At 40.6% G+C, this 72,089-nt stretch overlaps 2 protein-coding genes across 4 annotated transcripts in view; both read left to right on the top strand.

Moving 5' to 3' along the window:
• Positions 1-6,537, top strand: part of LOC145344152 (THAP domain-containing protein 5-like) — a 7,854-nt gene extending 1,317 nt beyond the window's left edge. For both annotated transcript variants that reach the window (XM_080191043.1, XM_080191044.1), the window contains 2 exons: positions 2,373-2,565; positions 2,661-6,537. In XM_080191043.1, the coding sequence (XP_080047169.1) occupies positions 2,373-2,565; positions 2,661-3,215 (748 nt within the window). In that variant the 3' untranslated portion in view covers positions 3,216-6,537. The remainder of the gene's footprint in view (positions 1-2,372; positions 2,566-2,660) is intronic.
• Positions 6,538-20,864: 14,327 nt separating this feature from the next.
• Positions 20,865-71,170, top strand: ergic2 (ERGIC and golgi 2). 2 transcript variants are annotated; one of them, XM_080191040.1, is made up of 14 exons: positions 20,865-20,958; positions 32,865-33,019; positions 33,114-33,222; positions 34,347-34,393; positions 39,804-39,874; positions 40,290-40,330; positions 47,953-48,054; positions 50,246-50,341; positions 50,887-50,942; positions 52,732-52,830; positions 62,104-62,201; positions 63,525-63,687; positions 64,575-64,654; positions 69,738-71,170. In XM_080191040.1, the coding sequence occupies exons 2-14, from the start codon at positions 32,914-32,916 to the stop codon at positions 69,801-69,803; spliced, it is 1,134 nt and encodes a 377-aa protein (XP_080047166.1). In that variant the 5' UTR covers positions 20,865-20,958; positions 32,865-32,913; the 3' UTR covers positions 69,804-71,170. The 2 variants fall into 2 exon arrangements, with proteins under 2 accessions (XP_080047166.1, XP_080047167.1); XM_080191041.1 differs by lacking the exon at positions 69,738-71,170 and adding an exon at positions 65,135-65,540.
• The last annotated feature ends 919 nt before the right edge of the window (positions 71,171-72,089 follow it).

Raw genomic sequence — 72,089 nt, 5'->3', positions numbered from 1 at the left:
ATCATTTTAGCAGAATAATTTTTTTCCCATGTCCAAACCCACCCCACACCATTTCTTCTTCTGGTGCCATGTTTTACAATGTTAGCAATTGTGACTGTCCAATTTTCATAGTGCTTATAGCAGCCAACATCTTGGGGTTGATCTCAAATTTTGTGTCTGTTCTGCTTCAAGAGCTATTGATGTATTTCTTCCTTTGTCTCCCTCTTGTTCCACTACCAACAATTTTACCAGTAACTACAAGATGTTTTAGTTTCTCTCTCCTAAATACATGCCCAAAGAATTGTAGTTGTCCTTTGGTGATCATTCTTGTGTGCCTGCTATCCTCAGATTTCTTCATTAGTGTGTGTTGTCCAACTAATCTTCGTCAAACATTTCAGAAACCACATTTCCGTTACCTTTAACTTATCTTCCATTGTTCTGCTTATATTCTAGCTTTCACAGCCATCTGATATCATTGACCAGACATAGCATTTTAGTAATATCATTCTGCTTTCCATAGAGATTGTATATCTAAAAAAAGTCTTGACATTTTTGTGAAGGTTTGTTTTGCAAGTTTTAAGCACTTCCTGATATTATTAGGCAACCCAGATAAGAAAATTCAACTTGTTTTGTTTCTTTTGATTTCAATATTATTTTGCATCAAGGTGTGATCATTTTCTTCTTTCTTATTACCATGCATACTGTTTGCTAAGTTTCATGATAATCCATTATCGGTTAGTGTTTGTTACAATTGTGTCTGGAAGTCTTTGTAGATTTTTCTTTGTACCTGCCATAATTAATGTGTCATCTGCATATCCAAGATTATTTATATGCTGTGTTCACCCACTGAAATTCTTGGCAACTCTTGATAGATGTCACAGGATCATAAAATTTTTACAGCGTGGGAGGCTATTCAGCACATCATGTCTGTACCAGTTCTCTGAATGGGCAATTTACTTTGTGCTGTTCTCCTGCCTTCTCTCCATAACCCTGCACTTTCTTCCTTTTCAAACAACAGCCTAATTCCCTTTTTAAGGCCTCGATTGAACCTGCCTACACCATGTCTTATAATCATTTCACTGTAAAGGTTGAAAAGATGAGACAGAATGCACCCTCACTGTGCTCCTGCTCCTCCAAATAGGCAAACTCAAATTTAATTAGGACAAAGTAAAAGGGGCAGCTCCCCAAAAGGAAGGGGAACAGCCTGAACAAAAACAAAAGTACAAAGGAAACTTAAGACAAATCAAATCAAAATGTGATTGTTGGGGTCCATAATGCACCCAGCCCCTGCGGTGCCCAGCGGGCACGGAAAGCACCAGATTTTGTAGTCCAACAGATTTATTTGAAATCACAAGCTTTCGGAGTTCTGCTCCCTCATCAGGTGAGCTGACCTGGTGTTGTGTGACCTCTCATCTTATACATCATTTGTCATTTCTTATTCGTCCCCATTTGATAGCTCAAACTGAGATAATTGTTGTTATCATTGTTACCGGTATTTGTTAACGTTGACAACACTCTAGTATGTCATTGGCTTGTCCAATTATTCTTACAGGGAGGCCAGAAAGAGAAACAAATAATCGCACTGTGACAAGTGGTTTTGTTGTGACCCATCATTCACATGTACATCCATCCATAGTCTATCTTAGAATTTTGAAGATTGAAACTGGGCAGTAAATTGTACAGAGAACGTAAAATTAATATTAGATTGCAACAGTCAAGTGGGTGCATCATTAAAGTGGGACAAGCAGAGAGTGGTGTGCTGCTTAGTTCTTTCCATTATCATATTCAAGCACTGGGGCACTCCAAAAGTCACAGTCAGAAAAGACAGGAGTGGCAGAAAGTTTGCAAGACAAGGACCACCCATTTAAAAAGTAAAAAGAATATAATTTACATCATGAACATAAAGGATTTTGTAAACAAATGTATATGATTATGATCACATTTTAAAAAGTATTTCTTTCAGTAGACTCCATTTTTATGACGTTCTAATTGATTTACTAAACACACCCAAAAACATATTTACATTATTCTCTGCCTTATATTTTGATTCATCAGCATGGGGCACAACCAGCAGCAATATTTGCAAATTTATCCAGCCTTGAATTCACATAAATGAAAGTAGAATTCATATTTCTGTAATACTGGTTTAAAAATTCAATGTTTTACAAATACAAATGTGTTCATTAACTATTTACCAACCTTAATGCTGGACCATAACATGTGGAAGACACTTGAATGAACAAGTTTAGAATTATCTATTTAAACATAGTCTTAATATGAATCTATGAGACTGTTATCCATTAGCATTAGTGGCAGTTCAGGAATAAACTTCACAGTCCAACATATATAAGCCAGTAATGTAGCAAACATATTTTATTTTCTCTTTAATAAAGGTTTCCACTGCAAAACAAGGAAAGACTTCACAAATGGATCAAAAATATGAAACGGGACAACTGGTTCCCTACTAAGCATCAATGCATTTGTAGTGACCATTTTACTGCAGATTCATTTGAATGGCGCTGGGGTATCCGTTATTTGAAGCGACATGCTATACCAACCATTTTCTCATTTCCAAATCATCAACAGGTAAGATTAAACCTTATTTCATAATAGGTTTGAGGACATTGTATTGAGTAAATGTCAAATTTATCAAATCAAAACCCCAAAACTTTATCTTTCAGAAGAAGAAACTGTGTTCTCGATATATTCGTAGGAAAGATATTTTGCCTAAAGGGACATCAGAAACAAATCTGGAAATACTTGGTCCTGTCGCAACAGATGAAATAACAACCAGTGAAAGATTAGACTCATCGCTTCCTAATGCAGAGTGTGATGAGCAATCCCAAAGGAATTTAGAAGGTAACATCGCATTATCACAGTCTGTTGGAAATCCAGAACAAGTTTTTCAAGACACATCAGCTGAGCCCTTCACATTAATAAAAGAGCTCGAAATGAACCAATTATTGAATGATCAACAGTCCATAGTCACTGAAGTTCTGCAAGTTGAACATTCATATTGTAGACAGGACACTGGCAAGGCCCAGCTTTGGGAAAAGATTTTCAGGTTGCAGAAGAAGATTAAAAAACTGCAGCAACAAGAACAGGGAACTGCAGCAAAGCTAAAGAGAATGGAAAACCTGATCGAGCAGCTGAAAAAAGAGAATCTTACTTCCGAAGTGAAAATGAAGGTTATGGAAAACTGTTTCACAGCATTCGAGTTAACCCTGTTACAATAAATGTAGTAATTGATTCTATTAAAGTCTTATCATGGCAATTGTGTACTGCTGAACAGCAAAAGCCTTCCTTGAAAATATAGTACCTTTCATGTCTTTAACATCTTCCTGAAACTTGTTATTGTTTAGATTACAGAGCATTGTTCAATAAGGAATTTGATTTGCAGAAATATTCACAGGTATTAAGGATCACCAGTAACTAATACAAGGCTGACAAAACTTTAATCTTCATGCAGTCCTTTTGATTTTGTTATGATCCTGTTCGGGACTGTCAATGTTTAAAGAAGAAATCCAAACACCCTGCAATTAATCAACAGAAGTACAACTGAAGGTCTCATAATACAAAATTTTATACATCTCTCCCTGTCCTGAGCTCCAAAGATGGGTCATATGTACTTGGTATGTTAATTCTGTTTTTCTGTGCACAGACGCTGCCTGGCCTACTGAGCTTTTCCAGTATTTTCTAATTTATAGCACAAGATTTCATGTTTTAAAACACAAAAAACTTAATTGTACATCAAAAATAATCAAAGAAGGAAACACGCTGACTAAATGTTATAGCTTATAAAGACTTAAGCTACACTCAGTTCTACTTTTTTATTCCCCTTCCCCACCAATAGTTCCCATATTTCTCAAAATCTTGAAGGTTCGTGCACTTTTCCTGGGACCAACCCGAAAGGTATGTCACAGCTCTCTGGAATTCACTCTGATTTCTCTTCTGTGTCCCAGCTGTTCTCCAGGGTACAAGATATAATAAGGATCCTTACATTAGCTTATTGCCAAATTCTTGACTCTAATTTCCAGACTTCAAGCACTATCCGCCCTGTCACTCCTGCTCAGTGGCTTAAAACATCAGAAAACCCCCCTTGGTTTCCATTGGTCCACTAGTATGGTTCCTTTATTTATTTTCTTCTATTCACAGCCTATGTAGGTCTGGGAGTTAGCTCTTTGTTAAAACTTTTCTACAGCTAAGTATCAAAAAGGCCAGTGTATTTTTTGGTATTACCTGACTCCACTCCTCTTTCCTGATAAATAGTTAACTGACAAGCAACTCCAGCAAAACAGACATCTGATCACTTATCTGACTGCTCTTTGTGGGATAATTCTGCTGCTGCAGCTCCTGAATGACGATAAATATGTTTCAAAACTATTTCATCAGCTGTAAAGTGCTTTGGAAGGTCCTGAGTTTGTAAAAGGCATTGAATGAATGCAAGTCTTTCTTCTGTAATGTAACCAACTTTGTTCTGTTCCCTCCATCCAACTATCCCTTGTGCAAGTTAGGTTTCTCAGGCTCAATTAGACCATGTAAACCATAGAATCCCTACAATGCAGAAAGAGCCCATTTGTCCCAGGCATTCTTTTTCAATCTAATGCTGAGCTTCAAGCCCAACCTCCTACCTGTTTACTAACTGTTTAATTTCCATCTCAGAATAATGCTTGCAGCTTCTCAGATCATCCCCATTACTCTTGAACCCTCATCACGCTTTTATCACCTTGCCCTTATGTACAATTTCTCCATCATCATCTTTATCAGCCTGTCATTCTAGTAAACTTTAAACCTTGCTGGTGAAAGGTCATCCACCTGAAATGTTAACACTGTTTCTCTCTCCTTAGATGCTGCCAGACCTGCTGCCTTTTTCCAACATTTTCTGTGCTTATTTCAAATCCTGCTAGTGTCAGTGTCCTGCGGAAGTCCCATCATTTGCACTTCAGATCTATTGAATATATGGTTCTTGTCTTCAGTATTCTCCATGACTTTACCCCAGTATATTATTTGCAAGTTCCTTCACCATAGCAAGTTGTCCATTCTCCCACCTACCTATTGTTTCCCTTCCTGTAAAACACCTTGGGATATTTACTGTGTAAACAATCCTGTATAAATGCAGTTTATGGATTTAATGGAGTACTTCCATTGTGTCCCTATAGGATTTTACCTTCCTTTTTTCAGCTAGATAGAGCAAGGGAAATTGAAAGAAAAATCACAGTCCAGAAAGACATAAGATCATGAGACTGGGAGATCAGGAGACTTGTCAAAAGCATAAAAGCTGTTAGGGTTGATCACACTGCAATTAATTATTGATATTAGTGTGCTGAGCAGTTATTGAGCTGCCATGCTGGAGGAGGAAAACTCAACAATAAACTGAACAAAACTTATACAATATCAAAAAAAGTAATGAATTCCCCTTCTAAGTTTGTTTCAGAAGTTACAATGCTGAAATTATGAATTTAATATTGTGTGCATCATTTACATTGTCCAAAAACTGGTAAACTACCAAACCTTTAATGCTTTAAAAATTATCTGAAAGTTCTAAAAATGGTTTAGTTAGATGGTTGAAAGTGTTTTTAATAATGAACAATGATCTACTTTCTGATCCATTGTGTAATGTGTTTTAGATTCTGAATTGCCTTATCATTCAGAATTGTAAATGTTTAAAAGATATTTCTTTCAATCATGTAACAATTGACTTGCTGGTACCACTCTTACCTCTCAGTCAGGTTGCAGGTTGAAGCCCCATTTCAGAGACTTGAGCACTTAATCTAGGCTGGCACTTCAGTGCAGTACTGATGCATTTTTTGGCTGAAATGTTAAGCCGAGATTCTGTCTGCTCTCTCAGGTGGGCGTAAAATATTTTCTGATACTGTATTAGAACCTCTCCAGCTTGGAAATCCATTGCTGTGAAACACCAATTGCCCAGAAATGTTTTGAGCAGATCCAAACAGCTAATGGACTCGCACTCCACTGTTCTGGGCACTGCATTAAATTGAGAAGGCTTACCTGATCTATGGAAACACAGGACGTTTTGAGCTGAGTAGCTTTGTAACCTTGTGCTATGTTTTTACATGCTGCAGTCAACGCATTCCATCATAGCTTGCCATTTTCTATTTCCAGTGCATTTGAAGCAGTGCCTTTTTTGAGCAGACCACAGATATAGCTTTTTTTTAAAAACCTAACCAAAGCATCTAAGATGAGGGCAGCAAAATGTAAGCATGTTACACTTACAATATTGGAAAAGGTGAAAATCATAAGGACGATAAGGAGATTACCGTGCAAATCTGGCCTCCCGCTTCATTCGCATTTTTGAGCAACAAAGTTTTATAAGCTAGCAAGATGTAATGGATGTACACAGCATCCAAGAGAAATTAATAAAGAAACAACCAAAACACATGAAACAAATGCTGTTGCAGCAAATGTTTGATGAAGTTGGAAAATTCTCTGTATGCGCGCCATCAGCATCACCCAGCCCAATACCATCAAATGGACAGGACCCAGAATTAGCTGTTCTGAATTCCAACTACTGGTGAAATAAAGCATTGTTTGGAATGACCTGTTTGCTCGACATCATTGGCATTATTTTGTGACAACACTTTGGGAGTGGAAACATGGAATATACTTTATTTGTTCAAGTAAATCCATTTCTAATTGCAGTTCTACAATGTTTTATCGCTGTTATGTTTCAGGTAAATATTTATATCTACAGTGTTTTCCAGTTCGCACAATTATTGTTAGATATTCTAATGCCATTTTATAATCCAGAATATTCTGAAATTCAGAAGTGACTTAGTCCCAAGCATTCTGGGCTGGAGAGTTATAGAAGTTCTCGCTGTATTCTGGCCAACTTCTGTTTGTGATAAATCGTCAACCAACGCTATCTTAACTTATTATTTGGTCATTTCATAGAATCCGTACAGTGCAGAAGGAGGCCATTCAGCCCATTAAGTCTGCACTGACCACAATCCCACTCAGACCCTATCCCCATTTAATGTCGGTGGTCAGTTATTAGACTTGCTGAATGCAGATTGGCTGCCACATTTCCATACAAGACAATGGCTACACTTCCAAAGTATTTAATTGGCTGTGAAACACTTTGGGATATGTCCAGATTATGGAAGTGCAATCCACACACAAGTTTGTTATGTCATAATAATATTAGATTTTGTTGTTCTGCAGGAACAATCTCAGTTGGACTTTTATTAAGACCAAAGTATGTATGCACCAATGTAGATAAAAGGCTAATTTATGGTTAGGATGATGGAACCACAATGTTATCATATTTGATGCCATTTAATCCCCTGGTTATTGCATTATTTTGTACTTAATCAGAAAATCATTTTCTTGGCTCCATATAATAGGTTCATAGAATATGACCGTGCCAGTATGCAGACATATTTAATGTGGAACTAATCTATATCAGTTCCTGACCATGTGAACAACAATGATGCAACAGTAGAAATGTCTGCTTTTCTGCCTTAATATCTGTAAACTCTTATAGGGAATGTAAAATGAGGTTGAGGGATACCAAGACCTTTTCAAAAATGGAAAGTACTAAGCGCAGAAAAAATTTGATCTGAATATCTGAAAATGATGGACCATATTGGCCAACTAGCTATTATTAATAGAATTATGCTGTAAGTAGAGGAGGAATGAATAGACTGACAAGTAAGGAGCCTGACATAGGCAAAAACTACCATCTATGGATTACAACCAATGAATCTGACCATAGCAATCAACAATATAAATGTGTACTTATATAACCGTAATTCCTTCTATAGTTATTTAATTTCTTCCAACTGCTTATGAAAACAAATTCATCTACGTGATATTTAACACCTTCAGTGAGAATCCATTCTCTATCTTTACAATATTCATAATATTTTAATTTCTAGTACCAAACAAGCTGACAATTTGTTTATTTAATACACATCTTTATGCTTACGATTTTGATTCTCCATGTTCAGCTTGTCCTTAAATTGTCCCAGATCAGAGGGAAAAGAAACTGAAGGAGGGAAGCAGATTTCACAATTCTACATTTGTGCCGTTCATGAGCAGCCTGTGAAAAAAAATCTGTATATCAGTATTGCCAAATATTTCAATGAATGATGAGAAATAAAATAAAAACTGCTTCTCACTTCCTTGTACTCAACTAACTCTGAGAATGGCTTTCTCTTTCCTCAAATCCCCAGGCGTATTTGCCATGATGCACAAAAGAAAACTCCCATCATTAAAAATACACAGAAGCAACCCCAGATTCCTACTTAAGACTCAATATCAAAGGTTAAAACTTAGTTGAGTTTCACATTGTTGAACCAAGCTTTAAATGATCAAATGTATTGACTTCCTTAGACTGCTGGTGTATTATTTTGTCAAAGATTTTTTGTTTCTGAAAAAATGGGTTAAAGTTTGATCTGATAATTATGATAATGTGCAAGGTTACATTCTAGAGATTTACCTTCTTATCGGATCAAAAACCTTAAATAATAGGAATGGCTATATTGGTGGCAGAGATCCAAAACCATAATTGGAAATGATAAGTTCAAAATGTATTTATAATTATTACAATTTGATAAAGAAATGTTCACCTTAAATGTGTTTTAAAAATTAACTTGTCAAAAACATTTGGTGGTCCAAAATAATCCATAAGTATTTTATTGATAATGTACAAAGTATAAATAAATGTGCAGAGAAAGTTTCAGAACTGCATCTAATTGTAATGTTTTTACTGTATTAGATGATCAACTATCTTTATTAAAACAATGTCAACTTGCTTTACAAAAGGATGATTATATTATGACACACTAGATTTCCCAACCAAGGAAACAACCTAGAATCATAGAATCCCTACAGTGCAGAAGGACAGCATTCGGCCCATCGAGTCTGCACCAACCACGATCCCACCCATGCTTTATTCTCATAACACCACATATTTATCCTGTCAATTTAGCATGGCCAATTAAACTAACCCGCACATTTTTGGACTATGAGAGGAAACCAGAGCACCTGGAGGAAACCCATGCAGACATGGGGAGAACGTTCAAACTTGACACAGACAGTGACCCAAAACCTGAATTGAACCTGGGTCCCTGGTGCAGTGAGGCAACAGTGCTAACCACTGTGCCACCATACCGCCCATCTTTCACTATCTTGCCACGCCCTATCAGAATCTTATACATTTCAATGAGATCAGTTCCCATTCCAGAACTCCAGAAAATTTAGGCTCTATTTACTCAGCCACATTCCAGAGGATCTTTTACTACGTGATTATTAATTAATGCTGCCTCATTGCACAATTGTAGATCTAAAAGTAGCTTTACCCATAGTTGGTCCCGCAATTTATTGTTCCAGGAGACTGTCACATTCCACAAATTAATTTTCTAGACTATTTTTACCTAGTTGATTAGCCCAGTCAGATTAAGATTAAAGTCCCCACAATTATTATGCTATCTTTGTTACAAGCTCCAATTATTTCTTGCTTAATTTTCTACCCAACAGTATAACTATTGTTACGGGGCCTTTAAACTATTTCCAGTGGCATTTTCTGACTTTTGTTAATCCTAATCTCCACCAATTCTATTTCCTGATCTTCTGAAGCAAGATCTTTTCCTCATTAGTCTCTTTGTCATTCTTTTCTATAAGGGCTTCTGCAGATCTCCAGATTCCATAGAAGCATAGAACCCTACAGTGCAGAAAGAGGCCCTTCGGCCCATCAAGTCTGCACTGACCACAATCCCACCCAGGCCCTACCTCCATATCCCTACATATTTTACCCACTAATCCCTCTAACCTAACCACCTCAGGACACTAAGGGGTAATTTTAGCATAGCCAATCAACCTAACCCACACATCTTTGGACTGTGGGAGGAAACCCACGCAGACACAAGGAGAATGTGCAAGCTTCACACAGACAGTGACCCGAGCCGGGAATCGAACCCAGGTCCCTGGAGCTGTGAAGCAGCAGTGCTAACCATTGTGCTACTGTGCCGCCCAGAATGAAAGAATGGAATTCTTTTCCATTCTGTCTGTCTTTTCAAAATGAAGGACTATTTATTTTCAAAACATTGGTAACCTTGTAACTATGTCTCTGTAATAGCAATTAGATCTAAACCACTTACCTCTATTTGATTGCATGAACTCTGGTGTATTATTACCATTAAATTAACTGTCCTTTCCCACTCTGCTTGGCTTTATCCAAATCACTACATTACTCTATAACCTCAACTTTTCTATTTAGATTTCCAAATCTCTCTTTATCTGATCTCGCCCCCACCCTTCTCTTCCCATCCCTCTTTTAGTTTAAAAGCCCTATCCGCAGCCCTATTTATATGATTTACCAGAACTTATTCCAGCCTGATTTAAGTGGAGCCATTTCCAAGAATTCTCTTATATCCTCACCTAAAATTTGGAGCGCTATGAACGCAGCTTGTCAGTAGAATAGAACCATGGCTAAACCTGACTTTACGAGTTGATGAGATCGCCAAATTCTTGCGAATGCACAACTGAAGTTGTGCATTTTTTTTAGAAATAGGCTAATTCTCTTAAAGTGCCAAAATTTAATCCTGAGACACACTGAAATTGGGATAATGTTAATGTCCAATTAAAATTGTTGATTGCTGATAAGAACATAAGAAATAGGAGCAGGAGTAGGCCATCTAGCCCTTCGAGCCTGCCCCGCCATTCAATAAGATCATGGCTGATCTGTCGTGGCTCAGTTCCACCTTCCCGCCCTCTCCCCATAACCCTTAATCCCCTCTCTTATCAAAAACCCATCAACCCGCGTCTTAAAAATATTTAGCGAGGCAGCCTCCACCACTTCAACGGGCAGAGAATTCCAGAGATTCACCACCCTTTGAGTGAAGAAGTTCCTCCTCAACTCCGTTCTAAACCGCCCCCCCTTTATCTTGAGGCTGTGCCCCCTAGTCCTACTGTCTTTTTTGAGCGGGAAGAGTCTCTCCACCTCTATCCTATCCATCCCATTCATCATCTTATACGTCTCAATGAGATCTCCCCTCATTCTTCTAAACTCCAACGAGTACAAGCCTAGTTTATTCAGCCTCTCCTCATAGCTCAACCCCCTCAACTCCGGTATCAGCCTAGTAAACCTCCTCTGCACTCCCTCCAAGGCCAAAATATCTTTGCGCAGGTGCGGCGCCCAAAACTGCACACAGTACTCCAGCTGCGGCCTCACCAATGCCCTATACAGCTGCAGCAAGACCTCCCTACTTTTATATTCAATCCCCACAATATTGATCCCACAAAAAAAAAGTTCCCAAGCTTCAACCTACCCTTGGAACATTGGTCCACGTTGTATGATGGGTTACATGGCAGATCTGGTAATTTCTTACAACTCTGAAATATGCTATTTGGTTATGGACACCAATTGCCATCAATGGGCCAAATTGTAAATCAGTGTCTGCTTTGTTTGCTGCTTCTCAATCTTACACCAAGAAATTTTCAAAGCAACTCATCAGCTTATGACTACATATCAAGATAATTAAAAGTTTGCCAGTCACCTCTCACGTTGTCTCAGAATTGACGTATAAGGTCATTTGCTATTCAGTTCTTCTATATAAAGAACACCACAGAAATTTCTGAAATGTCAACAAACCTGATTCGACCATTCACATTCAAGGAGCATATAAGCATCATGCCCTGTACTAAAATAAGATGAGATCAGATTTGTACCTTTAGCTAACAAGTAACAAATTATCCATCATTTGTTATTAGCTGCAGATTCTTGATGAATTTTTAAATACAAGAACAAAATCAAAGGCATCAAACATAACTTAAATACCTTTAGTCATTGTGACATATTTTTGGCTTATGATTACTCAACAGGAATGATAATATTATAAATGCTTCAATCAGTTTATAAGCGAACAACTGAATCTTACTATTTAGATTAGTAAAAAGAAGAAAGACTACAAATGATGTCAATCAAATACAAATTGAAGATGATGAAAATAGTAAACAGGTCAAGTGGCTGTGAACAAAGATCACTGATTGATGACTGGTTACCCACCCCAAACACCTGTAAACTCTTCTGTCTCTAAGGAAGTGTTGGCTGTTCTAACATGTATATGCAGCATTTCTGCTTCAATCAAGGAAAGCTCCAAGTTAAATTCCTGGTCGGCACTAAGGAGTATTCGCAATAAGGTGGATGAACTTGCAGCGTGGACCAGTACCTGGGACTTTGATGTTGTGGCCATTTCAGAGACGTGGATAGAGCAGGGTCAGGAATGGATGTTGCAGGTGCCAGGGTACAAGTGCTTTAGTCGGAGTAGAGAAGGAGGTAGAAGGGGGGGTGGAGTAGCATTATTGGTCAAGGACTATATCACAGTGTCAGAGAGGAAGTTTAATGAGGATTTGTCTGTTGAGGTAGTATGGGCAGAAATTAGAAATAGGAGAGGAGAGGTCACCCTGTTGGGAGTCTTTTATAGACCTCCAAAAAGTTCTAGAGAGGTTGAGGAAAGGATTGCAGAGACGATCCTGGTTAGGAGTGAAAGTAATAGGGTAATTGTTATGGGGGATTTTAACTTTACTAACATTGATTGGAATAGCTATAGCTCTAGCTCGTTAGAGGGGTCAGTTTTTGTTCAAAGTGTGCAGGAAGGTTTTTTAACTCAATATGTAGATAGGCCAACTAGAGGTGAGGCTATATTGGACTTGGTGCTGGGAAATGAGCCAGACCAGGTGCTAGACTTGGAAGTTGGTGTGCCTTTTGGTGATAGTGACCACAATTCGGTTACGTTCACCTTAGTGATGGAAAGGGATAGGCATGAACCTCGGGTCAGTAGTTTTAGCTGGGGGAAGGGTAACTATGAGGCCATTAGGAGAGAATTAGGAAGCATTGGTTGGACTAGGAGATTACAGGGACTAGGAACGTCTGAAATGTGGAGTTTGTTCAAGGAGCAGCTACTGTGGGTCTGTGATAGGTATGTCCCTGTCAGGCAAGGAGGAATTGGTAGGGCTAGGGAACCGTGGTGCACGAAAAAAGTTGATTTGTTGGTTAGGAAGAAGAAGGAGGCTTATGTTCGGATGAGGCTTGAGGGCTCGGGTAGTGCAGTAGAAAGCTTTAGATTGGCTAGGAGGGAGTTGAAGAGGGAGTTAAGAAGGGCTAGAAGAGGGCATGAGATGACTTTGGCTGATAGGATTAAGGAGAATCCTAAGGCGTTCTATAGGTATGTCAAGAACAGAAGGTTGGTCAGGGCAAGATTAGGGCCAGTTACAGACAGTAGGGGGAAGTTGTGTGTGGAACCGGAAGAGATTGGAGAGGCATTGAACCATTATTTCTCTTCGGTGTTCACACAGGACGATATGAATGTAGCTGAGGAGGTCACTGGGGTGAAGGGGTGTAAAATAGAAAGTATTGTAGTTGATACAGAGGATGTGTTGGATATTCTAGAAGGGTTGAAAATAGATAAGTCCCCTGGTCCTGACGGGATTTACCCTAGGATTCTATGGGAGGCAAGAGAGGTGATTGCAGAGCCACTGGCTCTGATCTTCAGGTCGTCGTTGGTCTCTGGTATAGTACCGGATGATTGGAGGACAGCGAATGTTGTCCCATTGTTTAAGAAGGGGAGCAGAGACTTCCCTGGGAATTATAGACCAGTGAGTCTTACTTCTGTAGTGGGCAAGGTTTTAGAAAGAATTATTAGGGATAGGATTTATAGTTATTTGGAGAGTAATGAATTGATTAGAGATAGTCAGCATGGTTTTGTAGCGGGAAGGTCGTGCCTTACTAACCTTATTGAGTTCTTTGAGAAGGTGACCAAAGAGGTGGATAGGGGTAAGGCAGTAGATGTGGTATATATGGATTTTAGTAAGGCGTTTGATAAGGTTCACCATGGTATGCTTCTGCAGAAAATGCAGATGTATGGGATTGGTGGTAATTTAGGTACTTGGATCAGGAATTGGTTAGCAGATAGGAGACAGAGGGTGGTGGTTGATGGTAATTATTCATCATGGAGTTCGGTTACGAGTGGTGTGCCTCAGGGATCTGTTTTGGGGCCACTGCTGTTCGTAATCTTTATTAATGATCTGGATGAGGGTATAGTTGGGTGGATTAGTAAGTTTGCTGATGACACCAAAGTCGGAGGTGTGGTAGATTGTGAGGAAGGGTGTCGAAGTTTGCAGGGTGACTTGGACAGGTTGCAGAGCTGGGCCGCGAGGTGGCGGATGGAGTTTAATGCGGAGAAGTGTGAGGTAATCCATTTCGGTAGGAATAACAGATGTGTTGAGTATAGGGCTAACGGGAGGACTTTGAATAGAGTGGAGGAGCAGAGGGATCTAGGTGTATGTGTACATAGATCCCTGAAAGTTGGGAATCAAGTAGATAAGGTTGTTAAGAAGGCATACGGTGTCTTGGCGTTTATTGGTAGGGGGATTGAATTTAGGAGTCGCAGCGTCATGTTGCAACTGTACACAACTCTGGTGCGGCCGCACTTGGAGTACTGTGTGCAGTTCTGGTCCCCACATTACAGGAAGGATGTGGAGGCTTTGGAGAGGGTGCAGAGGAGGTTTACCAGGATGTTGCCTGGTATGCAGGGGAGGTCCTATGAGGAGAGACTGAGGGATTTGGGGTTGTTTTCACTGGAAAGAAGGCGGCTAAGAGGGGATCTTATAGAAACATATAAGATGATTAGAGGTTTAGATAGGGTGGATGGTGATAGCCTGTTTCCTCGGATGGAGAAATCTAGCACGAGGGGGCATGGCTTTAAATTAAGGGGGGGTAGTTATAGGACGGATGTCAGGGGCAGGTTCTTTACCCAGAGGGTGGTGAGGGACTGGAATGCCCTGCCTGCTGCAGTTGTAAATGCGCCTAGTTTGGGGGCGTTTAAGAGATTGGTGGATAGGTTTATGGACGAAAAGGGAGTGGTTTAGATTAGTGGGTCAATGTTTTTTTTTTAAAAATAAGACTGGTCGGCGCAACATTGTGGGCCGAAGGGCCTGTTCCGCGCTGTAATGTTCTATGTTCTATGTTCTAAGTTCATTCTTTTTAAAACTGGATAGTGGTGGAGTCACTACTAATTTGTATCAGTGCAGCTGGTCCAGCAATGAGAATAAAATCGACCTGCTAGCCAGTAAATTAGTGACATACTAAACGTCAGTCTTGGCAAAGTTGTGAAGAATTGTGAACTTGTAAAAAGCTGAAAGCAGAGATGGAGAAAAGTTTAATGACTGTAAAAATAACCCTGGTGATATATCCCTTTATGTCCAGTGAAAACAAAATACGGTCTTTAAAATGATCCTCTAAAAAATGTCACTTTTTTGAAAGAACAATCCAAAGCAACCTTCCATGGTTTTAAAGGCACATAAATAATCATATCACATCATGTGTGCTCTGCTCAAGGGCAGTTCCTTACCTCCTTTTCTTTTAATTCATTATGGGATATGGGTTTGTTGCTGGATCGGCATTTATTTCCCATTCCCAAGGGTATTTAAGAGTCAACCACATTGCTGAGGCTCTGGAGTCACATGTAGGCCAGACCAGGTAAGGATGGCAGATTTCCTTCCCTAACGGACATTAGTGAACCAGGTGGATTTTTCCAACCATTGACAATGGTTTTATGATCATCATTAGACTTTTAATTCCAGATTTTTACTGGATTCAAATTTCACCATCTGCCATGATGGGATTTGAACCAGGGACCCAGAGCATTGCCCTGGACGCTGGATTACTAGTTCAGTGACAGTACCACTACACCACTGCCTCCCCAACCTGGAGCAGTTTGTTAGTGGTTTGCAATTGCCTTCCATTCAAGGGGCAGGAGGCAAGTTGCAAATCTACCTAAAGAAGAGTGGGAATTGAACCCACACTAGCCATCCAAGCTAAACAGCCTTCACCATTAACGATAGACCTTAGGAAAATATCTCTGCCTTTGGCTTCTAGTACCACATTGTAGCCACAAAAGGGCATAAAAGCAATGTTATTTGTCAGTTAAACAAAAACTTATGTTGGTGTTTATTGTCGATTTTGTATAACATTTATATTTTTAAGCAAAGCAGCAACATCAAAAATACAACAAAGTACTATGATAACAAAACAAATAGTAATCTTGAAAGTCTCTGTAGAAAGGAGGATGCCATCAAGTGAAGTGAACGTACACACACAAAATTATACATATTAGTGTGATCGCAGTTACAGATACAGAATTCCTACAGCGCAGAAAGAGCCATTTGTTCCATTAAGCATGCATCGACAACAATCCCACCCAGGCCCTATCCCTGTAACCCCTCATGTTTACTCTATTAATCACCCTGACACTGCGGGGCAATTTAGCATAGCCAATCCACCTAACACACACATCTTTGGTCTATGGGAGGAAACTGGAGAACCCAGAGGAAATCCACGCTAATGAGGGAAGAACATGCAAACTCCACTCAGACAGTCATCCGAGACTTGAATTGAACCCAGGTTCCTGGCACGGTGAGGCAACAGTGCAAACCACCATGCCATTCTTCCGGCTACCTGAGAACTGGAAAAGCGAACCTTTTTTAAGGTGCCATGCATGATTTTTATTATTATTAAATGAGCAAAACAACAGACCGGCTTGTTGGGTTAGGTGCTGAAATAGCGTGCCGACTATCTTTTCCCATGCTCCAAGTGACCCTTGGACTGACCCACCCCAACCAAACCACCCATCCTAAAAAGAGGCAGGGTCCAAAATCCAGCACGGACTCAGTCCCAAGGTTGCCGGTTTTGAAATACTGGTCGAAATCATCCATCCTCGTTCACAGCTGGGATTTTCTGGTGCTGCTGAAAGTTAATGGCGTTTTGGTTGGAACGCGATATTTTCTGTTCTCCTTTGCCACAGATCCAGCCAAAGAGTACAGAAAAGATTTCATACGTTGCTACCAGAATTGGATGGTTTGAGTTAAAATGAAAGGCTGGATAAATTGGGACTTTTTCCCCTGGAGCATAGGGGTGATCTTATAGAGGTCTATAAAATAATGAGGGGCAACTAGATAGTCAGCATCTTTTCCCTGAGGTAGGGGAGTCTAAAACTAGAGGGCATAGGTTTATGAGAATCCTGCCCACTGTACCTGTAGTGTGTAAGTAGAACAAACCATTCGAAACACATGACGTGTTCACATTCGCACATGAATTAAAAAGAAATACAAAACAGAAGAAATTAGAGTCTTGAGGAAATAAATTGTTAAAAAAAATTAAATGATTAACATCAATAACTTTTCATTTAGACAATTTTCAATTTTTGGGGTTTTGAAAGTTTGGATTTTTCCTGAATTAAAATGTTAATAAACAATGTGCTGCTATGGAATCTTTGTATTCCACATTTCAGTTACCTGAAAAGCTGCCAATTTGTTTTGGTGATGCCATGCCTGGGAGAGCTGTTATTGTCATTTGTGAATCTTCTATTATCAACGCTTCCCTTTTGTTATTTGTCGTAAACTTGTCTTTGTGCTTGTGAAGTCCTCGAGGGGAAACTTATATATTTTTATGCTGAAATCTAAGTCCAGAAATTTTTGTTCTAATATTTGTGTCAACATTGAACACAGGAAATTAAGAGAATGTGTTTAACATTTTAAAAATGGGCACATTAAAAATAAAATATGAAAACCTAAAGTACCTTGGATTTTTCTAAAATTAATAAGCAAAGTTCAGAGGAATACCTTTATCGAAACAGCAATTTGGATGCCAGATTTTACTGTTTCTATCTCTTGCCAAATACAAATCCTCATAGAATAGAATTATAGAACCCTGTAGTGCAGAAGAAGGCCGTTCAGTCCATTAAGACCGCACCAACAACAACCCACCCAGGCCCTACCCCTGTAACTCTACACATTTACCCCACTAATCCCCCTGACACTAAAGGGCATTTAGCATGGCCAAACAACCTAAGGTGCACTTCTTTGGACTGTGGGAGGAAACTGGAGCACCCGAAGGAAACAAACTCAGATACCAGGAGAACGTGCAAACTTGCACAGTCGGTCACCCAAGGCCAGAATTGAACCTGGGTCCTTGGCGCTGTGAGGCAGCAGTGCTAACCACTGTGCCACCTAGTCACCCACATACTGAAATCTCTCAAATGACATGTTTTTCAAGGCTATCCTGTAAAAAAATGTTACAGCAAGCCTGTACATTTTTAATTCTGTAGCAGGTGATTTTAGGCTTTACCTTTCTTGTGCATGAGAATGTTAGGATGACAATATAACTCAAGGTAGCACGAAAATTGATATTGTAAGCAGTGTGAATGAAGCATAACATCATCAAGAGCTACAAATATGGTAAGTGAATGGACAATGCCAAGGCAAATGGATTCAATGTAGGCAAACATGAAGTCATCCATTTTGGACCTAATAAGTTGGGACTGAGTATTTTTTAAAAGGTGAAATGCTAGAAACAGTACAAGTCCAAAGAGAGTTGGGGATTCAGGTAGAGATTAGTAACATATCATGGATAAGACAGAATGGAATTCTGACCTTAATATTTAGAAGGCTAAAATACAAGGAAATAGAAGTTGGGCCACTGCTGTAATGTTTTGAGCAGTTCTTGGCACCATGCCTTAGAAATGATGTATTGACGATGGAGTGAGTGCAGTATGAAGACACTTGGGACTCCAAAGGTTAGAGTGGGGGGGTGGGGGGGGGGGGGGGGGGGGTGGGGGGGGGGGTGGGGGGGGGGAAGAACACACAAACTAGAGTTGTATACCCTGGAATTTAAAAGGTTAAGTGGTGATTTGATTGAATTTTACAAGATATTAAAGGGGACAAAAAGGTAGACAGAAATAAACTATTTCTGCTGATTGGAAAGTCTAGAACTAGGGTCATAATCTAATAATTAAAGCCAGACCTTTCAAGTGTGAAGAAGGAAGCACTTCTAGAATTTTAGAACACTCCGCTACATCATTTATAAAGTTAAAAGGAAATTGACAGATTCTTGATGGCAAACTCAGTTGATTGGACAGCTGATTCATGATGCAAAGTGACACCGGCAGCATGGGTTCAATTCCCATACCAGCTGAGTTCTTTGATGATGGATTAAATGGTCTGATTCAGCTCCATTGTCTTATGAAGGCCTACCTTCTCAACCATGTCCCTCAGCTGAGATGTGATGATCCTCAGGTTAAATCGTTACAGTCAGCTCTCTCCTTTGAGGAGTAGCCTGGGATTATGGTGACTTTACCTTCACTCATATCTCATAGAACCCTACAGTGCAGAAAGAGGCCCATCGAGTCTGCACTGAACACAATCCCACCCACGCCCTACCCCCATATCCCTACATATTACACCCATTAATCCCTCTAACCTATGCATCCCTGGACACTAAGGGGCAATTTAGCATAGCCAATCAAGCTAACCTGCACATCTTTGGACTGTGGGAGGAAACCATTTCCAATCATTGCTTTTGTGTATGATTTAAATCTTGCTTATGCTTCCTGGTTTAGACTATGGAGGTCTCAGTAAGGATTCATAAATCTAATTGGCTGTTACTGTCTCTGCTCACACACCCCATGCAAACCAGTCTCCCGTCCATTGAATCTGTCTACACTTGCTGCTGTCTCAGAAAAGCAGCCAGTATAATCAAGGAGCCCACGAGCCCCAGACATAGTCCCTTCCACCTTCTTCCATAGGGAAAAAGATACAAAAGTTTGAAGTCATGTACCAACCGTCTCAAGAACAGCTTCTTCCCTGCTGCCATCAAACTTTTAAATGGACCTATTAATCTTTCTCTATGCCCTAACTATGACTGTAACACAACATTCTGCACCCTGTGTTTTTCTATGTAGGGTATGCTTTTCCTGTTTAGTACACAGGAAACAATACTTTTCACCTTATACTAATACATGTGACAATAATAAATCAAATCAAGCATTTGGGACATTCAGTTATCGTGTTTGCCATGTAAATACACATTTTATTTCCCCCTCCCCACTTCCTTCCATACTGACCATAAAATCTGGGCCATTTATTTAAAAATTACAAAGTCAGGAGCTTACATTGCCAATGACTTGATTATCCCTTACAGGTTTCATAGCTTTTCTATCACTAAGATTGCCTGTTCTCCTGGTGTGGAGTCCAGCTCCACAATATATCACATGTCTTTACCCATCTGCTGCTGAAACCTACTTTCTTCCTTTCTTAATTTTTTTATTTGATTTACTATTGTCACATGTATAGTTCATAGTGAAAAGTATTGTTTCTTGCACATTATACAGTGAAAGCATATGATAGATAGAGAAGGAAAGGAGAGGGTGCAGAACGTAATGTTACAATCATAGCAGGGGTCTCCAAACTGCGACCTGCGGGCCACATCCGAATCGGAGTTTGGAGACAGCTGGTGTAGAGAAAGATCAACTTAATATGGGGTGGGCCCATTTAGAAGTCTGATGGCAGCAGGGAAGAAGCTGTTCTTGACTCAGTTGGTACGTGACCTCAGATTTCTGTGTCTTTTACCCGGTGTAAGAAGCTGGATAAGGGAACGTCCGGATCGCGCAGAATCCTTGATTATGCTGGCTGCTTTCCCGAGGCAACGAAAAATATAGACAGAGTCAGTGGATGGGAAGCCGGTTGAAGTGATGGACTGAGCTACATTCACAACCCTTTGTAGCTTATTGCGGTTTTGGTCAGAGCAGGAGCCATACCAAGCTGTCACACCAGGTTTTAAGAAGCTCTGTAAAAGCTCCCTCTTTGACCGAAAGCACCTATCTCCCTGTTTCTGACGGAGAGTTCAGTGCGTGTCTGACTGGGGACATTCCCACTCTCTGCCTCCGCTCCAGCTCTATGGAAACAGGAATGCTTCAGGCCGGAAGTTGCCATTCCGGAAGCGGGCGGGAGGTCGGAGGTGAGAGGTCAGGAGGTGACCGGGGCGCTCTGAGTTGTGTTGAGTGAGTGCCGGAGGCTGAGGAAGCGTGTACATGGCGCCCGCTGAGCGGCTCCGTCTGTGAGGGAGTAAGAGAGAGAGAGAGGGGAGGCACGGCAACCCTCCTGGGCACGGTGCGGGCGGGACAGGTACCGGCGACTGCTTTATCCTCACTTAACTGCGGGCTTTATGCTGCCTCCCAGCCCCTGCTCCACTCACACCGGCACCCACTCTGCCTGGGGGCACACTGTCATCAGTGAGCTCTGCTGCTGCTGCTGCTTCAGACAACCTAACCTAGTGTCAGCTTCTCTCACATCTGGGGCTGGGCGGGGGAATTCAAAGAGCCATTTACAGCCAACCATATGTTTAAATCACTTGCAATTGTTAATTGTATTCCTATACATTTAAATCATTTTGTTGGGTTTATACATATACGTTTAAGTACACTTTACTAATTTTATTCATACGCTGTGGTGCCATGGAGCCTTGACAGTGTTCTCATGTGGGAGCTCTCTGCCCCTTCAATTTGAGCTCCCATGTCATAACGTTGACTGAAGCCAGACCACACAGTCATTTCCCCCTAGATTTCCTTTCGTAAATGTTGTGGCTTCCTCTGGACAAAAGGAAGGGAAGGTTTATTGAATGCCCAGATCAGTGTCATCAGGCTCTTTTTAAAATTTTTGCACCATCTTAGTTAGTACACGTTGAACTGTTAAAAATAGTTCCTCAAACTCCCCCTCCCCCCACCGCACACACCCTCGAGAGTGTCAAAATGTGAAATTTCACTTTTGTCCCGACATAACTCTCGTTCGTAATATTTTCTTCTTTGATATTATCTAGGGGAATACTTAAACAATTGGAAGGAGGGATTGTCGTCTTGTCACAATCTTATTGTATTTGGTGATTTTGTGTGTCTAAACATGTCCTTCAGTAATCTGGTGTGTTTAAAATTGCTGGCAATTTCAAGCAAAATCGAATGATAGTCATGTATCTCAGATCTCTCTTTGAAGCTTTCTTTCGCTTCTCCTTTTTCACTAAATGCAAAGATCGTGGAGATTGTGAATATGTGCTTTTTGCTCCCTTGTTGACTTAATAGGCAAATGCATTTACAGGTGCAGTCATTCAGACCAGAGATTTCAAAGTGTAAGCCATTTGGTATCAAAACAAACATTCAAGCACATTATTGCTTTGTGATATCAATTATGGCTTTGTCAATATGCATAGAATTTATTGTAAATCTCAGTAGTTTTATATTGTATAATAATGTGTATTTATGTAGCATATTTAACATAGTACAGTGCTTCAAGACATTTCACTGGAATGTTATACAAAATTTGACAAAGACCAACATGAGAAATTAGGGCAAATGCTTGGTAGGTTTGGATGCTTGTATTAAAGGAGGGAAGCTAGGCAGCAAGTTTTAATGAGTCAATACCAGAGTTTAAGGCCTTGGCAGCTGACAGTTATGGGGTGGTTAAAATCAGAGATGCTCAAGAGACTAGAAATGGAGGAGGGCAGGTACCTGAGGGTTGGAGATGAAGAGGAGCAAAGCCATGGAGAGATTTGAAAACAAGAATGAGAATTTTAAAATTGAGCCATTCCTTAATTGGGAACCAGGTGTAAAGTACAGAGGTGATGGGTGAACAGAACTTGTGTTTCGTCATGGGCAGCAGAGTTTTCAATGACCTTAAGTTCACAGAGGTTAGAATGGTGATGGGGTGGGTGGGGCTTACCAGATGTGCATTAGAATAGTCCAGTCCAGAGATAAAAGCAGAAGTGAGAGGTTCAATGGAAACTGAATTGAGGCAGGATGGAGTCAATGAGATGAAAATGGGAGGGATCATCATGATGGTGTAGATATGTGGTTGGTAACTGATTTCGAGGTCAAAGATTGAGAGTAGTCTGGTTCAGACTTAGACTGAATCCAGGGAGAGAGATGGAGTTGGTGGTTATGGATTGGGATTTGTGGTGAGGACTGAAATGTGAGTGTTGCTGACAATGGCTTTGCAATATTTAATTGGAGGAAATTTATGCTCACCGATAGTGGATGGCAATTTAGGGACCATTAAGAGCTCGAGAGCAGTGATGAAAAGATAAAGCTGCGTGGCATTAGTGTACATATGGAAACTGAAGCTGTGCATATATTGCCTAGTGACAACATATAGATGAGGAATAGGAAGGGCAAAATACAGATCCTTGGTGCATGCCAGAGGTAACTTTTAGGAGTGGGAAGAGAAGCCGTTGCACATGCATTTAAATGAATAGGCTGCGCATAACATAAATAGGTTCAAAGGCTCAGTGGTCATTATGTTACAGCTGGGTTTCCATCAAGGCCATGATGTTGATTCAGTAAATCACAGGGAACTCCCAGATGGAAAGGGCCTTGTTCACAAGTGAATGGACATTCTGAAAGGAGATGCAGAACGTGATGGCGAGAGCTAGTCTACTAGCAGACTCTGCAGAGTCAGCACTGGGAGGAGATATAAAGAACGTGGGCAGCATTAGCTTCAAGCATGCATGGTGGGAAGATCACTAAAATGGGGCAGACATTGCTATAAGGAGGCAATGACATGGGCTCTTCGCAGGATGCCAAGAAAGGCATTGAGACAATCTAGGTTTATCTAAGAGGAAACCAAACCTGGGATGGCATCAGGAGAGTGGATGGTTAAGGAGTATTGAAAGGCTGGGGTAGATTTGGGAAAACAGATTATCTAAAAGAGGAGAAATGAAAGAAAGCACCATGACAGATGAAAGGAGTCTAGGAAAGGTTTTTAAAAAAAAGTAAGAAGAAATTGAAATAGAAAAGCTGGGCCCAGATCCAGAATGGCAGCGAAAACGTGCACCTGATGGACAAAGGAACAACTCCAGTTACTTATTTCCTGCTTACCTAGCAATTATCGGGATGTATATGGAGAGAGTCCAGAGTTAATGCCTTGCTGGGATAAAGTTGATGTCGGTTAGGTAGAGTCATCATGGAGCATTTGCTAACTTTTGTCCAAGTTGGGAAACAGATATGGAGGTTGATAAAGTGCAGAAGCTGTTTGAAGGGTAGAGTATCAAATACTGATAGAGGCATCTCCATGTAAATGAAGATCCCAGCAGTGTGTAGACCCAATTTCAGGACAAGAATGCTGGACTCCAGGAGTTGATAACCGGACAATTAGCAAAGCATATCATTAAGTAGAGTCAGTGTGGTGATTTGAAAGAGAAATTGTGCAGAGGAATCAAGAGGTGCTTATTTAGATGTGTGAAAGACATTCAGTAGGGTGTCAAACGAAAGATGTTAAATAAGATGGGGTAATAGGGTTGGGGGTAATAGATTGATATTAGTCAAGAATTTGTTGAATGACAAAGTTGGAATAAATAGGTCATTTTCAGGTTGGCAGGCTGCTTCCAACGGGGTGCCCCGATAATCAATAGGGGACATTCAGCTATTTGCAATATATATTTACGACTTAGATGAAGAAACCGAGTATAATGTTGTCAAGGATGATACAAAGCTAAGTGAGAAAGTAATCTGTGAGGATACAAGGAGTCTGCGAAGAGACATAGACAGATTAAGTAAGTGGGCAGGAAGGCAGCAGATGTAGTATAACGTTGCACAGGGTTCAATGTTGGGACCTTTGCTGTTTGTTTTATATATTAACATGGGGGGCACGATTGGAAAACTTGCAGACAACACAAAGATTGGATGAGTAGTGAATCGTGTAGAGGATAGCTATAATCTACAAACAATATTGGTGGGTTGGTGGAGTGGGCAGTAATATTGCAGATCGATTTTAACATCGGTAAATGTGAGGTAATGCATTTAGAAAGGTCAAACAGTTATAGGGAATATACTAAGAAGGGTAGATGAAATGAAAGATCTTGGAGTGCAAGTATACAAGTCTCTAAAGACGGCAGTTCAAACAGATAAGGTTGTAAAGAAGGCATATGGAATACTTTCCATTGGCAGAGCTATAGAATGTAAAAGTAAGGATATAATGTTGGAATTGTACAAAACACTGGTGAGGCCACAACTGAAATATTGTGTGCAGTTCTGGTCACCATCTAACGGGAAGGTTATAATTGCTATGGAGAGAGATCAAAAGAGGTTTACAAGAATGTTGCCAGGGCTAGAGAAGTGTAGCCATGAGGAGAGACTGGATAGTTTGGGGTTATTTTCCTTGGAACAAAGAAGGTTGCGGAGTGACTTGATTGAGGACTACAAAATTATGAGGGGAATAGATAGAGTGGATAGGATAAAATTGTTTCCTTTGGTGGAGAATTCTAGAACCAGGCAACACATTCAAGGTATGTGTGGAGGGGACATGAGCAACAGCTTTTTTATATCAAGGGTGTTGGGTGTCTGGAATTTGCTGCCTGAGTTGGTGGTGGAGGCAGAGACCCTAAACGCTTTTAAAAAGAATCCAGATTTACACCTTGAGTGCTGTAAGTTACAGGGCTATGGGCTGAGTGCTGGAAGGTGCGATTAGAAAGGGCACCTTTTGTCCCCAGGCTGGCATGGAGAAGATGGGCTGAATGGCCTCTTTCTGTGCTGTAGATTTTGTATAGTTCAATAATGTGACAAAATGTGAGCTTGATTTATTTTAAGAAGAATACAAAAACCAGAACAGTTGTCAAATACAAGTGAGAACATATTAAATGTTGATATGTAGAGGGATTTGGGTATCTTTTTACACAAAACACAAAGTTAATGTGTTGGCCTTACTGCAATTGTACTGGGCTTTAGTGAGTCCATACTAGGAATACTCTGCATATTTTGGCCTCCATATCTAATGAGGGATCTATTTGCCTTTGAGGCAATGCAACAAATGTCGATTAGTTTGATTCCTAGGTTGACAGTGTTATCCCATGAAAAGAGATTGAGCAGAGTCAGCATGTGCTGTCTAGAGATTAGAAAAATGAGAAATGATATCTTAAAATGTATAAAATTCTAAGAAGGTCCGATGGGGTAGGTATGCAGAGGTTGATTCCACTGACTAGAGAGTCTAGAACCTGGGAGTCTGATGAAAGTTTGACTACACAGAGAGTTAGATAACATAGATTCAAGATATGTGGTAATAGATGTAGCGGGTTTAAAGTTAAAGTTTATTTATTAGTCACAAGTAAGGCTTACATTAACGCTGCAGTGAAGTTACTGTGAAATTCCCTTTGTCACTACACTCCGGCACCTATTCGGATCAGTGCATCTAACCAGCACGTCTTTCAGACTGTGGAAGGAAACCAGAGCACCTGGAGGAAATCCATGCAGACAAGGGGAGAACGTGCAAACTCTGCACACACACTGACCCAATAGATCGTTGGTCCCACCACCATGCTGGGGACATGAGGAACAACTTTTTTATGCAAAGGGTGGTGGGTGTCTGGGATTTGCTCCCGGAGTTAGTGGTGGAGGCAGAGATCCTAAACTCTTTTAGAACCTGCATCTTCTTTGGAAAGTAACATTTTTAATAAAAAATTCTCTATCTCGGAGCACTGTGGATGCTCGGTCATTGCGTATGATCTAGGCTGACGTTGTTAGATTTTTGGACTTTTAAGTTAACCCAGGGGTACTGGAACCTAGGCAGAAAGTGAAGTTGAGGTCGTTGGATAACCGTGATCCTGTTGCATTGTTGGGCCGAGAAAATCCTGTGAGCAGCTATCGGAGAAGTAAATAACAAGCACCGTTATTTCTCCGCAGGCTACTGCAAATAAATCGGACGCAAACTATTTACACACGATATTGGCTGAAGGTTACTTTCAAACTTCCAAACAGAAAGCAGCACAAACTGAATTTCTTTGAATCTGAAAATTAAGTCTAGAAAGCCGAGTTCATAATCAAAATTAATTTTCAGCTCAGTGGCAGCATTTTATTTATCTTAAGCCAAGGATTTGAGCACATAACCAAGTTAGAGTGTAGACATGTTCTGATCAGGCATCTGAAGCAGAATGGCACACTGTACAGGGAGTCTGACATCTGAGCTGGAGAAACAAAAGCTCGAGTCAGCAACGAAGAACCCTCATTACATTGTGCTAAGTCTGAACCACGTTTAAATCCTGTACAGAAAGTGAAGTAAAGGTTGATAAGTACAGGTGAGGAGATGAGGAAGGAAATAAAAGAGAGATTAAAAAATAAAACAAAAGTTTTTTTAAAACTCCAATCCTAGTTTCTAAAGGAATGAGGTTCCACATTTGCTAAAAAATATCAGACCAGAGGGGTTGTTTTGCAGTCACTTGTCCCATCATTTTAACAATTCATTTGCAGATAAGTGCACCTTCACTAACTTTTTCTACTATCTTAAGTGAGTAACTAGTGGACAAGTTCACACTATTGACAGTAATTTCAATGCTGAGCCTGTTGGTGAAAACTGTTACACTGTTCCTCAACAGTATGTTGTACCCCAGCAGAAACTTCCAGATTCTCATGTAAATGTAGATAGCAGAAGTCGCTGTTGGATTTTTTCCTTTTGTATCAGTCAACTGTTATCCTATGCAAATTTGGGTATTGCGTAATGCTGGTCCTTCTAAAACTGTATATCAGTTCAGCAGTGCCACTGAAAATCTACAATTAATTATACTTTAATGTGTCTGGCAAGTCATTGCCTGCAGGTTGATGATGAGGTTGGACATTTCATTTATAGATATGATTGCTAATGTGTCACTGAGAGAACAAAGTGAAGGAACAAACATGTATATGAGTTGGAGTTCAATAAAGAATAGGAATCATAGAATCCCTACAGTGCAGTACAGTACAGTGCATTCAACCCACTGAGGAGCAGTGTAACAACAATCCCACTCAGGCCCTACCCCCCCTTAATCCCACATATTAATCTTAATCCCTGCTAATCCTCCTGACACGAAGAGGCAATTCATTATGTCCAATTAGCCTTCCTGCGCATCTTTGGACTGTGGGAGGAAACCCATTGCAGACACGGGGAGAACATGCAAACTCCACACAGTCACCCAAGCTGGGAATTGAACCCAGGTTCCTGGCACACTGAGGCAACAGTGCTAAACACTGCCACTGTGCTGCCCTCAAGGAAACCTGGGGAGTGAGCTGCAGTGATAGATAGCTAGCCCCCATGATGCTTGGAACAGATTGAGCTGATTGACAGGTGGAAGACCACTTTCAGCCTTGAGGCAAATTTCATTCGAGAAAAGGGATTGGGAGTGAAGCTGATGGTGGGGAATAAGGAACTGCTATGAATGTAAAAAGTGATTTTTTTTCTCTCCCTCATTCCTGAAGGATTCTTTAAGAATTTTTGATACTAATAAGAAATAGCACAACACTAAACCAAACCAAAAGCACACTATCAATACCAATTAAACTGTCTAAATTCTGATACAATTAGAGAACTGATAGTGTACCTACAGGTCCAAACTATGTAGATTTCATGTATAGTTCATATTATTAGATTGAGCATCACTCCATCCAAAGCTATCCAACACACTCCACTGCCATTTGATGTTAGATTTATCTTTCATTTTAATCGCATAACTTGAGGAAATATAAATTAACAAAGCTTTAAGGAATTTGAACTAATGTTTGCTGTAGGAAGGGAATTGTCACACTGTAGGCTGTGCTGTTCTAAAATTGGGGTAAACCAGGATTGTGCAAAATTTGAATTCTTATTTAATCAGGGGGCCACTGTTGATTCATCTTTTGCAGTTTAAACTTCTGTATTGCTGTGCTCCGTTTTCCATGTACGAATGGCAGTTTTTAAAAAATGAGACTCGCGTTACTTTGTTGTTCTACACATCCAATTTATTAACTCACTGCACATATCCAACCTCACTGACCACCTGACCACCTGCCCGCCCTCACCTGCACAGTTTAAAAGCTTTGCCTAACTCTATTTGAAACTACTCCAAACTACATCATTTAACTAGTTGAATATTTAAGCAGGCTGCTTAAAGTTATTAATGGTTGGAAACATGAAGGTAACTGGGGAGAATAATTCCCACAAATATCACGTGTACTATCTTTTTCTAAAATGTTTGACATAGCTATTGTTTATACTTTTTGGTGGTGCCAAGATTTACTTTGGTGACGTTCATGAAATTTCTCCAAGCGTGCAGCTTTCCCATTCAAATTACTGATTCGCTGCTGAGATCTACCTGCAATCTTGTTTCAGCTTTGAACCTTTGATTGAATAGGAAGATGGTGCAGGAATAAATAGCTGAAACAAACCAGAGCTGAAGAGTGAGAGTTTGAATCTGATTAGATTTTCTTTCTATTTCTAATGTTGGTATTGGTATTTATATTTTACCCTGATTAGTTGATACTCTGTGACATTGTTCACTAAACTAAAAGTAAATCTTTTTTCTCTTACTTTCCAATATACAGTTCTTTTTGTGTCCCTGTCATGTTTCAATCTATTTTGTTTCTGATGTTTTTTCTATGTCTCTCACCCTACATAAAGAGGCTCTTCAACCCATTTCATCTGCACCAACAAAACGACAATAAATCTACATGAATCCCACTTTTCTGCTCATCCGTTTTTTTTCAAGGTTGAGGTTTCTCGCCTTTACTACCCTTCCAGACAATGCACCCCAGATTCCCATCACTCTCTGGATGAAATACCTTTTCCTCAATTTCCCCCAAACCTCTTGCCCCTCACTTTTTAAAATTATACCCACTCGTTATTGACCCTTCAACAGCTGCTTCCTCTTCACCCTGTCTATATGCTTCATAATCTTATACACCTCAATCAAGTTCCCCCTCAGTTCAATCAAGCTCCCTCTCAGTCTTCTCTGCTCTAAAACAAACAAGCCAAACTTATCCAGCCTCTCTTCATAGCTCAAATGCGCCAATCCAGGTGGTGATCAATCAATTCATTTGTGTTATATTTGATCAAGTGTAGGTTATGTATATTATGAGAAGCAGTATGCATTAGTCAATGTAGTAGTGAGCTACTGTTGTAGGAAGAAAGAGGAGAACATGACCATAATGGGAAGGAAAGCAATGGATAGTCATGGGGAGAATAAGAGAATATGGTGTGGCACAGTGGTTAGCATTGCTGCCTCTCAGCGCCAGGGACCCGGATTCAATTCTGGCCTCAGGTCACTGTGTGTATGGAGTTTGCACATTCTCCCTGTGTCTACATTGGCTTCCTCTGCATGCTCCCGTTTCCTCCCACAGTCTAGAGATGTGTGGGTTAGATTGATTGGCCATGCTAAATTGCCTCTTAGTGTCAGGGGATTAGCAGGGTAAATGTGTGGGGTTGGGGAATAGGGCTTGAGTGAAATTGTGGTCGGTGCAGACTAGATGGGCTGAATGGCTTCCTTCTGCACTGCAGCGATTCTAGGATTCTATTCAATGATTCTAGGGTACAATTTGTGAACTGTTGAAAAACTTGGGGCTTGATTTTCAGATGTACTTGGGAACAGAGGTGGGCTGGCATAAGAAAAGGTGATATTTGCCTCCATTCTGGTTCCCCAGCTTCATCCAATATCCCTGGTGACTTTTCTGGGGAGGGGAGCTGCAAAGAGGGAGAATGAGATTTTCTAATTTTCAGAGCTGAGGGAGGCCAGGATAGCTGTTTGTTGGTGATATCCTAGTAACAGACCGCTTCAGGCAGGCTTGGAGATTTTCCCTGCCTGCCTAAGTGCAGCAGCAGGTCATTCTGCAAATGGATTGTTTTATCCACTGCTCCAGAGCAATGGCCTGGCTGAAAAGGCCATTTTCAAAAAAATCTATATTTAAAAAAATGTTGAAGCATTCTCTCCCTCACTTAACTGGCATAACAGACACCCTGCTGCTGCTTTCAAAGTGAAAGGCCTCCAGGAGGATGGCAAACTCATTCTATGATCATTAATTTACCATTCTGACTGTTTCCCACGCAGTTTCTGAGCCAAGAATGGCTACGGGATGGGGGGAAGAAACAGTAACATCTGCAGCTTTGGGTTACCAATTGAAGTGAGAATACATATGCTGAGGAGAAAGTAAAGCTTGCAAATACATTTAATTAGCAAATATAGTTAGAAGAATTCCCTGCTGTAACTGGTGGCTCAAATAAGGATGGTGGGATGAAGTCAGGTGACATTGAGTGAAAGATTAGAATGGGGAAAGTTATCATATTGTGGCTCAGGATATCAAACCAAGACTAGGCCTTACATTCATGATATTTTGAAGGAATATAGAATGCAGTAGAGGGAAGTGTAAATAACTGAGGGTCTTATTTAGAATTAATGGTTTAATGTTTCTTGGCATTTTATAGAGGAATTTTGCCTATGAGATTCTCTGTGTGATGTGCCAAGTCGGCGTTGTGTACAGTTCTTGTTACATGGGTTAGTACTTTTTTTGTTATTGTCACACTGGAATATATCATTAGAATTTTTGAAGCATGTACCATACACATCAAGCCCTATCTTTACAAATGCTGACTGGCTGGTTATGTAATTCCAGCAATTGTCGTTTCAGATTATCAGTCTTAAGTTTTAAAAAAGTGGATTTTTGTTTGTATTATGCAAATATTAACTGCAGTCGGAGGTTAATTGTGACTTCTTGATCCAAATATCGTTGTCCTTCTACACTGAATCCTGTTCCTGGTCGCAATAGGTTTTTGTTTTACTTTATTGCCTAAAATTAATGTTTTAAAATCATACCCTGTGCCTTAGAATTTAAAATAAAGTCATTGTCACTCATTTTGAGATAGCAGGGGCCTACGCCATTAGACATTAGTAAGCAAAACAAAGAGAAATATGGTAAAAAGGAAAAGACTGCGGATACTGAAATCTGAAACAGAAAATGCTGGAAAATCTCAGGTCTGACAGTATCTGTGGAGAGAGAATAGAGACAAAGTTTCGAGTCAGGATAACCCTTCAAAGACCTATTGAGATTTTCTAGCATTTTCTGTTTTTGTTTGAAAAAGATGCGTGGTTTTCATTTTGCAGTCAGTGGAGAAGCAGTGACAATCGCTGCTGGCTTCAAAGAAAGCTTAGCACAAAAATCTAGTGATCTCTGTGGCATGAATTTCCCCTTTCATATTGCTGTTTAATTCTGGCATCAGGTCAAAGGAATTTCCAGGCATTCGACAGCAAGCATGGTAAGCAGCCAATTGCACTGAAGTGTTTACACAGACGGCCAACCAGGCAACAAAATGCACTGATTATCCTTCAATTCTTATACATTTTACAGAGAGCAAAATACCTGATTGAGGATGAAGGTAGAAGCTGAAAGATCTTAAAACTTTAAAAATAAATTATTTTTAAAATGTGCAGTTTTGATCATGGGAGAAATTTGATATTCCACAAATTGGAAATTTGATTGTTAGGGTAGAGAGGCTATTCGATAGTAATCATGAACTTGGTATGTCATTTAAAACAAACAGTTATACCTCATTCAACTATATGTAACTTTTTCAGTGTTTTTTAAGAAGTTTTTTTAAGTTTCTTTATTATTGTCACATGTAGGCTTATATTAACACTGAAGTTACTGTGAAAAGCCCCTGGTCGCCACACTCGGCACCTGTTCGGGTACACTGTGGGAGAATTTAGCATGGCTAATACACCTAACCAGCACATATTTCAGAGGAAACCAAAGCACCCAGAGGAAACCCGTGAAGACATGGGGAGAACGTGCTGACACTGTACAGACAGTGACCCAAGCCGGGACTTGAACCCAAGTCCCTGGCGCTCTGAGGCAGCATGCTAATTATTCTGCTGCTGTGTCTAGTGTAGAAGGAAAGTTCACATCAGTTCAGTGATTTTTATTGATTGCAACCTGGGTGATGCACGTTTGGGAAAGTGTAGAATCAATTGACAATGGTTTTTAGATTTCCATGTTTAACTGCGCGCATGCAGATTCTAGACATTGCTTTCAGTTTTAAAGAAGCGTGACAGCAAAAGGTAATAGCTTCACTATCATTACTTTCATAAAATCCAGGCCAGTGAATCATACACTTTGTATAAGTTAAAGCCGTGTCTTGTGTGGAAGGAGTTTAAAACAGAAGTTTCATTTTTTTTGTTGAAGCAGTTTTGTACAGCTTCTTGTTGTGCAGCTTTATATAACAACTTTAATGTTATTTCTTTATTTTAAACATTGCATTAATGGAATTTAACATGTTTGCAGGTTCAATTTATGAAGCCGAAAGTGAAGGCTCCTGAATGCATATTTGAAGATGAGGCGATTAAATAAGAAGAAAGCATTGAGTTTAGTGAAGGAGCTTGATGCCTTCCCAAAGATTCCTGAGAGTTATATTGAAACTTCCACAAGTGGGGGAACAGGTAATTCAAATTTTGCTTTCTAGCTATTTTACTTGAAAAAGTTGTATTTTGTTTCCTATTATGTGTATTAACAGTGACAATTATTTCTTTACAGTTTCCCTAATTGCCTTTACCACCATAGCTCTATTGTCCATTATGGAATTCTTTGTGTACTGTGACACGTGGATGAAGTATGATTATGAAGTAGACAAAGATTTTGCCAGGTGATTACTTGATTTGTTTATTTTTGAGCTCTTTTACATGTTGTCTTCCTACAATAACTATGACATTAAAAGTGTTCAGTGACTCCTTTGGATACGGATCTGGGGGGAATTAGTCAGCGCTCTGTGGCGTCTTTTACACTCCCAGTATTGAGAAGTGTTAGTTTTAAGTGACCACACGACGGATTTGGGATGGAAATCAGGCAACAAATCAATAGAAACTGCAAAACACTTGTATTGCTGCTTTTGGAGAGATTTTTAAAGTCATAGAATCATCATGGAATCATAGAACCCTACTGTACAGAAAGAGACCCTTCGGCCTGTCGAGTCTGCACCGACCACAATCCCACGCAGGCCCTACCCCCATATCCCTTCGTATTTTACCCACTAATCCCTCTAACCTATGCATCTCAGGACACTAGGGGGCAATTTTTAGCATGGCCAATCAACCTAACCCACACCTCTTTGGACTGTGGGAGGAAACCGGAGCACCCAGAGGAAACCCACACAGACACGAGGAGAATGTGCAAACTTCACACGGACAGTGACCCGAACCGGGAATTGAACCCAGGTCCCTGGAACTATGAATCAGCAGTGCTAACCACTGTGCTACCATGCCACCCTCAAAGTGATCAGTCTTTGGAAAGTCAGTTCCCACTAACAGTAACTATGTGATTGCATTTAAAGCTTTCAATCCTGATGTAGAGTAGCAGTAAGCTGTTATGCATTGAACGTTCTGCTGCTCCTGAAATAATGAAGCTGGGGTCAGGAGAGTTTTTGGTGGGACCCAGACTAAGCCGGAAATGAGTAGAGAGGCAGAGAAGTCTGGACATTGGAGTTGTGTGGTTGGGATCATGGATTCAACCTTTTTTTTGTGATAGGTTTCTGGGGCAGGTGAAGCAACTGAATGTGAAATTTAATATGATGTAGTCAATCCACTTTCCTGGAAATAATTGGCAATCATACATTGTTCCATTCTTAGAAACACTTATATGTATAGTGTATCTTTTGTGGCATTGCTCAGGTAGTGGGATTCTTTAAGAAGAAAGCTACAAAAGGATCATTTGATTGTTGAAAATGACAATTTTATTGGAGCAATAATTCTAAATGCTTCTTTTATCTTGCAGCAAACTGCGAATCAATTTAGATATTACAGTTTCAATGAAATGTCATTGTAAGTACTTACCTTTGTCAATGTTTTCATGACTTTTATTCATTGGTGTAGTCCTAATTAATTACTTTAAATAACTCGTGAAAGCAAAATAGCTTGCATGATGACAACATTACAGTTGTATTCAGAATTTTAAAATGTCTAATATGGGAGCACTCACCAGTACAATCTGTTGGCTCTTGTGTATGGGTCTCTACTTGGATTTTACTGGAGTTTGCCATTTATGCAAGTAATGGTCTATGGAGTACTGGATTAAAGATAGAAAGAAGATAAAATATAGAGACATTTTAACTGCAATAATCAAATTCTTTTGATCTGTGTCCCAATTACTCTACAGCAAGCAGTACAAGTTACGTTCTTAGTCACGTTAAAGGATGTACAGATATGCTTTCCACTCGCACTCCGTTGAATGGGAAAATGCATAACTCAATGCAAGTCCAGTGCACACATGAAATTCTATTCAATGGTCTCATAAGCGCCAATGCAACTTCAGGTAGTAGGATAAAGTCTTGCTTATTGGAAACTTAAAGCGAGTACAGTGCCTTCAGTGTGGCTTGAAATTTGAAAGATAGGTGTAATTCCAATTTCAGAATGACAAGGTCCAGTTTGAGTGGGTTTGTTACTGATGTCTAGTATCGTAATGGTTCCATATTAACCCAGAAAAAATATATTTATGCACTGATGGTAAAAATGATATGTAGCTTGCTTTTCTAGATTGAAGGTCTAATTGTTAAACAGATTAAAATAGTTTAAATCAATTTGCCATCTGTTTGTTGTAGGCATGTTTTATTTTCCTATATATGGGTGATTAGACTGTCAATTGAAGTTAAATTTATGCCTTGGAGTTGCAAAATGCTGGAATTCTTTGCATTAGAATGTGTGAAGTGTGAGTCCTGATACCTGCAGTTCTGTAAGATAGAGTACCAGGATGCTGACCCAACAATGTTGAAGGAATACAGATGTGTGCTAAATGAAGTATGATTTGGGGATCGTGCTATTCCCAGGCACCTACTGCCGCTGCAGTTCTTGGTGGTAGAGTTTGTTGGTTTAGAAACTGCTGCTGAAGAACCTCCAATCAGTGCATCTTGTAGATGGTGCACTCTGCTGTAAGGAAGAATGAAAATACAGGTAATTTAAGAAAATTGGCAGGAATATTTGAATCACTTCATCATGCACTAACTCGACCTGCTTTCTATCAAGTGGGTGAGTGCCTTAGTTTGGTGATTATCTTGGAAATTATGGTGTTAGTATCATTAAATTATAACCATAGTTTATGGAGAAAAACCAGAACCGGAATTAAAAATTACTTCATTATAGGAGGGCTAATTTCAGCAACTTGACAGAGATCTGGAAAGTTGCAGTTATTGTGGAATTGTAAGTGTTTTTTTAAAGAGGAGATGGTTTGGATATGGCCTAAAAGTAGGAAAGGAAGAGCAGCAAAAGTCAGAGTACCCTGGATGATGAAGGAGTTGTTAAGAGTAGGATAAGAAAAAGGCTTCTGACAGATGTCAGATTATACAAGTCAGAATCAGGATGAATATTAGAATTACAGAGGAGAGGTGAAAAAGGAAATAAGAGGAGTAAAGAGACCATGTAGGAGTAACTTGCAGGCTAACGTTAAAGAGACACTAAAGGTCTTCCAAAGGCGTATTAACAGTAAAAGGCTCGCTGGGGCAATGATGTCAATTGGGGTCCAAAATGGAGAACTCTTTGTTCATGGAAAACCATGAATGGAATTCTGTTCAGCGGTCTCAAGTATCTTTAAGTCAAAGATTAAAATTTTGCTTGTTAGAAATTTAAAGAGAGATCAGTGCCTTTTTTTTTCAATGTTGCTTAATATTTGAAAGGTGAATGTGGTTGAAGTACTAAACAAGTTCTTTGTGTCCATGCTTTCTAAGAAAGAGAACTATGCCAAACCACAGTAAATATAAATAAAGTTAAGTACCAGAATGCTGGCAGTACATTAAAGTAAATAAGTCAGTTGGTTGAGTGCTGTATCCTTGATTGCTGAAGGAAGTAAAGGAAGCTGGTCACCATCTTCCAATCCTCCTGAGATACATGGGTGATGCCTAGAGAAGGATTACAAATATTACCTCCCATTCCAAAAAAGGAATGAAGGCAAAACATGGCAATGATATGCAAATTGGTTTAACATTAGTGGTGAGGAAGCCTTTGAAACCAGAATCCAAAAGAAAACTAACAGCCCTTTGATTAGAATTGACTAATGGTGGGGGGGAATCCAATACAGATTTGTCAAAAGGAAATCTTGTTTGACTAACTTAAGAGTTTTTACTGAGGTAACCAAGAAGTTAGATGAGTCAGTGCAATTGGTTTTGTATATGTGGACTTCCAAAAGGCATTTGATAAAGCACCACATGTTAGGCTTGTTAGGAAAATTGAAACCCATGTAATTAAAAGGGACAATATCAGCATGGGTGCAAAATAGGTGCTACTGTCCTTGGGTACGTCCAACCCACAGTGCCAGAACCTCCATGGGTAGGGCAAGGAGGAAGGTCCCAATTCCACCCCAGCCAGAACCTGTGTTGGTCGCACCGATTTGATCTACTCAAGCCATCCAGCCAACTGAGGTAATTGGCCTCCCTCAAGGAGTCTGAGTTGCCATGGAAACATGCTGCACCTTTATATGTATGTTTAGTTCACAGTAATTATAGAGGCACCAATTGTCTTCTTCATATGGCTGACCAAAAATCTCTCCTGCTCTTGCCATCTGCCATTGGCTTATGTTGAAGGGTTTACAAGTGAGTACTTAACCTGCTTGGCCACCTATATGAACTCCTTTCCCTTGGCCATCAATCCTGCAATATGATGTGAATCTGGCACTTCTTACTCAGAGGCAGGACTGTGTCACAAGACCACCTCTACAACACGTTAAAGGATAGAAAACAGTGTCGTGGGGAATGGCTCTTTATTGGACCTGATGGAGGTATACAGTGATGCTCCTCAGGATTCAGCAGTAAGACTGCTGCTTTTCTTGATGTACATGACTGGTTTGCTGACAGCAAATACTTTCTATACAGCCAATGCTAAGAGACTTAGCTGGAAGCAGTTAATGTATTAAATAGAATAGGACAGCACAGGAATAGGAATGCCATCGAACATATCAGTGCTAGTTGTTGTCCTTCATAAGTCTCATCCCATTCCATCCACCTCACTTCAACCTTTAAGCTATTTCCTTTTCCTTCATTTACTTGTCTGCTATCTCTTTGAAAGCATCTAAACTATTAGTCACAACCAAATCTGGTAATAGGAGTTTCACATTCTAATCACTCTCTGATTTTAAAAAAATCTCCCCAATTCCCTATATTATTTTCTTCAAAAGAAAATCTTATTCGTTCAAAGGCTGTGGCATCTTTGATGTGTTACGCGTTATGCCAGCCCTAATTGACCTGGAGAAGATGATGGTGAGCTGCCATCTTGAGCTTATACAGTCCGTGTGAATGTATTCTCACATGTTAAGTTGTGAGTTCAAGGATTTTAACCTAGCAACAATAAACAAACAGAATCAAAAGACAAATTATTATTTAAAGGGAGAGAGACTGCAAGTGACTGAAGTACAGAGGAATCTAGGTATTCTGGAGCATAATTCACAAAAAGCTTTCAGGCAGGTCTGACAAGAATTTAAAAAGGCAAATTGCACTTATTGCAAAGGGATTGGAGTTTAAAAATAGGGAGTTTTTGTTTGGGAGTTTTGGTCTCCCTACCTCAAAAAACATATAGTAACATTGGAGGCAACCCAAAAGCACTTCATCAGGCAAATTCCTGGGATGAGAGGTTATCCCTATTAAGAGAGACTAAATAGTCTGAATTTGTATTCCTTGGAGTTTAGAAGACTGAGGGATGGCGTTCTTCAAACATGTAAGATCCTGACAGGGCTTGACTGGCTAGACGGTGAGATGTTTTCACTAATGAGAGAGATAAAGGGCCAGTCACTTAAAACTGAGGTACAAAGGGTGGTGAATCTCTGGAATTTTCTTCCTCAAAGAGTGATGGAGGCTGAATCATTAGAAGTATTCAAAGTGAGTTGGATAAATATTTGATAGATCAAGGAATAGAGGATTAAGGGGAAATGATGCAGAAAAGGAGTTGAGACTAGTATAGATCAGCCATGATCATATTGAATGGTTGGACAGGCTTGAAGGACCTGGTGGCCCACTCCTGCTTCTATTTCTTTATAGCCTTGGTTCAAATATGAACAAAAGAAATGCGCACATTGTAAGGTGTGAGTGATTTCCCCTGACATCATTGCATCAAGGAGCCCTAGCAGAACTGAATGCACTGGGGATTAGTGAGAGGAATGTCTCTGATGGTTGGAATCATCCATAACGTAAAAGAAAATTGTTGTGGTTGTTGGAGATCAATTATCTCAGTCCCAAGAATGCCTCTGGGTAGTATCCAAGGCCCAACCATCTTCAGCTGCCTCATTAATGACCTTCTCTCCATCATGAGATCAGAAGTGGGGATATTCACTGATGATTTGTTCAACACTATTCATGACTGCTCAGATACTGAAGCAGTCAGTTCAAATTGCAATATTTAAGCTTGGGCTGATAAGTGAGAAGTAACATTTGCATCACAGAAGTGCTGGACAATGACCAGCTCCAGCAGGAGAGAATCTAATTATCTCCCCTTAACATTCAATTACATTACCATCATTGAATCTCCCACTGTCAACATTCTGGAGGTTATCATTGACCAGAAACTGAACTGGACCAGCCATGTAAACATTGTGCAAGAATAGGTTGGAGATGAGGAATACTGTGGAGAGTAACTCACCTCCTGATTTTCCAAAGCCTGTCTATTATCTACAAAGCAAAAGTCAAGAATGTGATGGAAATTCTCCAGTTGCCTGGATGGGTGAAGCTCCAATAGCATTCAAAAAACCCAAGACCATGCAGGACAAAGCAAGCTGCTTGATAGGCACCCCATCAGTCACCTTAAACATTCATTTCCCCTCCCCCATTCCAACATTGATGCACGGTGGCAGCAGTATGTACCAGCTACAGGATACATTGCAGAAACTCACCACGGCTCATTGGACAGCACCTCCCAAAGCTGTGACCTCTACCCCCAAGAAGGACAAGGCATCACCTGCAAGTTCCCATCAAGTCGCACACCATCTTGGCTTGGAACAATAGCACCATACCTTTACTGTGACTGGGTTGAAATCCTGGAACTCCCTCCCTGTGGGTGTACCTACAACATGTGTACTACACTGGTTCAAGAAGGCAGCTCACCACCATCTTCTTGAGAGTAATTAGGGATGGGCAATAAATACTGGCCTAACCAGCAACACCCACATCCCATGAACGAATAAATGAAAGAAATGATAATATTTAGATCTGATTGTACCATGGGGTTATGTAACTGAAATTTTACTTTTGTTTTTAAACAGATATTGGCGCAGATGTCCTAGACTTAGCTGAAACTATGGTGGCAGCTTCAGAAGGGTTGAAGTATGAACCAGTACGTATAGTTGTTTAAAATTGTAATTGAAAATTACAGTGAAGCATTCAATTTTCAATTCCTTTGTGTTGAAATAGTGTCTTAAACTCCTCTATCCAGGAACATGGGCCTATTACTCCATTTTGCAGCATTTTGGTATCATGCACTGCTCAGTATTTCATTCCATTAATCGGTTAAATATTCAATTATCAGAATGATTTTGTGCAGTCTTAAAGGAATGCCTTAGAAAAAATAATTCTCTACTACGAAAATTTTTGACAGAGCTTGTAGAGTCTTTAAAAACGTTTTTATGACACTATTTTGTTCCTTAATGGGTTTTTTTTTAATGACATAACACCAAACAATGCAGTCTGGCTAAAGCCTGTCACCGGGTTCTACATAAATAATAGCTTTGCATCTTTGTTTTAAAATGCAGACTATTTTTGAATTATCTTCACGTCAAAGAATGTGGCAAAGGTAAGGTATACAGATATGAAAATTCTTCTTTTCTGACATGTTTGTTCTTGAAAACGATATTCCTTGTAGGAATAACATTAGTAATGTAAGATATCTGCCCACGACTAGAGCAGTTTCTTCCATAATGATTGTTATGCTAACAACTCGTTCGACTTTGTTTCCTAATTTCTTATTTCTAATCTTTTTTGTGAATTTAAATGAAGCCAACTTGGTAAATAATAATAGTCAATATTAAACAAGCCGAGGCTTTGTATTTCACATATTGTGGGATTCTCTGGAACTTTATAAATGCTAAATTTAAGCTTGAGTCGGTTAAAATTTGGCACTGAAAATCAGTATGCCCTTCTATTTTTTGATTGATTGATTCAAAATATTAGTTATTTAATCAATCAGTGACAGTGTTGTGACCATTAAGTTTAATAATTCAGCATGTGGAAAGTAAGATCTCTAAATGTGTTTGCTGCATACCTTGCCTACGGATTCCACTTGGCATTGGTATAACTGATTGTCATAAATTTAAACTCCGGCATGGTGTCATATACCTAAATTCCAACATGACATTCTTTAAAAATCGAGGAAATCTTTGAACTCACAACTGTAAATGAGCTGTAAGATCTAATGCTGTGATATTGAAAAAATGTGTGTGCGCGTATCTGTTTATCATGTTCAGTTTGTGGAAAAGTAATCATTACATAATTTATGGTTGGCACTCTGTTTCCATTTCATTACTACAACTTGTTTGTTTCTTTTCATTTTCTTCACATCCTGTTTCTCCCATCACTGGCTCATATTTGAATGTGGTTTTTCAAGTGAGAGAGCCTGGCAAATGAATGTCAGTGGACTATTCTAATCATGTTTAATCCTGCACCCATTCATTATCTACACATTGCGTTTTCAGCAAAACTCTTTGAATAGACCTTAGGAGCAAAACATTATCGTGCTTTTTCTTTCCTTTAACTTCCTTTGTCAGCAAAACAGCACCAGTCTTCCAGCAGGTTGATATGGCCTGGGTAGCTGATAACACCAACATAGCTATAAAGCTGCCACTCTGCATGTCCACTGCAATCTACGCCAGTGAGACATGGAAGAGAACAGCAAAAGTGTTCTGTAAGCTGGATGACTTTCACCAGCGCTGCCTGTGTCAGATCACATTGAGAGATGCATCTCCAATGAAGAAGTGCTACAGGGGACTGGTCAGAGGCCTATGTGGTGCATTGTGCTGGAGACTCAACTGAAGCAGGCAGGACAAGTATTTTGCCTCCCAGATGTACTTCCTGCTGGAGTGGCAGTAGAATGGGTATCACAAGATTGAGACTGGAATTTGTATCAGATGTAGCTACCAATCTATTTAAGATTAGCTAATTAATCACAAATCAGAAATAAAACCTGGGGCCTTTGGCTTTTGTGTTTTTTATTTTGGCTGGCTGCAAAGGCAAAATATCAAGATTAAATTGGTTAGTTACAAGATTCTGTCATGAGGAAAAGGTAGAAAATCTTAGATCCTTCTGTCTTCGAAGAGGAGAATAAAAGACAATTTTATTGAGTTATTAAAGGTGGAATAGGAAGGGTTAAATCACGACTACGGGACAAAGGAGGTCACTTGTACTGCATGATGAGCTGGAAATTAAACTTAATCCTGCTGCTCCCATGCTGGACAGCCCAGGTGGTGTCCTGCTCTTGAATGTCCTCCTTCAATATGCTTTTGTTAGCGCGAGTGGGCGAACATGACCACTATGGACTCAGAATCAGGTCCAACAGTGGTACAGCTTTATTTTAATGTTGACGGAGGTGCAGTCAGGACATACAAACAGAACTGTCCCAAAAGCACTCTAAAGACCCGCCGCAATGGGCTACAGTTATACCTGAACTTGATACATTGTACAATTCAAATGCTAATGTTTTGTTTACAATATTTGACTCTGACCATCCTGTTTCGATGTCTTCAAGTATTGTAACGATGTTTTTAAGTGTGTGTTAATCGTTTCTGTCTGATGGGTTTATTAATGGTCTAGAATCTCCGGGGTTTGAACAATGGGTGTTTGACTATTCTCAGGAAGTTTGTGGGGCCAGGGATGCTTCCTTAGTTATGCTAATCCTTAGGTGTCTCCATAGAGGGTTGCTTGATTAGATCAGAGGTGCTGATTTGGTTGGATGGTGTACTTTTTAATTTAGTTCCTGTAGGTGCCATCCTGTCTGGTTCCCTTTGTGTGCTAGCCCTCATTTGCATTCTAAAAGTATGTCCTTGCCTGCTAGTCTGTCTCTGTTCCCTTGTGACCTTTAGTGGAGAGGCTCAGAGTGCAACTTTAGTCTGCTTCCATATTGTGTACCCAATTTCATAAAATTTGTTGTCCGACAACACTTTGCCAGGTCTTCTTTCGTCATCCCCATCTATTTCTTCCATCTAGTGGTGTCCGTTCCAACACCACTGAGGGTGTCTGTCTTGGAGGCAAAATATATGCCAAATTCCCTATCTCATTCCTGGAGCTGAGGACATAGCCTTGTGGGGCATCAATGTTGAGGATGATCACGGAGGAGGCGTTGTTGCCTATCCTTACTGATTGTGGTTTTGGGTTAGGAAGTCGAGAAGCCAGTCACAGAGGGAGGAGCTGAATCCCAGGCCACGGGAGATGAGTTTTGTAGGAATAATGGTGTTGAAGGCTGAGCTGTAGTCAATAAATAGGAGTCTAACATAGGTTATCTTTATTCAGAGGGTAGTAAGGGTGTGGAATGCCCTGCCTGCAGCAGTTGTGGACATGCCAACTTTAAGGGCATTCAAATGGTCAGTGGATGGGCATATGGATAACATTGGAATAGTTTAGGTTAGAGGGTCATTAGATTGGTTCCACTGGTCGGCGCAACATCGAGGGCCGAAGGGCCTGTACTGCGCTGTAATGTTCTATGTACTGTTACCTAGATGTTCCAGGGTTGAGTGTAGGGCCAGGGAAATGGCAACTTCTGTGGACCTGTTGCAGCGATCAGCTAAATGTAGTGGATCGAGGCAGTCTGGGAGGCTGGAATTGATTCATGCCATGACTAACTTTATAATGATGGATGTCAGGGCCACCGGATGATAGTCATCAAGGCATGCTGCCTGGCTTGTCTTTGGTACTGAGATAATGGTGGCCTTGAAGTAGATAGGAACCTCAAATTGGTGTAAAGAGAGGGTGAAGGTATCTGTGACAGCTGGCTCGTGCAGGATTTGTGTGCTCGTCCAGGTACTCCACCCGGGCCAGTCACTGTGCGTGGATTAACTTCTGAGAAGGGTGCTCTGACGTAGGCAATGTTGACTTCGGGTACAGATTCGCCCTAGGCTTCAGGGGTGGAGGGTGTGCTCTCGCTGACCTCTTGCTCAAAACAGACATTGAATGTATTGAGCTCATCGGGGAGGAGTGCATTGGTGCCAACGATTTTTTACATGCCTTCATCTTGTAGCCTGTTATATCTTGCAGACTTTGCCATAGTCAGCGAGAATCCGTGTGGCTAGCCTGAGACTCTAACTTGGTCTAGTTCTGTCTTTTGGCACCTTTGATGGATCTCTGTAGATCAAATGTCACTTTCTTGTACAGGTCATAGTCATCTGACTTGAATGCCTCAGACCTGGACTTCAGCAAGCAGTAGATTTCCCTGTTTATTCATGATTTTTGATTGGGAAATGCACAGATTTGCTTCTTTGGCACACAGTCTTAATTAAGATAGTTACTGTAACATAAGAAACATAAGAAATAGGAGCAGGAGTAGGCCATCTAGCCCTTCGAGCCTGCCCCGCCATTCAATAAGATCATGGCTGATCTGTCGTGGCTCAGTTCCACTTTCCCGCCCTCTCCCCATAACCCTTAATCCCCTCTCTTATCAAAAACCCATCAACCCGCGTCTTAAAAATATTTAGCGAGGCAGCCTCCACCACTTCAACGGGCAGAGAATTCCAGAGATTCATCACCCTTTGAGTGAAGAAGTTCCTCCTCAACTCCGTTCTAAACCGCCCCCTCTTTATCTTGAGGCTGTGCCCCCTAGTCCTACTGTCTTTTTTGAGCGGGAAGAGTCTCTCCACCTCTATCCTATCCATTCCATTCATCATCTTATACATCTCAATGAGATCTCCCCTCATTCTTCTAAACTCTAACGAGTACAAGCCTAATTTATTCAGCCTCTCCTCATAGCTCAACCCCCTCAACTCCGGTATCAGCCTAGTAAACCTCCTCTGCACTCCCTCCAAGGCCAAAATATCTTTGCGCAGGTGCGGCGCCCAAAACTGCACACAGTACTCCAGCTGCGGCCTCACCAATGCCCTATACAGCTGCAGCAAGACCTCCCTACTTTTATATTCAATCCCCCTCGCTATGAAGGTCAGCATCCCATTCGCCTTCCTGACCACCTACTGCACCTGCAAGCTGGGTTTTTGCGACTCACGCACAAGGACCCCGAGGTCCCTCTGCACCGTCGCCTGCTGCAGTTTTTCGCCATGTAAGTAATAGTCCTTCCTACCATTCTTCCTACCAAAGTGGACCACCTCACACTTGCCAACATTAAATTCCATTTGCCATTTCCTGGCCCATTCGCCCAGCCTATCTAGATCCTTCTGCAGACTCTCCACACCCTCCGCACAATTTGCCGTTCCCCCAATCTTGGTGTCATCAGCAAATTTCGACACCCTACACTCGGTTCCCTCCCCCAGATCATCTATATAAATGATAAAAAGATGAGGCCCCAGCACCGACCCCTGGGGCACTCCACTAGTCACCATCCGCCAATCCGAATAGCACCCGTTGACCCCCACTCTCTGCCTCCTATTTGACAACCAATCCTCTATCCACACTAACACCCTACCGCCAACTCCATGTCCCTCGACCTTCTGCAATAACCTCTTGTGAGGTACTTTGTCAAACGCCTTCTGAAAATCCAGAAAGACCACATCCACCGGCTCTCCTCTATCCACCGCCCTAGACACGTCCTCATAGAACTCCAGTAAATTTGTCAGACACGACTTCCCTTTAATGAAACCGTGCTGCGTCTGCTCTATCAAGCAGTTCCCTTCAAGATGCCTCGCAATTTCCTCCTTAATGACGGATTCCAACATTTTACCTACCACAGACGTTAAACTAACCGGCCTATAATTCCCCGCCTTTTGCCTGGCACCCTTCTTAAACAACGGCGTAACATTAGCCATTTTCCAATCCTCCGGCACTTCCCCGGAATCCAGCGACGTCTGGAAAATAACCACCAAGGCATCCACTATCACCTCCGCCATTTCTTTCAGAACCCTCGGATGCATTCCATCCGGTCCTGGGGACTTGTCCACAATCAGCCCCTCTAGTCTGTCGAGCACCGCCTCTCTAGTAACAGTAATGTCATTAAGACCCTCCAGTCCTACCACCTTTCCATCGCTAACACCCGGCAAATTATTCACGTCCTCCTCCGTGAAGACAGAAACAAAAAAGTTATTCAATACCTTAGCCATATCCCCATCCCCTACCACTAGGTCCCCTTTCTCATCCTCTAAAGGACCAACGTTCACCCTAGCCAGCCTCTTGCTTTTTATATATTTATAAAAACTCTTGCTATCCTTTTTTATATTAAGCGCTAGCCCAGCTTCATAGTTTCTCCTACCCTTCTTTATCAACTTCTTTGTCAATCTTTGTTGACATTTAAACCTCTCCCAATCCTCTTCTCGCCCACTACTCTTAGCTACTCTAACTTGTTCAGGCTGGTCGCAGAGTTTTTAAATACTAACCAATCTACTGACTATAAATAGTCCCATAGGAGTTCATTCGATTCCTCAGACCAGTATTGCATGACTTTCTACTGTTGCGGCATGGTAGCACTGTGGTTAGCACTGCTGCTTCACAGCTCCAGGGTCCTGGGTTCGATTCCCGGCTCGGGTCGCTGTCTGTGTGGAGTTTGCACATTCTCCTCGTGTCTGTGTGGGTTTCCTCCGGGCGCTCCGGTTTCCTCCCACAGGCCAAAGATGTGCAGGTTAGGTTGATTGGCCATGCTAAGAAATTGCCCCTTAGTGTCCAGGGATGTGTAGGTTAGAGGGATTAGTGGGTATAATATGTAGGGATATGGGGGTAGGGCCTGGGTGGGATTGTGTCGGTGCAGACTCGATGGGCCGAAGGGTCTCTTTCTGCACTGTAGGGTTCTATGATTCTTTAATGGATTCTCCGGTTTCAGTTTTTGCTTGTAAGCCGGGAGCAGGACCACAGCTTGTGGTCTGATTTGCCGAAGTGTGGGCGGTCATTAGAGTGGTGGGCATGTTTAATATTTGTGTAGCAGTGGTCTAGGATGTTTGGGCCTCTGATGGAACAGAAGATGTGTTGGTGATTCTACGGGGGCCCTTCCATTAGCTTTTTGGCCACCTGACCTTCCTCCAATTCTTTACAGGCCTCACAACTATCGATGCCTCAGCTCCTTGTTTAGGTTGCCAGCAGATACGCAACTGTTTTCTTATAGGTTTCCAAACTGCTTTCTAGCACAAGGTTCTGAGGACTACTGTCAATTTCTTCTACCAGCTGCAAGCAAGAGTAAATCTTCCAACTGCTTTTCTTCCAAAAAGTCCAAACTGGGACCCCTGACCCCATTCATCGTGGTAGCTGATGAAGTTAGTATTTTCTCTGTTTGAGTCTAACTGACTAACAATTTCTATGGCTCTTCCCACTCAGGGGCTGCAGTCAACATAAGACCGAATCTGCAACTGCCTATGCCTTCCTTCTTTAGCAAACATACACAGATAAATTAAACAGGAATGTAAACAAATTATTTTGCATACCACACAATACTTTCATTCTGTAACCCACTGGAATGATATTTCTAATGGATATAATTGCCCTCTTCCCAGACTCCTTGGCTCCATTATAAGCTTAGTGAAGGATCATTCATTCTTCACCATCAACTCTGACCTTGCAAGAAAAACACAGGCTACCTTTTAACAGCAATTAACCCCAAGCTTGTTTGAATTGCATTTACTTCAAGGTTGTTTATCAGTTTGTCAATATGATGTGGAGCTGCTTGTCAATAAGCTGTTCATTAAAATATAATTTGCAGCAAAGCAAGCATTAGAACATGCACTATGATCTCTTTGATTTCTCCCTCCATGCCTCAAGTCTTGATGTGAGTTTAGGCATAGCTGCTGGTTTTTAACCACGTCATAATTTAATGGAATATAGTACTCATTTGAAGCTTGCCAGTGTTTTCTGATTCCTCCTGTTGCAACCTGTTGTCCCTCCTGTTTCACCTTTTTGAAACGCCCTGTTGATAGCTGTTTATAACTGACTGTTTTGTGCACCTTCTCAACCAATGTCCTTTGTCTTGTCATTTTCGTTTCTTCCTTCAGTGGATCACTTTCAGGACATCTTGTTGGTCAGATTGACCATTCACAAGTGGAAGTCACAATCCAGAGTAGTTATTTACTGATGCCAGTTATACCAGCAGACTTTATTCTGGGCCTTTCCAGCCTAATTTGGTCATCAAAATCTAATGCCATTAGATTAATTACTGAACTGTGAAACTGTTGGAAGATGAGTTTGGTAGTTTCACATTGATGCCTTGATTAAAATAATGAATGACTTGTTACCTGGGATAGGTGTGCAAATTAATTCTATTTTTTTTTCCCCTCGATGTTTCTTTAGAACACTTCAAAAGATTCGCAGAAAAGTGCAAGAGGAGCATTCTCTTCAAGATCTTTTATTCAAAAGTGCTTTTAAAGGCTCCCCTACTGTATTGCCACCCAGGTATCTAATCTGACAAAATCAGAAATACATCCTAGCGGATCTATCCACACTTCTATACTATACTGGTGGCTGGTTTTTACAATCACGTGTTAATTGGATCTCAAGTCAAATGGGAAGTATGAAGCTGGTTATGAATCCTTTTTGTTGATAGTTGATTTATTTACAGCAGCATTACGTTTTTCAGCCTCTTATCTACTAAGAGTGTCCCGCAACACTTTTATACTCCCGAGGAAAACAAGCCATCAAATTGGCAACCTCTTAAAGGGGTATAAGTTTTTTACATGTATGATTAAATTAAAAGCAGCTGCACATATTTGTTGTGCTCTTTTCAGTATACCAATAAAATAAATAATCAACAAATTAACTAGTAAACCAACTAACAAGTTAACAACCCCTTAAAGGAGCACATGTGCATTTTTCATCCTTTTATAAAACAAATAATAGTCCAAAGGTATGCAGGGTAGGTGGATTGGTCATGCTAAATTACCCCTCAGTGTCCCAAGATGCATAGATTAGAGGAATTAGCAGAGTAAATACATGGGGTTACAGGAATAGAGCCTGAGTAAGAGAAGTCGGTACAAACTCAATGGGCCAAATGGCTTCCTTCTGCACTGTAGGGATTCGATGATTAAATAAACAAATATAAATTATTTAACAAATTAGTAGCAAAAACAACTCTTCCAAAGGAAATTCAATAGAAATGTAATTTGTGGAGTTGTTTACGATGTACTCCAGCTCTGTGGTACCCACCAGTTGCAGTAGGCCTTTAGCGCAGCAGCTGACACTGCATGCTTCCTCTCCAGGGAACAATCTTTTCTACATTAAAAAAATAAATTAAGTAAACTGATTAATTGACATTCCCTTAAAGGGACACTGTAATAAAAAGTCAAAACTTTGAATTATATTAAAATGTGATTTCAGAGGCTGATAATGTAGTCTAGCCCCCGCAGTGGCCACTGGTTGCACACTGGCAGATACTACATGCTTCCTCTCCAAGGAACAAGTCTATTACGCAATTTCCTTTGGAACAAACACACTGGCCAGTGCAGAGATTGATCCTGTGCCCTTGGCATTATTAGCACTCCACTCCTAACTGAACCAAATAGCTGTAACAAGTCCTTTATGTTCCTTTTAACTAAACAATAGGCCAATAAAAGAAGCAAGTAACTGGCTGTCATCCCAGTTAACAAGTCTTTTGTATGGTGCTTATGGTATGTGATCAGTGTTTTCCCTGTGTATCTCTAATCTTGATAATACAGTCAATATTACCTACTAAAAGTTTAGTTTCTTTGTTATAGGCTTACATTAACTACAATGAAGTAACTAAGCCATTTTTGCCGTACTTAGTTCATAATGAGAAAAGATATGGGAATACTGAATGATCAGGAATGTTATGGGATCTGCAGTTACCAGAAACCAATAGCTCAAGTATATCTCATTGAAAACAGATTGATCATCCCATCTCCATTGCACATGGATGGTGAAGATTAGTGGTTGTAGGACTGCTGAGACATCCGGAGCTGATGCACAACTAACTTATGGAAGCAAATGCTAATCTGGTTTATTGTTTGATATTTTAAATAAGTGTACGTGGCACAAATTCTGTTGTTAAAAATAAACAATTGTGTTGCTTTATGGTCCTTTAACAAATTGCTGTCCGAGATTGTGGCACTTGACCAAATGTTTGTTAGCACCTCTGAATGAAACTTTATTAAATTATTCCTGATAATAAAAAAATGACTTGGAAAATTACTTTTTTCCCCCCAGCTTTTAAATAAACCTCTCTCTGGTAGATTAAAAATTATGTGAGTACATCCCGAAAACACTCTGAAACTTCTAATGTGTATTCTATTTGTAGTGGATTATGTTTGATAATTTGGCCATCAATGTAATTGATTAGTATAGCTGACTAGTAGATGAAAATTAATCTTGAATAAAGGATGTCAAAATAGAAGAATTCATTGTAATTGAGATTTCACCATTGATTTTAACCTGTCCGCAGGTTGACATGCATGACTTGTCATTTCCTGGCACAATATTGAAACATTTCCAGTTTCAAGAAGCAGCTACTCTCTGAGATTGCTGATTAGTGTAACATCATAATTAGATTTTCTGCTCTGGGTTTACACCCAACAAAGTGTGCTGTGATTGCTACATTTAATGACCACAATTGAAATGACTTTTTTTTCAGGGAAGACAGAATATCCCAACCACATGATGCCTGCAGGATACATGGACACTTGTATGTCAACAAAGTAGCAGGAAATTTTCACATAACTGTGGGCAAGTATGTGCATTTATCCTATTGTTAACATCTTTAATGAAACAAATGGTCTAGTTTTGACTGGTGTCAGCCATAGCCAGTTGTAAACACACTTGCATAAGAACATAAAGAAATAGACTATATAGCCCCTCAGATGTGCCCTGCCATTCAATACAATTGTGACCGAGCTTCAGCCCCCAACTCCACTTTTTCCACCCATTCCCCATATCCTTTGATTCACTTGGAGACCAAAAATCATTTGTATTTCAGCCTTAAACAAATTGTCCGTAGCCCTCTGGGTTGTCTCCTCGGCATCCCACACCCCTTGCAGTCCTGTAGCTTGCTTGCCCTGAGTATCTACGTAAACTCCATAGAATGCATGAAATGGACAGAGAACCCTTTTTCAGATTGCCTTAGCTACTAGTTCTGTCAATAATTATCATAATACTTTGGATTTTCACATCGTACAATGGTAAAGGAACTGGATTTTGAGGAACTGTACATAATAGCTAGGCTGTGTTTCAAAAGGACTGTCATAATTTGTAATAGAAATTTTCTCTATATATCAGGGCAATCCCTCACCCTCGAGGTCACGCACATATGGCAGCTCTCATTAGTCATGATGGTAAGTGCCTACAGATTCTTATTAATGTGTCGCAGATGGATTGATGTAGTAATTCAATGAAATTTGGCTAAATGTGCAATGCTTAACAAGGACATTATATAATTAGGCTGCAAGGTAGTGGGGTTTTTATTGCTCTTTTCAGCTTTCGCTCACTCCTGAGTCGGAATGTTGTAGGTTCAAATACCCTTCCAGAGAGCTGAACATAAAATCTGATCTGATACTCCAGTGTAATACTGAGGGGACGCTACTCTGTTGGAACTGCTGCCACTGCTCCTCTACCGCCTTGGATGGACATAAAAGATCCCGTGGCACGACTTGAAGAGAGCAGGAGAGGTCTGGCCAGTATTTATTGCTATACTAATATCCCTAAAACCAACAGTCTGATCATTATCACTCTGCTGTTTGTGGGAACTATCTGTGCACATGTTAGCTCCTGCATTTCCCACAGCAGTGGCTGTACGTCAGAGTTGTTTGTTGGCTGGGAAGTGCTTTGGGACAACATGAGATAATGAAAGGTATATAAACATGAGATCAGAAAATCAAGTCTGACTCCCCCTCAAAGACAGAATCAGTCTGGGTGCAACTGCGCTGCTGGCTGTCCATCATAACTAACAGAAGTGATTCTTCATATACGAGCATGGAAATTAAGCATTGCTGTTCATTCATCATGGAGAAGCATCATAGCTAAACCAGTGGAAATCTACACATGTACTTTCTTACAGCAATCATTTGATAGACATCTCGTTGGGAACTTTGACTAATTTTGCACTCCCCTTTCCCAGGCCAAAGGCATTATGGTCAATAATCCACCCCTACCACTGGGACCAGTTAACTCAAGCCTGAGTCTTTGCTGATTGGTATAGTGATCACCATTTGTCTGCCTTTATGGCAAACATTTGAGTGAAAATAAACACAAGAGCTATTCATGCTATATATTGAAGGCTGCTTTAACTGTACTGCAGTGTTATAATTTTGCCGACCTAAATGATTTAAGGGGAATTCTTTCTTTAGCTCTTCCTTTATTTTACTTTTACAAAATACAAGATCTAAAGCTATATGTTCTGTAGGATGTAATTGCAGGTTAAAGAAACTAGGGAAACTTCAACTGTATTAATGCTTTTAGCCACATGGAGGTGCTCTTTAGCTTAAATACTGCTTGTACTTTATGAATGTTCTGCTACTTTAGGATTTAAAACTGCAATTCCACTTGCTACATGTCAAAATTAACCTTTCAAATGTTTAGTTTTGGCCAGCTTAAAAAAAAGCATTTGTGCACTGATATATTGGGGTAAGGTAGCAATGAGAAAAACATATCAAATGCTCTGTTTTGTAGAATCCCTACAGTACAGAAAGAGGCCATTCAGCCCATCAAGCCTGCACCAATAACAATCACCCAGGTCCTATCCACATAGCCCCATGTATTTACCCTGTTAGTCCATCTGACACTATGGCCAGGCTTAATTGACCCTATCAAGCCTAACCTGCACATCTTTGGACTGTGGGAGGAAACCGGAGCAGCCGGAGGCAACCTACACAGACACAGGGAGAACATGCAAACTCCTATCGCCTGAGGCCAGAATTGAACCTGGGTATCTGGCACTGTGAGGCAGCAATGCTGACCACTGTGCCACCCCTTACTTGAAGCGGTCTAAATATTTGCTTTCTCCTGGTTCTGTTTTGGTTTGAAGAATAACCTGTATGTGGAAAACAAGAGCCTTAGATTTGTGAAAATTTGTTTGCTGTAAAGGACAGACTGATAGTGTAACAAGTTTCCTTTGTTTGTCTCTAGTATACAACTTTTCACACCGAATAGATCATTACTCATTTGGAGAACCAATTCCGGGACTTATCAATCCACTTGATGGAACAGAAAAAATTGCCATAGATCGTGAGTTTCTTTAGCTCTTGTTTAAAACTAACATTATTTATATGTTGTGTGTAAGAAGCAAGTGGAGAAAGTCTTCCATCCATTTTATTTGTTTGTGTGCCCTCCAATACACTCTCTCTCTCAGCTGCTTGTAGTTTCACCATTCACTTATTTCAACTGATTTCAACTGAGAAATTCAAGTCAGTGGCTTAATTGAGAACTCGCAGTTTGAATGTACATCTTGCCTTTCTGTGTGACATGTTGGTGCACTGATTTGACAACACTGTACTTTTATAAAGTTGGGAAGCTGAAAGTAGAAATTATTCCTTAAATGTGGTACCAGGGAAGATGGTAACAGCCCATTGACTTGAATAAAGGGGAACAGGATGTTACAAGATGGCCGAGAAATATTCAGTTACTTGTGATGTTTTAGTATCTCCATTTGGTGTATGTGCATGGAGTAATCTGCATTTATAAAATATTATTTTGGAAAGAAAGGCTAAAATATTACTTGAATCTTTTAATTGCGGGGAAAGCACTTTTGTGTCATGGTGGCGGAGGATTTTTCGAACGTGTACGGTTGAAATGTGTTATGTGAAAGCTTCCACTTATAGTAAGAGCCCTATGAAAAGTTCACTTCCGTGCTAGGAAAAGGCCATTTTTATGTATCAATCATTCATATTATCTTAGTTTCTTGAAATTCTTTTTTGTTACATGTGCCCAAATAAGACATTCAAAACTGATTAACACGTTGTCTGTGGAATAGAATATCAGAACTATTATGAGAACATCAATTAAAGTGCAAGAAAGTGAACCTTGCAGCACCGATGTTTTCATTGACATGCAGATCATATGGATGGAAAATCTGATCATGTACAAAATACCTCACTTTTCTCCACTTACACGTTTTCGTACATTTAATGCAAATTCATGCATACAAATTCACTTAAATAGTAGAGAAAAATGTCGATGACAAATGTTCCACATCATATGAATTCCTGCATTTACAGGAAATGAGACTACAGACAGATATAGGAAGAAGGTAAAGTGTGTCCTCGTTTAATGTTGTGGTCACATTCCTGAAAATAAGGTTAAATGAATGATGGGTTCCCACAGGAACCAGAGTTAGGTTCCTTTGGGAATTTTGTGCTCGGAAAAACCAGTGTTGGGGTACTGTACCATATATATGCAGCTTGCACATTCCTGGCTGGAATATATTGCAGAATAAAATGAATCACAATACAGTAAAAATACTCAAGACATTGAAATTAGATAACACTAAATCACCTAAACAAGCGTCAAGGAATACAGCTTCTGTCCTATAGCTTCTATCCCACAGTACTCGTAAAATGTGTTCCCTCTTTCCTTCCCCACTCTGTCTCTCTCCGTACTTAGTCCCTGTCTATCTCTTGTCCCATTTGTGCTTCCCAATCTGTCTCCCACTCTCTCTCTCCCTTCCTTGCCTTTCCCGCTGTCGCGCGCTCGCTCTCGCCTTTCCCGCTGTCGCGCGCTCGCTCTCGCCTTTCCCGCTGTCGCGCGCTCGCTCTCGCCTTTCCCGCTGTCGCGCGCTCGCTCTCGCCTTTCCCGCTGTCGCGCGCTCGCTCTCGCCTTTCCCGCTGTCGCGCGCTCGCTCTCGCCTTTCCCGCTGTCGCGCGCTCGCTCTCGCCTTTCCCGCTGTCGCGCGCTCGCTCTCGCCTTTCCCGCTGTCGCGCGCTCGCTCTCGCCTTTCCCGCTGTCGCGCGCTCGCTCTCGCCTTTCCCGCTGTCGCGCGCTCGCTCTCGCCTTTCCCGCTGTCGCGCGCTCGCTCTCGCCTTTCCCGCTGTCGCGCGCTCGCTCTCGCCTTTCCCGCTGTCGCGCGCTCGCTCTCGCCTTTCCCGCTGTCGCGCGCTCGCTCTCGCCTTTCCCGCTGTCGCGCGCTCGCTCTCGCCTTTCCCGCTGTCGCGCGCTCGCTCTCGCCTTTCCCGCTGTCGCGCGCTCGCTCTCGCCTTTCCCGCTGTCGCGCGCTCGCTCTCGCCTTTCCCGCTGTCGCGCGCTCGCTCTCGCCTTTCCCGCTGTCGCGCGCTCGCTCTCGCCTTTCCCGCTGTCGCGCGCTCGCTCTCGCCTTTCCCGCTGTCGCGCGCTCGCTCTCGCCTTTCCCGCTGTCGCGCGCTCGCTCTCGCCTTTCCCGCTGTCGCGCGCTCGCTCTCGCCTTTCCCGCTGTCGCGCGCTCGCTCTCGCCTTTCCCGCTGTCGCGCGCTCGCTCTCGCCTTTCCCGCTGTCGCGCGCTCGCTCTCGCCTTTCCCGCTGTCGCGCGCTCGCTCTCGCCTTTCCCGCTGTCGCGCGCTCGCTCTCGCCTTTCCCGCTGTCGCGCGCTCGCTCTCGCCTTTCCCGCTGTCGCGCGCTCGCTCTCGCCTTTCCCGCTGTCGGTTTCTCTCCTCAAAACTGATATAGCTTCCTGACAGTCTGCAGGAGCCTGTTACTCACACTTCACCATCTGGTCAGCAGCTTCCCATTCCAAGCCATGATGGTACCTCTCCAAATGGCGATGACTGTCTTGGTCAAACCTCAAGGTTAGGTTCCTTGCCCTGAGCTCCTGCTCCTGGGTCTCTGGCTTCTGGTAATGCCGCCGTCATCCCAGCCGCAAAACTTGGCTGCAGCTGGCCGAGAGTGTTGTGTCAGACTGCAAAAATGTACAAGTGAAAATGGCAAAGCAATTTGGGAAAACTCAGTCAACTCAGCTTCTTGACTAAGCTGAAGGCTTAAAGCTTTTAATGTAGATATGTAACATTAATAATTCATTAAGGTAATACAAAACCCACCAAAATATTAAATCTATCTACTCAATAATATTTTCTCTGTTGTATGTGGCTATACATTATTCCAAAGATCTATTCCATTATCATTGTCAGCAAGGGACTTGCCATAGAATGAACACACAGCTTCTGGAATGTACCAGCATTTATATTAAATATTAATACAGAATATGCTAAATCTGGGCATGAAATTCTGCTTGTTTTTTTTGAATGATATGAATGCCTTCAATTTTTTTGAATGATATGAATGCCTTTGAAACTCCAATCGATTCTGTGCCATGTGCACACTTGTGGGGTGAATTGTGTGCTGTTATACTGATGCACCTGATAATGCACACATCTGATCTGGCCAGATCAAGAACATTAATTGTAATATATCGTTGATTTGATTTCTCCAATGCCATTTTAGAATTTAGTAGTCTTGCCAGTGCCCCTCTTTAACGTCACCTGGCTGAACCCAGATTCAGTATTCAGAAGGATTCTTTCTTAACACTGTCTAAAGGATTATCGATTACTTTTGGCTGTTGCTTACGAGTCTGCAAGCATTTTGTGCATCCTGTAGTTGTTTCAAGTTGCGAAAGTCTACGTAGAGTAATGTGGCAGGTGCTTCTGGGTCAAAGGTCGTCACATATGTTGACACCAGATGCGTGTGGTGGTTCAAGAAAACAGCTAATCACAGTCTTCCTGAGAATAATTGGGGATGAGTAATAAATGCTGGCCTGACCAACGATGCTCACATCCCAAGAATTAATTTTTACAGATGGCATTTTGCAACAGTCCACCAGTAATTACATGATCCCCATTGATAATATTAGCTTTTTATTCATATTATTATTTAATTAATTGAATTTTCCAGCTCCCTTTGTGGGATATGAGCTCATGTCGCTGGACCATTAGTCCATTAGTACAACCATACATGTTGAAGTCTTGTCGAAGTTGTACAAGACATTGGTAAGGCCACATTTGGAATACTGTGTGCAATTCTGGTCACCCTATTATTGAAAGGATATTATTAAATAAGAAAGAATGCAGAAAAGATTTACTAGGATGCTACTGGGTCTTGATGGATTGAGTTATAAGGAGAGGTTGGATAGACTGGAACTTTTTCTCTGGAGCGTAGGAGGCTGAGGGGTGATTGTATAGAGGTCTTTAAAGGGGCGCAGATCAGCTAGATAGTCAATATCTTTTCTCAAAGATAGGGGAGTCTAAAACTAGAGAGCATAAGTTTAAGGTGAGGGGGGAAGAGATAAAGTGTCCAGAGGAGCAGTTTTTTTCACAAGGAGGATGGTGAGTGTCTCGAATAAGCTGCTAGAAGCAGTAGTAGAGGTGGGTGCAATTTTTTCTCTTAAAATGCATTTAGGTAGTTACATGGGTATGATGGGTATAGAGGGATATGGGCCAAATGCAGGCAATTGGGATTAATGTAGGGGTTTAAAAAGAAAAGGGTGGCATGGACGAGTTGGGCCAAAGGGCCTGTTTCCATGCTGTAAACCTCAATGACTCTATTACCATACTTAGGTTCCCTCAGTATGTCCTCTGTCATGATTTTGCTTTCATCTACAAAATACAACCCAAATTCTGGCACTTCCTCCTCCATCATCTTGTTAGTGTGCACTGTTGAAAAATAATGGTCAAGTATTTCAGCAATTTCTGGGTCTTCCAAAACCACTTCCACTTGTCATTTCTAATGGCACAATGGCTCTTTGCACTCTGTTTACTCATGGCATACTTGGAAAATGCTTTATTGTTCTGCTTTATGTTTCCAGCTACGTTTTCTTCGTGACTGCAGGCATTCTCAGTTTCTTAGTATATTCTTGGGCATATCTTTTTAGATCTCCCTGCCCCGTTGTTTTGCTGACCATTAGTGCCTTGTGTGTGTGTGTGTGTGTGTGTGTGTGTGTGTGGGGGGGGCGGGGGGGGGGGGGGGGCGGGGTGGACGTGTAGAGTTTGGGGGTTTATGGCAAACATTCAGTAACAATATCCTTCTGAATCTGACTGCATCTTGAGAATTTAGTGTGAGCACAAATGAACACAGAAATCCTGAAATTGCTGTCTGTTATTCACTGCACTGCCACAGCCTGTATCGTGTACCCCACCCCTACCACAACAAAAGCTGATCTGGCAAACAGCTACAGCCATTGTGGTGGCCGGAATATTTTTCTGCTCCTGTGTCTCTGCTAGCAACCCCATATAAGTTCAATGTTGTGTTCCTATTATTTTTTTTCAGCAATCTGAATGATAATTAGCTGAACAACTGAACTTATCACCTCGCACTTATCAGGGTTAAACACTATCTGCCACCTTTGCCCAGTTCTGTATCCTATCAATGTCTCTTTGCAGCCTGCAAGAGCCCTCCACCTTATCCACTATTCCACCAATCTTGGTGTCATCAGCAAATTTACTAACCCACCCTTCAGCCCTCTCTTCCAAGTCATTGATAAATATCACAAATAGCAGAGGACCCAGCACTGATCCCTGTGGTACACTGCTGGTAACTGGCCTCCAGTCTGAAAATTTTCCTTCCACCACCACCTTCTGTCTTCTATGAGACAGCCAGTTACTTATCCAATCGTCCAAATTTCCTTCTATCTCACATCTCCTTACTTTCTTCATGAGTCTACTGCGGGGAACCTTATCAAACGCCTTACTAAAATCTACGTATACGACATCAACTGCTCTACCTTTGTCTACACACCTAGCTACCTCCTCAAAGAATTCAGTCAAATTTGTGAGGCAGGACTTACCCCTCATGCAACCGTGCTGACTATCCCAGATTAAACTGCATCTTTCCAAATGGTCATAAATCCTATCTCTCAGGACCCTTTCCATTAACTTTCCGATCACTGAAGTAAGACTAACTGGTCTATAATTATCAGGTTCATTCCTATTTCCTTTCCTGAAGAGAGAAACAACATTCGCCACACTCCAGTCCTCTGGCACAATCCCCGTCAACAGTGAGGACAAACTTGAATGTGGATTACAGGGTCAATGGCAGGGTTCTGAGGAATGTGGAGGAACAGAGAGATCTTGGGGTTCATATCCACAGCTCTCTGAAGGTTGTCACTCAAGTGGATAGAGCCGTGAAAAAGGCTTATAGTGTGTTAGCGTTTACAAACAGGGGGTTTGAGCTTAAGAGCTGTGGGGTAATGCTGCAACTATACCAGACCTTGGTGAGACCACATTTGGAATATTGTGTTCAGTTCTGGTCACCTCACTATAAGAAGGATGTGGAAACATTGGAGAGAGTGCAGAGGAGATTTACTAGGATGCTGCCTGGTTTGGAGGGTAGGTCTTATGAGGAAAGGTTGAGGGAATCATAGAAACCCTATAGTACAGAAAGAGGCCATTAGGCCCATCGAGCCTGCACTGACCACAATCCCACCCAAGCCCTACCCCCATATTCATACATATTTTACCCACTAATCCTCTATCTATGCATCTACGGTCAATTTAGCATGGCCAATCAACCTAACCTGCACATCTTTGGACTGGGGAGCTGGGGCTTTTCTCTTTAGAACAGAGGAGGATGAGAGGCAACTTAATAGAGGTTTATAAGATGATGAGGGGGATGGATAGAGTGGACGTGCAGAGACTATTTCCTTGGGTGGATGTAGCTGTTACTAGAGGGCATAACTATAGGATTCATGGTGGGAGATATAGGAGGGATGTCTGAGGTAGATTCTTCACTCAGAGGGTAGTTGGGGTGTGGAATGCACTGCCTGCTGTGGTAGTGGAGTTGGACACTTCAGGAATTTTCAAGCGGTTATTGGATAGGCACATGGAGCACACCAGAATGATGGGGAGCGGGATCGCTTGATCTTGGGTTTGGACATAGCTCGGCACAACATTGAGGGCCGAAGGGCCTGTACTGTGCTTTACCGTCCTATGTTTCTATATGACTCTGAAGAAATATGAAATGTATCAATTATGATTAATTATTAGATTAACAAAATCTTTTCATGACACTTCAGCTTCTACCTTCACTCCATTTGTATGTACCTATTCTGATTTCACTGTGCAAATGCTTTTAAAAATGATCTGATTATCAGTGTGAGGAGAAAACAAAATTATTACAAATGCTGAAAATCTGAAACCAAAACAGAAACTCTGGGGATATTCAACAGATCCGTCCGTGATCTGCGGTTCGGGTCTGTCAACCCATCATCAGTACAAAGGTATCAGACTCGAAATATTAACTCTGTTTCTAACTCCACACACACTGCCTAACCTGCTGAAAATCCCCAGCAATTTGTGATTATTAATGCTTTTCATTTCTAGGTTTGATGTCTGTGACAGTTCTTTAATTAGATTAGTTGCTTTAATGACTTGATAATGGGGAGAGGGGATTTTCTGCTTCTGTTTCTCGGAGACAGGAACAGGAGTCCCAAAACAGTTTTTATGCTGGCAGGATTTCTCTAATCGATTGTCCCCTCCACTCACCAATGACATAAGGAGAATAATATTGCGCCCTCCAAGTACTAAGAAATTACCATCTCCAACAAAAAAGGCTAACAGTTTCCTCTTAATACTCAATCTCATTAGCATCGCTGAATCCACCATGCTCAACATCCTGGAGGGTTGCAGTTAACCAGAAACCAAACTGGTCCAGCTACAAGAATACAGTAGAGGCTTGGAATTTTACAGTGAGTGGTTTACCCAATGCCTGTCCACTATCCACAATGCACAAATCAAGGTGTGATAGAATACTCTCCACTTGCCTGGATGAGTACAGCCCCAGTGACACTGAAGAAGCTTGACATCATCCACGACAAAGTAGCCTGATTGATTGGCACCGGCCGACAAAATCTGCTTCTACCTCACCACCACCACTCGACTTCTGTACTATCTCTTGTCTGACATCCAGTACTGGATGAGCAGAAATTTTCTTCAATTAAATGGGAAGATGGAAGCCATTGTCTTTGGCCTGACCACAAAGTCCATTCCCTAACCACTGACTCCATTCCTTTCCCTGGCAACTCTTGAGGTTGGACCAGACTACTTGTAACCTCAGTGTCAAATTTGATATCAAGGTGAACTTTCAATTACGCATCTGTGCCACTACTATGATCATCTGTTTTCACGTTTATAAGATTGCCCAACTGTGCCCCTGCCTCAGCTCTTTTGCTGCTTTCCATGTATGCTGCCTCCAGACTTTACTATTCCAATATTCTGCTGGCTGGCTTCTCACATCCTACCCTCTGTAAACTCGAGGTTATCCAAATCTCTGCTGTCTCCATCCTGGCTTGCACCAAATTCATCCATCACCCCTGTGCTCGCTAACCTATTTTGGCACCTGCTTCAATGGTGCCCTGATTTTAGAACTCTCATTCTTGCTTTTGACCCCTCTATGGCCTGGCTTTCACCTCTCTCTGTAATCTCCTCCACTTCTGCAACCCACCTGAAATGTCTGCACTCCTTGAATTCTGACGACTTCAGCATCCCTGATTTTAATTGCCCCACCATTAATGGCCAAGCCTTCAGCTGCCCAGATCCTAAGTTCTGGAATTCCCTCCTTAAACCTCTTTATCTCTCGAGCTTACTTTCCTTCATTAAGCTGCTCCTTAAAACCCGCCCCTTTGATCAAGCTTTTGGTCACCTGCTCTGATATCTCCTTATGTGGCTCGTCGTCATGTTTTGTTTTATAATGCCTCTGAAGTGTTTTAGGACATTTTACCATGTTAAAGGCACCTAATCAATGCAAATTATTGCTGTGTGTGGTCAGCTGAAGTTCAGCATTTTTCTGCTCGAGCAACATAACCTTCCAACACTTCATGCACATGTCTTCCTGAATGTCTTGTGGATAGAAGATAGCCCACATTAAGCGCGCCACATGCATATTTGTACTTGAATTAGACATTATAGAATCACAGAATCCTACAGTGCAGGAGGTGGCCATTTGGCCCATAAAGTCTGCACCGATCACAAGCTCATCTAGGCTCTATCCACATAACCCTATGCATTTACCTTGCTAGTCCGCCTAACACTAAGAGGCAATTTAGCATGGCTAATCCGCACATCTTCAGACTGTGGGAGGAAACATGGAACACCCGGAGGAAACCCACACAGACATGGGGAGAACGTGCAAACTTCACACAGATAGTGACCTAAGCCAGGACTCCAACTCAGGTCCTTGGCATTGTGATGCAGCCGTGCTAACCACTGTGCCACCGTGTTGCTGTAGTACACCAAATTATTAGCTGAGTCCTGCCTGTTCAACACACTGTACCGCAGAGTGCTAGCACATAATGTATCGATGGTTCCACTCAGTAACTTCCTGATCTGCACTTGATTATATGGTTGAGATACTAACCCAAGCTCACTGTTGTGCATCTGATCTGATGGAGATTGGTATTACCTTATTACAATGCAAGAACATATCACTTGTTTGTTCTCGTGAATTGGTTATGGAAATTTGCACTTTATAGTTTTGTGGTGGATAATATTTGTTGTGAGATTGTGTTTTGTTCATGCAGTTACTTTAAATGCATTGTTTGTATTTTAGATAATCAAATGTTTCAATACTTCATCACAATTGTGCCAACAAAACTCAATACCTACAAGTTCTCAGCAGACACGCATCAGTATTCAGTCACAGAAAGGGTAAGTCAGTTGTTTGGTTTCTCTCGTTATTCAGGTATGCCACTTAAACTCAGTGATATGTTTCAGCCATTTTGCAGCCACTATAGTGGATGAAGTTTCCTGTTGTTTCCATTCATGGTGTTAATTCATTTTTGAGATGCTTCTGATATACATGCACTTTTGGTGTTTACTTGACTAATTGTGTGGGGAGTGGTATGATGGCACAATGGTTAGCACTGCTGCCTCACAGCACCAGGGACCCGGGTTCGATTTCAGCCTCAGATGACTGTCTGTGTGCAGTTTGCACAATTGCCCCATGTCTGCGTGGACTTCCTCCGGGTGCTCCGATTTCCTCCCACAGTCCAAACCTGTGCAGGTTAGGTGGATTGGCCATGCTAAATTGCCCCTTAGTGTCAGGGGCTTAGAAGGGTAAATATATGGTGTTACAGGGATACAGCCTGGGTGGGATTATGGTTGGTGCGGACTTGATGGACCAAATGGCCTCCTGCACTATAGGAATTCTATGATCAAGAGCAAGTGCTAAGGCGGCATTTTAATGGAGCTTAAAGCATGGATAACAATTTGCCAACTTCTTGTGAGACACACCATTGTTAACTGTTATTTAATTATTTCTGTTGGCATTGCTAAAATATCAAATTAGTTGTAAAAAAACACCTTGTGCTTTACTGAAAATTCAATGATTTAACCTGTGATGGCTTATTAACCAATGATAGCTTCCTGTCACTGTACCATTGATGTAATAAAGCCTCTTCGTTCCCCAGTACAGTTACTGAGTCTCTTTCTAAAGTCTGCATTTGTTTTGGTTCTGCCTGGAAATTTGTGGTATCTAGATATCAATTTTCTATGATTCATGTAGAAGCATATCATTTCCCCTCTGAATTCCAACATTCCCAGTCTCTCCTCATTAAGAAAATAGTCATCTTTTCTATTTTACCTCTCAAAATGGATAGCTTCATTCATGTTATATTCCATCTGCCCTTTTCTTACCCAATCACTTGATCTGTCCAAATCCAAGATAGTGGTCAGGAATGGGAAATCTGGCTGATTTTCCGCTATTTAACCTTGGAAGGCTGTAGTCAATTGTGGTGCCCCAACATGATCCCTGGTCAAATTCAGCATTTAACGGAGGTTGAACATGGGAGCTTCTAATCTGTATGACTGAGTTGGTGACTACTCGCTTCTCCTAAAGGCTCAGTCATAATTTGCAAGAAAGATGAAAATGACCTGATTCAATACAAAGCTAAATGGAGTGTTTTCAGATAATTTTGTGCATCACTACATTGTATCAAGGTTATTCATCAGTGAGCCATTCTCTTTCTCCAGGAACGTGTGATAAACCACGCAGCAGGCAGCCATGGCGTTTCAGGTATTTTCATAAAATACGACATCAGCTCCTTGATGGTTACAGTGACTGAGCAGCACATGCCTTTAGGGCAATTCTTAGTGAGATTGTGTGGAATTATTGGAGGAATATTCTCAACAACAGGCAAGTACTTTTTTTTGCACTAGCAACAAAAATATTGACTGCAATAGGGGTCTACTGCTTTAATATTCTCAAAATTACAGAAAGATGGTTTTGTCTTCATTTTTCAAGGCTGCGGTATAATACACTGCTTGATCCTTAAAATCAGCACCTTTCGGTTCGAACAATCAATTACTCTCTCATTAGTTTACACCCAATCACCAGCAAAATGATGAAAAGAATCATTAGCCATGCTATCAAGTAGCACCTACCGATAATCTGCTCACTGACGTTCAGTTTAGATTCCACCAGGTGCGGACCTCATTACAAATATGAACCTTGGTTAGGTTAGGTTTCAGAGATTGAGTTAAGAGTAACTTTCCTTGACATCAAGGCAACACTCAACTAAATGTGGCAGCAAAGAGCTTTATCAAAACTGATATTAATAGTAAAGTGAAAACTCTCCACTGGCTGGAGTTCTATTGTCACGAAAGAGGCCATTTGAAGCCAGTCATCTCAACCACACAGGAGTTGAGGAGGAGTTCCTTAGGAATGTGTCCTAGGCACAACTGTTACCCAGTTATTATTATTTAGACTACAATTGATTGCATCCTCCTGTTAACGTATATATTACCCACCCTTCCTGATAGCACTGGAAATATGCCATGTGAACAATCCATTTGCTCTTAAAACTCAAACTTGGCATGCATATGAAAGACTGTTGACCCTGGAATGGGATACAAAGTTCAACAATGTCTTCTTTGAAAAGTAATTGCATGCTGCTTTCTGTTTGAATGTCATAAGCTGCAGATAAAGGATATTGTGTAGTATTTTGCTTAATATTCAAATCAGCATTATTGCATTAGTGTAATATAATGATAGCTTACATGCTTGATCTATTTTTTCCTTAGGCATGCTACATGGACTTGTAGGTTTTTTAGTTGATGTCATCTGTTGTCGGTTCAAACTTGGAGCGTATAAACCTAAATCTGTAAGTTGACTTTACTTGTCTTGTCTTTTCATCGCAAAATAAAAATTTTAAACTTTGTGCCCTGAATGTGTTAGTAGCAAACTGCTCACTTCCGAACTAGAGATTCTTGGCTTAAGCCTGAGGAGTACCTGCGCTTAAGGTGGGGTGCTTTGAGTGATCTTCATTCTGAACCACAAGGAATGACCAATTTATTTTCAAGGCAATAATGACACCAGCGTTTGATTTCATGAACTACTTTTTAATTACTCAGGATATCCTTTAATAGATTTTCTAGCCATTGGAAGCATGTGATTATAAATCATAATGATTGTATTGAATGACTAGTCATAAAAATCACAAAGCGGACACACAAAGACGACCCTTTCTGCATAAAATGAGGTTTCGCTACCAAGCACAGTTTCAATTTTTGTTAATACACCACAGATTCCCTGTGGATATTTTTAATTATATCATTTATTTTTGTGTTAAATCAAAATACAGCAAAATACAGGAGCAGCTTTCCACAGTTTTAACCCATGCCAGCACCAAATGTAGTTTCAGATGTGACAGAATTGGATACATTCTGTTAAATGAGCCCTGATTTCTGGTCAGGTGTTAACCTGACAAACACAGGTAAGAACCATGAGTGTAAAGCCCCACTACAATTTTGAAGATCAGCATCATTTTAGTACTTGGCTCAGCCTCAAGCGTTTAGGACAACACTGCTTAGGAGCTGATTAATGGAGACTTGGGAAATAATGTTGCTGCATGATTGAAAGGCAATTTACAAGATATCATCTATTTTGGACTGCCTGAACAACATTGCCAAATAAATAGTCTCTTGGAGCTACTTGCAGAGCAGAGAGTCAACCACTTTTTGAATGCAGTGTTAATATTTGTGTCACACAAATGCTAGGCAATAACCATCTTCAATAAGTGTCTAATCAGAAAATTAAACTGGGCAAATTGCATACATACTATGGCTACAAGAGCAGGTCAGAGACTGGGAATTCTGTGGTGAGTGACTAATCTCTTGATTCACCAATGCCTTTCCACCAGAGTGTGATTAAATACTCCTTACTTGCCTAGATGAGTTATGTACAACAATGAAAAAATTTGAAATCATCCAGATCAAAGTTGCCTGAGTGGCAAATCATTCACCACTTTAAACAGTCACTTCCTTCACCACTGATGCTCAGTGGCAGCAACTCTCCCAAGTTTTCTTCAACAGCATCTTCCAAACATGCAGTCTGCAGCATCTGTAACATGGGCAGAAGGTGAATATGGCAACACCACGTCTTGCAAGTTCCTTCCATGTCTTATGCCAACTTGGAAATATATCACCATTCCTTTTATTGTTGCTGGGTCAAAATCCCAGAATTCCCTCCCTAACAGCACTGTTGGGCATATCTTCACAATACAGCCTATAGATGCATCTGTCACAGAGAGGTTGATGAGACTGAGTTCAAGCAGATTTTTCCTCAGGTGTTAGTTCTTTCACCATCTACCACAAGCTCAGACTTTCATGCTTTGTCCTTTGGAACTTGGCCAGCTTGTTATGTAGTAGTGTTACCGAGCCACTTGGTGATGGAAGTCCACCACCCAGAATATAGTCTTTACCCTGGAGGCATCTTTCAAAACGATATTCAACAGGGAGGAGTGCTTATTCATCATTTTAGAGAGAGTTGTAGGTGATAAATAGCAGATTTCCTTGCCCACGTTTGATCTCTACGACCTACTATTAATCCTAACTTAACTGGAGCAGTTTATTAACTTTATCTGCAGTATGTTGCAAGCCTCATTGGATTGTGTGGAACTCCAGAGACTTCAGCAGTAGGAGGTCTTATGATAGAGACTATTAGGGCTGTTTGACTGACTCTTTCATAGAAGATGTCATTGAGAAGGAAGAACACATTTATGAGTCTTATACCTTTGGAATGCTGCCCCCTTATAAAGTGCTGTAACCTGTCATTGTGGTGTTGATTGTTCTTTGGGAAAGTAATGAAGTTGCTTGCTTCAGCAGAATTGCACCCACAACATATACGACGCATCTGTGCACAGCTGATTATGCTTTTAATGACAGTGCCAATCTGTAATGATTCCTTATTTAAAAAGGTGATAGTGCAGAGTCTGTGATGGAACATTCAGCATAACTGACAATTTTTTTAAAGAAGCATTAGAAAATGTGTCAACAATAAGTTTTCATCAATTCCTGTATTTATATCTACACCTGCTAAAAATCTAAGGAAAATGATGCAGAAGTGACAGAAATAGGGCATTTGATGTCATTTTCACCTCATTTCCATTACCCACCTAATATAAAAATGGTTAGGTACTTCCCTCAGCCACTGAAAATTTAGATGGGAAATAAGGCAGAAACTAATTTTGGCGAATTCTAATGGAACAAAGCTCCAACACATTTTACAATCCAGCATGTCTAATTTACGATGGACAGATTGACAGCTTTATTTGGAAAACCTAAGGTAATGTGCCTTAATCCCAGCCTCAGAAGAACATTTCCAATGTCATCTTTCCTTGGGATTTTCTGGTTGATCTGTCAACCAATGCTTAACTTTGGTACTTTCATGCTCTGGACTTATTTACTGAGAATAGAGATAAGGTTGTTCTGGGTTATTTTCTTCAGAATCTTCACAACTGCTAAAGAAATGTGCATCCCATCAATTTGGCACAGGCAAAGCAGCACTGAAGAATGGCTCATGATAATATCAAGGAAATTATGAAACCAGTAGCAGTTGAATCAAGTGAACATAAGAGATGTATTCTGACCAGACCATTGGAAAGAAAATGAAGGGTATTGAATAGTTTTAAAACTGTATAACAGTCTACAGATGCAGCAACTGAACAAAAGAATGGTGAATGACAAGTCACTAAAAAAAAAATTAAATAGTTAATTTCCAAGCCAAACAACAACTACAATAAAGTGCATTATAAATAAGGCTGGAAAGATGATGGACACAAGTACAATAGAACGTTGAGTAGATCCATTTAGTGTGATAGTAAAGGTGATGCTAAAAAAAGCATTGAGCATTGGAAAAATATTCAAGTATTGTTTTGATTGTAACTCTTTCATTTAACAATTTGGGTTTTGGAAAGATATTAAATTCAATAGATATGGCTCTACTTCTTTAAATCTGATTTAATAAAGTGGCCAAAAAGTGCTTTAGTTGAAAGCAAACATCTACGGCTGGATTTTCCAGCTGTACTGACCCAAAATCGGAAAATCCCAACTGAGGTCAATAGACTGCACTCGCCTCCCAGCCGCCAGTCTGAAAGTGACACAAAGGATGATAGAGATACAGGGTCCAACGTTTGTGGACTTCTGGCTGCAACTTTATGAAAGATTGGAATTTGGACTCAAACTGAGTTAGCTTCCAAGGTCACTACTGCTCATGACCTGTGACTTTTACCATAACTCTTTAGTAATTATGCCATAGATAATTCAGCTAACTTCAGAAGTTGATAGAGGAGGGATCAAAACAGAACATAGATAAGATTAAGTTGAAGTGGCTTTTTCTTAAATGTCAAGATCGTAAGACATAGGAGCAGAATTAGGCCACTTGGCCCATAGAGTCTGCTCCACCATTCAATCATGGCCCATATTTTAAGAGAGCTATTGACTCCCTTCCCATATTTCTATACAGAAATGCCAAGCCTCCACTTAGCAAGTGAAAACAGTAAATGATTGATGTCAGTAGTCTGCCATGTTGAGAATTGTTTAATCACATCCTGTTAGTCCATAGGAGCAAAAGTAGGCCATTCAGCTCCTTGTACCTATTCTGCTATTTAGTGAGATCATAGCTCATCCATACCTTGACTCAATTTACCCACATCCCTTAATACTCTTATCTAAAAAAAGAATCAATTGATCTCAGTTGAAATTTTCATAGAAATATTCCAACATGCTCTTCCAAAATGTGGATCTCAAGCATAATATTGGTTAGGAATGTGACCATTGACACAAAAATTGACAAAATGCATTTATAAAAAGCAATGATGATAGTTCAAATGAGACATATTAACAGAACTCAACTGAAGACTATTTTTTATTCCCTTCCCTGTTCCTTTGTGGGGGGAAAAAAGAATTGTGGCCTCTGCATTCTTAAATTTGTCCTCCTCGTCCATTTGCTATCCTGTTATTGCATGTTCACTTAGCATGGATGCTAGCCCAAAAGGAAATCCATTTCCATTGTTTCCCTTCAAGTGATCTTGTAACAGAAGCTTAAATGAAAACAGATCTCCCTCATGGCAGATAGTAAGTGGGATGGTAACTTAGAAATTACAAAATTTTCATCTACAGGGCTAAACTCCTTTGAAGACTAATGTCATAGCTTTGCCTTTGTTTTGAGCATATAGCTTTAATTGATTTTTTTTTCCATTGTTTCAGCAGTTCAGTGTGTTACAATCTGAATATTTAATTTACTGGAACCTATCTATTGCAGTTTGCAGCTTTTTATTGTTTTTTGCAATTAAACAGTTGCTGTGTTATTCGTACATACATTATACTATAGTTACGCAGATTTCTTATTGCACTAATCTGTCACCTTCGCAGTGGTAAATTCCACTGTAAATTCAGTTGAGTCTTATACTTGAATACAATTAGAGCTGTAAAAAAAGATCCCTTTGATTAACATGCAAAAAAAGTTTGACGAGAAACCTTGCTGGCTAGCAGTATTTGCAAAGTGAATAACTCTTTTTTAAAGAGTAAGGATAATGGGAGCGGGGGGGTGGGGTGGGGGTGCGGGGGGGGGGTGGTGGTGGGTGGGGTGGGGGGGTGGATCTACTCTGGGCCCAATTGTAAAGCACTGTTAATAAATATGCTTGATGTGGGTATGCCGGCGTTGGACTGGCGTAAACACAGTAAAAAGTCTGACAACACCAGGTTTCAGTCCAACCTATTTATTTGCTTGTGAGTATATTATCAAATAAATAGGTTGGACTAAAACCTGGTGTTGTCAGACTTTTTACAATAAATGTGCTGTCAACCTAATTTTGTATATTTGTATAACCTCATTTAACTTCCTTGTTTTTAAACGATGTAACCATTCTTGGTCAAAACCTTTCGATTGTATGTTTTGCTTTTCAGATCCCAGCACTTGATGGCCACATGAATAATCACTCCCTCCCGATTTCAGATGACTTTGATCATTAACGCCAAGCAGAGTTGATAAGGAACAGAAGCTATCTTGGATTTCCCCTTGATTTTAAATATGTGCAATAAAACATAATTGGGTTGCACAGCCTTTGTTTAAATAAATCGTTGGTTACATTCTAGTCTCTTCACTGTTTCAATACCAGTCGAGATGACATGTCAAGTCATACAATTAGCACCATATGATGGACTGGTTATGAATTAATCCAGTGTCTTTGTTTCAAATAAAAAGGGAAAAGAATCAGTATTTTGTGGTCATACTTCAGGAAATGAGATGACTGGAAATCTGACTGGTGATTTATTTACACAATACAATTCAATTTTTAATGTTACAAATCCACTAAGGACTTGTTTTTACAGTTTTTGTGGACTGCTAAAATATGTGTACACAGGCAGGTTTGTATCAGATTCTTTATAAGCATAATAGGAATAAATTAATACAGGAGTTGTACTGTGCAGGATAATTCTGTCACTGAATAATCTGTGTTAAGAATAAAATATTAGAAGACACCCTAAAGGCAATAATGTTAATAGGAAGAATAACCATGCTCCTTAACACTCTTCCTGTAAAATGTTTTTCTTTCTCTTTTATTGGCAAAATATTGTCTGTAAATTAGTCTCTGAATCGCCGATGCATTGGTCTATCACTGACCCATTCTTTGGTTATCGCTGCTAAAAGCATCTTATTCTATTCATTAAGTTGAATTAGAACCGGTTGCCCTTCAATTATATTTTTTCTCTAAATGTTTCTCATGTCCTTTATTTAAACAAAAATAGAGTAGGTTGGTGATTTAACAATGCATGAAAGTTGTCAGGATTCTAGATCATTGTATGTATGTGAGCCTTGAAATAATCATGATTCAGGTACATTACTTTTTGCATTCACACCGGTGTAGCATCCCTTCAGTCAGAGTTAGGAAGCAGTGTATTTAGTTACACAAACTGAATAAAGCATGTAAGTAAATTGAGCATAGTATGCTGTGCAGACAGGCAAAAGAAATCTGTGTATCCGGATAACGAGGTAGGTCCATTGTATTCTACATAATGGGTTATTCCTCTGATTTTATAATCTCTTGTTTTTAATTAAAGTCTCAGATCAACCTGTCACTGGATTATGATTGTCAGTTTAGCACCCCCTTGGCAAAGAAACTGGCTGGTAACATTGTCATAAATGATTACATATTTTACATCCTGTGTTCATCGTGGGAAATGAGTCATTCTTTTTACTGTGCATCTAAAAAGACAAACCTGCTCAACCATGTAATGGTTACACTACTTCCCTGTACCTGAGACAGATTAAATTGTCAAAAAATTTTGCACATTTCATAAAGTAACTGTACTGCAGGTTTTAATGATATCTGTTTTTTTTTTAAAAAACTGTTGCTTCTGTTTTCATGTTAAATAATTCTTTGTCATGAGAAATGTCCACAAGTAATGAATGAGGAGGTGTAAATTTTCAGCCCATAATGTTTAATATATCATTCTTTTCTAAAGTTTGCATAGATTTTGTACATTCTTGATCCCATTCTAGATCAATACAATGCAAACTTCAACAGTAGATCATAAATCAGGAAATAGTTGCTCTATTCTTACAGGATACTGTCTCTTGTAGATTTTTGCCATTCTTAAGTCCTGCAGGTTCACAACATAAGAACATCTATTGAATTTTTGTTGAATTGCGCTTTATATAGCAAATTTTAAAGCCCCTTTATTCTGTTCTTCATGAAGTGTAGGCTTAACTGATCATTCTTGGTGCAAATATAACCTGATTTGGTGCTATTTTTTCTGTTCAACATAAATGTTGTTCAACAACCATTTGTTTTTGATGCTGTTTCAGTGCTGAATCAATTGCGTTTTAATTATATTTCTTTTACAAGGAAGTAGCCACAGTTGCACAAGATATTCTTTGTGCTGGTATTTCTAATTATCAGAGTTCCTTTTTTTTTAAACTTCTGTTCATAGTATACAACAATATAACTTTTTAAAAAATAGTCTGCCCCTAGTTTACGATGCATGCGGTTGTGCGAACCAGAGAAGAACTGCATAGTTTTTAATATATAATGTAAGATACAAGAAAGGGCAGTACTTTTAATGTTGTATTTTGGTATGTTGAAAGTAACAGAATACTTCAATTCTAGTTTTGATATCTAAGCGATGTTGGGATGGCATTAACAAGATTACCAGATCAATTTTTAACCCTCCCATCGCTGACTTTGTGATGTCGACTTGCAGGGTTTTGTAGATGCATTTAGTGCCTGCTTAAACAGACAGGCACTTCGACATTTA

The sequence above is a fragment of the Carcharhinus amblyrhynchos genome, chromosome 6 (genome assembly GCF_965287045.1).
Source record: "Carcharhinus amblyrhynchos chromosome 6, sCarAmb.v2.hapA, whole genome shotgun sequence".
Lineage (NCBI taxonomy): Eukaryota > Metazoa > Chordata > Chondrichthyes > Carcharhiniformes > Carcharhinidae > Carcharhinus > Carcharhinus amblyrhynchos.
The sequence above is the reverse complement of the archived record's forward strand: the minus strand, read 5'-3'. Positions and strand labels throughout refer to the sequence as shown.

Coding starts and splice junctions, on each gene's coding strand:
- ergic2 (XM_080191040.1), top strand. CDS start 32,914: ATGAGGCGATTAAATAAGAAGAAAGCATTGAGTTTAGTGAAGGAGCTT. Junction 34,394..39,803: donor AGTTTCAATGAAATGTCATT/GTAAGTACTTAC, acceptor GTTTTTAAACAG/ATATTGGCGCAGATGTCCTA. Junction 50,943..52,731: donor AGCTCTCATTAGTCATGATG/GTAAGTGCCTAC, acceptor GTTTGTCTCTAG/TATACAACTTTTCACACCGA.